The following is a 72089-nucleotide window of genomic DNA, read 5'->3' on the forward strand; positions in this document are numbered from 1 at the left end:
AAACTGCCAACCAACTTAACATCTTCGTATCAAAGTGAATCAAAAAGACACCAGCAACCCAGAAAACCAAGAGACTGCTTTGAGTGAGCTCACTTCATTCTCACATCATACTATTCCTGTATTATTATTATTATTATTATTATTATTATTATTATTATTACCAGTTACTTATATAGCACACACATATTCTGCAGCGCTGTAAAGAGAATAGTTGAACATTCACAGCAGTCCCTGCCCCAGTGGAGCTTACAGTCTATATTACCACATGTACAGAAAAGTTTTATTGTTCCTCAGTGAGAAAAACAAAATAGCAATCTAGCAAATATGATACCTTTTAATGGCTAACAAAAATAAATGTTGTTAAAATGCAAGCTTTCGAGACTACTTAGGTCTCTTCCTCAGGCATGGTATAACAAGGTGTGTGAAGAAACACATATATATACACAGCAGAGTAGGAACAAGATGTGATAGATGGACATTCTTAAGATCAAAACAAAACAAAATAACAGAATGAGCTTGTAAATTGAGTCCTTAATTAGTTTGTAGATAAGTAGTGTGAAAGTTTTATTGTCTCTAAGTTGATGACAGACCAGAGTTAGAGCTCCGATGCCCTCACTCTCTCTGGGCCAGATTCCTCAGATGTTGTAGTGGGCCATAAATCCCTCGGATAGATTCAGTCCTGTGTTAAGGGTGTCAAACGGTGTCATTAATTTGTATTCCCAGACCCTCCTGTCCCTTTGTGATTTGAAATTTCCTTTTAGTATAATCACTTTCATATGATCCTGATTGTGTCCTGGGCTGCAGAAATGTTTGGCCACCGGAAAGTGTGTCTTTTTTTCCTTTATTGTGTGGCGATGGGAGCTCATCCTTGCCTTAAGTTTTTGTCCTGTTTCTCCAACATACAGACCCCCAATAGGACATTTGGTGCACAGAATCAGGTACACTACATTGGTAGTAGAACATGTGAATGTCCCTGGGATCTTATAGCTGTTGTGTGTTGGGGATCCGTACACTGTCTGTAGTGAGGATATGGGCACAGGTTTTGCAGCTCCTTACATTGCAGGGATAGGTTCCTCTTTGTGTAATGGATGGCAGTGAACAGACTCATATGAAAGTGATTATACTAAAAGGAAATTTCAAATCACAAAGGGACAGGAGGGTCTGGGAATACAAATTAATGACAACGTTTGACACCCTTAACACAGGACTGAATCTATCCGAGGGATTTATGGCCCACTACAACATCTGAGGAATCTGGCCCAGAGAGAGTGAGGGCATCGGAGCTCTAACTCTGGTCTGTCATCAACTTAGAGACAATAAAACTTTCACACTACTTATCTACAAACTAATTAAGGACTCAATTTACAAGCTCATTCTGTTATTTTGTTTTGTTTTGATCTTAAGAATGTCCATCTATCACATCTTGTTCCTACTCTGCTGTGTATATATATGTGTTTCTTCACACACCTTGTTATACCATGCCTGAGGAAGAGACCTAAGTAGTCTCGAAAGCTTGCATTTTAACAACATTTATTTTTGTTAGCCATTAAAAGGTATCATATTTGCTAGATTGCTATTTTGTTTTTCTCACTGAGGAACAATAAAACTTTTCTTATCAACTGGCTAACACGGTACCAAACCTTTTTCTTTTGACCACATGTACAGATACACACATAGACATTCTAGGGTTAACTTTTGCTAGGAGACAATTAACCTACCAGTATATTTTTGGATTGTGGGAGGAAACCAGAGTACCAGGAGGAAACCCATGCAAGTATGAGGAGAACATACAGACTCTACACAGTTAGGGCCATGGTGGGAATGGAACTCATGATCTCAGTGCTGTGAGGCAGTAATGCTAACCATTGCACCATCTGTACTGCCCCAATATATAAGAAGGTACATTTGATATGACAATTTAGCTATTAAAAATGACTGTCTTTACTGAGTCAGCCACTACTGCAGTATCAGAAAATGTAAAAAATTTCACCCCTGAAGGTGCCTTCACCTTAATTAGTAAATCCATGTACCTACCTGAAAAGCATTAAAACTCCAAGTGCAATTGTTGGACAACATTAAAAATGCTATGGGGCATTAATCTTTGCAGTCCTGTGTATTACTCTTACTTTCTTCTCTAAATGTAGGTTTAGTTTCTAGCTACAATACTATGAGGTTTATTTATCATAAAGGGATAAGCCCTATTTAATAAGTCTGGTGACACAAGACAATTTAAGATGGATCACAGCAGCATGAACCATGGTAATCCTCTTATCACCACCTCAAGATAGGTAAATAAAAAAACTTTCATTTAATAGAGCATTTTTTTCCAAACATGAAATTACTTAAATAAATATTTTTGTTTAGCTGTTTTTCACCATGGAGGTTTTAGAGCGATAAAAAATATCTGGTTATGTTATAAGTATTAAAATTGCGGGTACTTGTTTCCTAGCAGGGCGCCCGTCGGGTCCCATCGCATACCTTAACTTAAGGTATGCGATGGGACCCGACCGACCCGATTTCGGGCTTTTTAAGAGCTTTCCCGACAATGTAAAAATCGGGTCCATTATAATGGCATGCGATACGACCAATGCGATGGACCCGATTTTACATAGGAACCAATGTTAAATGGCCCCCCATTACCCGATTTTTGATTTTATAGCCACCCAGATGGGTAATTTGTATGTCAAATGCCCCCCCCCCATTGTTAATGCCACCCCACGATGAACGCCAACCCGAAGCGTGGCGAGCGCAGCGAGCCCGCAAGGGGCGGCATTACGTGTCCTCCGACCTTTTCATATCCCCACTATCCACGTCGGCGTGGACTTGATTTTGTATAGTGTGGTGAGCGCAGCGAGCCACGGAGCCCTAAGCGTGGCGAGCGGACGCGTAATACGTCTGAAGTAATGCGCGTCCCCTCGTGGGGCTCACTGCGCTCGCCACACTTCGGGCTCGGTGGCTCACTGCACTCGCCACACTATATAAAATCAACTCCACGCCGATGTGGATAGTGGGGGTATGAAAATGTCGGAGGGCGTGTGCCGCCACCCCTCGCGGGCTCGCTACGCTCGCCACGCTTCGGGTTCACGTTGATTGTGGCGTGGCATTAACAATGGGGGGGCATACCATGAAAAATGGGGTCTGGGGGGCATTTAACATTGGGGCCAATGTAAAATCGCGTCTCAGGGAACATTTACCTTGGTTCCAATGTAAAAAAATCGAGTTGGTCGGGTCGATCGCATTGCATGCGATTTGGTTGCATGCGATGCGATTGAACCGATTTTTGCAACCCGATTGCATACAATTAACATCGGTGGCGCCGTGCTAGGAAACAAGTACCAAATTGTGATTAGTATAGGACAATTAGAGTGGTACCTGTAAAGAAAACAAGTTAATGGTTGGCAATGATTACACCCTTTTGGGGAAGATATTTGTAATATGTTGGTGGTTTTACCGGTATCGCTTACCATTTAAATTTATATACTGTATAAGCAAAACAAGATAGCAGGACTTCCATTTTTTATGCGTACATTTCCAAGCGCTGGAAAACCAGACTGGCTTATGAAATGGTAAGATTGAACTCGATGGACGCACATCTTTATTTGGATTTAACTATTATGTAGCTATGGATGAAATTGATAGGATGAGAGATTCAGAAAGTGAGAGATTTGTTAAGAAATCTCCAGTTTTTTTAAAGCGGCAATCATTTACACTGCAAAACCAGTTTGATTTTGCAGTTTAAATGATTGCCGCTCTAAAAAACACACCTTACTGATAGAACTATTTGCTCCTGCACTTTAAGTATGCAGATTCTTACTCAATCAGTAAGGTATCTGCTTCTAGTGGAACAGGTCATGGGTTTTATTGCAGGGTGTGACAGTTCAAAAAATTATGTTTAGAATAAAGCGAGTGTGACATCTATTGTACTGCAAGGAGACAGAGTCAGCCACAGAAGCAATATCAAATGCTTTTAAGTAACTGATTCAAACTTGGAGGGGAGGAGAGGTGCCCCCCCTAGGATCAGGAGCCCGGTGGCAGATAACTCCATTGCCTCCCAGAGTTATGCTGGCCATACATCAGAAAGATCGATCTTAAGATCGATTGCGCTCATGATTGTGTCCAATTTCCCTTCAATTCCCCACCAGTCCTTGGTGGTTTTTGGACACACAATGTGCACACAATCTGCATACAATCCGTCTTACAATCAATTGAGATTGTATGATTGGGTACAATATCTTTCTGATGTATGGCCACCTTTACACCTCTGGGCATGAGTATACACACCCACAATGCTTTCACTTCTATGGAAAGCCACAGCTGCAAATGGATAAAAGATTTCAGTGGCACTCTCATGATGCATGTGTATGATCAGAACAAATGCTGCAAGGCAGTATCAAGACATACTGGTATTAGAAGTTTATTTTAATATATCAAATATATTGTAAAAGCTGTGAATATTTGTAATTACAGTGACATACACTTGTTTTGTCTTTAACATTTCTTTGAATGTATTTTTTCACTTTGTATTGTTTCACATGATATGATTTCTTCTACAGTATGTGCCTCGTTTATTTTTGTTCACATTAAAGTATTGTTTGCTACATTATACAAAGAATGTAAAAGCTAGAACAACTTTTTCTACTAGCATTCATTATCCACCATTATAAACAAATTTTGTGACTATATGCATTGAGTGAATGCAACTATATTTAAAAGGAACACCTTGATCTGCACACATTTCTGGGTAGAGTGAGCTGACCAGCGTGTTCTTTGCTGAATGCAGGGTACTCAGGCATTATGCTTGTTTCAAAATTTTGAAACAATGGGGGTTATTCTGGTTCACTTCTTCTGGCAATTTTTTTCTTAAATGGACAAAACCACGTGCACTGCAGGTGGAGCAGATGTAAAATGTGCAGAGAGAATTAGATTTGGATGAGATATTTTGTTTCTGTGCAGGGAAAATACTGACTGCTTTGTTTTTACACCGCAATATAGATCTCACTTTGAAGTAAAACCCCACCCAAATATAACTCTCTCTGTTTTTTTCCATTTGAGAAGGAATTTGCCAGAAGGAGTGAACCAGAATAATGGTTAGGATGGTTAATAATGTTAGGATCTTATAAAAATTCCTTCTGTTTAATGGTGTTCTCTGATCAGTGCCTGATTAAAGGTTCCTGGTGCACTATTCTGATACAAATGTGCTGTTAAGCACACATGTATGGGCACTCAGGGTCTCACCATACTGCCCATGTGCATGTTACAAGGTTACACAAATGGTATGTACTATCTAATTCTTGTGTCACGTAAAGGAGACTTTGGCTTTAGGCAGTCCAGCTAGCACTGTAGCACAATGTACATTAAACAATGATTCCATAAGTAAGTTACATTGGCAGAGCCATCTGGCAGTCTACTTAAGAACTTTACCGTCCCCCCTCCCCCCATCAAAGTACTGTACATCGGGATGAGTGATAGCTAACAAAATGAGGCCTTCATTTTATTCCTCAGCTGTCACCTGCAATGCACCTCCTCCCCAGTCCTGGAGCACTTGGCTGCAACCTAAGCAGTCTATTGGTTAATCAGGCATTGTCACTGATCTACAGTCTTGATGCAAAGGAAATAATGATCACATGTCCTCTCATTATAATTAATAATAAATAAATAAGTACAATATATGGCATGAATAACAGTTTGTGGCCCAGAGTAGTATTTATCACATTGCTGTAGGCAGACCTTGATTTTGCAACAAAATATGCCTTGCAGTTTACTTAGTGAGGCCCTGATAAGTTTGTACACATACTTAACACAGCATACAAACCATGAATGTAAGAGAAGGCAACATGGTGTTGTAACACACAATGGGCACACTGATCTTTAGGTTCAAATAAAAGGTTAGAACAGGATGCGGGGGAATGTCAAACAGAAAGTATAGTATATACCAGGCATGTCCAACGTTGGCCCTCCAGATGTTTTGAAACTACACATCCCAGCATGCTTTGCAATAGTTTTAGCATTCTCTAATAGCAAAACTGTGGCAAAGCATGCTGGGATGTGTAGTTTCAAAACATCTGGAGGGCCAACGTTGGACATGCCTGGTATATACTGTACAGTGAGCTTTTCCTACATTTCATGGGGATGCCATGTAACAATTGTCTGTTCTTAGTGTTCTGTATCTGAGTCAAAGTAATGGTGATGGATCTTCCTCCGATTACTAAAAATATGAATGGTACAGTAAAAAACTTTCACATATAAGTTGGGTATTGATTTTTATTTGCTTATAATTCTTGAATTAAATGCTGATTTGTTAACATCATTAAAACTCACCAATAAACTGTATTTCCATATTTTACCATTGCACTAAGTGTAAGAGTGTATTTACTGAATAAAATTAAAAAAAGAGTATTACAACTGACATTGAACATAAAGCCATGGTAATATTCCACCTGTTGATTCTGATGTTATGTAAACATTGTTGGAATATTGAAATTCTGCAATAACTATTATTTTCATTTATGGAAGAACAAGGATTTGGTTTGATTGGTATGGTCACGTTTAATCTTACCATTTGTATTACAATGTTCCCCATGTGCAGCTGTGGCTTCTACTTTCTTGTAGTGAGGAGTCTTCTTCTGTTGTTACCTTTGTCCAGAGACCACCAGCCATGCCTAGCCAGGTCTCAGGACCTGCAAAATATAAATCTCAGGCTCAGGGATCATTGCATGCACATTCTGTAACTAAATGATTTCTGTGGACTGCATTAGCAGCAGCCCATAGAATCAAGCTAGGGCTCAGAAATATTGGCAGAGTGTCTATATATACGTGCTGTGTGGTTGTTAGACGACACACTTTAGAAGATGCAACCAGCTTGAGGTTTATTCAAATGATAAGCTTGAAGAATACAACAGTACTTCAGTAGTTAACTTCAGGTGTAATACAACTGATGCAGAAATCACAGTTTCAGGTGTTACTTATCTGTAGCGTTCAGCTTGTGCAGGGTTAATGACAATTGACTGGTTTACGCTGCGGTATCTCTCCCAGCGTCGCTGCTGCCACAGATGATGAATCTCCCTGTATAAAGGACACGCTTGTAACGGGAGTACAGCGGGACTTGCTCTTACGCGCTCCGATGCACGTGGAGCTGCAAAAAGGCATGGAGGATGTCACACATGCGCTGAGGCACACTATCACGCTATCACTTCCCTACAAGAAAGGAAAACGCTGCCAGCAGGGTCAGAGGGCTCTGCCCTGCTATTCACTATGTGAGCTGTCACTCAGGGTGACGTCTAGCTACAGTGGCTGCAGGGGGACAAGGCAGTCTGTAGGCTGCACACTAACCAGTGTATGGAGACAGACGCAGGGCGCTGCTTTCTAACACTCCCCCTCGCTCAAGGCTGTCTTCGGCTACATAAAAGAACTTAATACAATACTTTGTCCTTTGTTATACCATACCTGTAACCTAAAATATGGTTAGCGAGAAAGACACTCAGAACATCAAAACTTCAAATCAACATTTTGAACTTAAACAAGTCCACAGTCCTTCACGAACTTAATAAGCAAGTTTGTCGACAGTCCTTTTGTAAGCATGACAGCGACATTCTGTTCACTTGCAATGTATTCAACATCGATGGACTTGTTCTCCACTAGTTCTCTGATGAAGTGGTGTCTGATCGCGATGTGTTTCGACCTTCCATGGTGTTTGGTACTACAGGAAAGATCTATTGCTCCCCTGTTATCACATGCGATGCTGATAGTCTCTTCTTCAAAAAGTAGACCTAACTCACACAAAGTCTCTTTGATCCAGAGTGCTTCCTTTGATGTCTCTGTAAGAGCCATGTACTCGGCCTCAGTTGTTGAGAGAGCAACGGTTGGTTGTTTTCTACTCGCCCAACTAACTGCTGCCCCATCCAGTGTGAACATGTAACCGGTATGGGAACGACGATCATCTTCATCTGCTCCCCAGTCGGCATCGCAGAAGACTTTCAAATCTGAATTGCTTGTCTTGGCGAACTTTAGTTTCAAAGAACTTGTACCTTTTAGGTATCTCAGAATCCTCTTCACTGCGATCCAGTGTTGCCTTCCAGGATTTATTGCAAATTGGCTCACCCGACTGACTGCATGAGTGATGTCTGGACGGGTTCCAATACTTGCATACATAAGACTTCCAACCACGTTCTTGTAAGGAACATCTTGCATTTCCTCTACCTCTTCTTGTGTGGTTGGTGACATACCTTTTGTCATCTTGATGCTCTTGTCAATTGGTGTATTTACTGACTTGGAGTCTGCCATCCCATACTTCAAGATTGTTGCCTCGATGTACATTTGTTGGTCGACTGTGACTGTTCCCTTTTGCAAGTCTTGGACAATTCTCATTCCCAACAAATGATTGGCTGGACCTAGGTCTTTCAACTTGAATCTCTGTTTTAGTTGATCTCTCACACCTATGATGTGACCTTCGTGACCTGCTATAAGTATATCATCCACATAGACTGCTATGATGAACAACTTTTCTCCCAGAGTTTTGTGATAAAGGCAGTGGTCAGTCTCTGATCTAATAAAATTCATTTCAAGTAGTACTGCGTCCAATTTTATGTACCAGCAACGACCACTCTGTTTTAGGCCGTATATGGATTTCTTCAGAAGACACACCTTCTCTGTCTGAAGCTCATTCTCATTATAATGATCTGGCGATTCCATGTAGATTTCTTCAAGTAGTTCTCCATTTAGGAATGCTGAGTCGAAGTCTAGTTGGTATAGCAGTAAGTTTTGTAAGGTGGCGACTGCAATTACTAATCTAAGAGTGTTATACCTCGCAACTGGTGAGTATATCTCCCCATAGTCAATTCCGGATCTCTGTGTGTATCCCTTAGCAACAAGACAGGCTTTGTAACGGGCAACTTCTCCGTCCGAATTTAACTTCTTGCAGAAGACCCACTTGTTCTTGACTGTCTTGCGGTTGCTTGGCCTATCTACTATGGTCCAAGTATTGTTCTCTTTCAGTGCTGATAGCTCTGTGTCTATTGCAGATTTCCATTTCGCCCAATCACTGCACGCTTTCGCTTCTCGAATACTCTGAGGTTCACTGAAAGCAATGTTCGCATATTCTTCCTCATACCTTCTGGCTGGTATGCCCTTGTTGCTTCTTACGGAAGCCCTGTTTGTTGGTTCGCTTCCCACTTGGTATTTTCTGTTTCAGGTATGCTTTCTATTTCACACACCTCTACTAGTGCTTGCTTTTCTTGCTCTTTTGCTTTTGTGGGTGATGCTGTTTCTTGAAATATCACATCTCTTGATTTCAAAAGACGTCTGTTCTCTGCATCCCAGAGCCTGTACCCTTTGCTCTCCTCACAATAGCCTAGCAGTATGCACTGTCTTGATTTCGGGTCAAGTTTCTTTCTCTTCTCCTCTGGTATATGCGCATAAGCTCTGCTCCCAAAGACACGGAGATGACTGATGTCTGGCTTCTTCCCAGACCAGGCCTCTAAGGGGGGTTTTCCCTTCACGGCCACTGTGGGTGTTCTGTTTTTCAGGTATACTGCAGTAGATACAGCTTCTGCCCAAAAACTCTTCTCCAGGCCAGCATCGTTCACCATCGCTCGTGCTCTTTCAACGATTGTTCGGTTCGCCCTTTCACTTACGCCATTCTGTTCAGGCGTGTAGGCCATCGTCAGCTGATGCTTTATGCCATGTTTTCTGAGAAAGTCGGTTAGTTCTTCATTTTCGTACTCTCCCCCATTGTCGGATCTCAGGGCTTTTAGCTTTAGGCCCGTCTGAGTTTCCACTAGGTTCTTGTACTCCACAATTTTCTTGACCACCTCACTTTTCTTCCTTATGAAGTACACGTGTGTCATTCTTGTGGCGTCATCGATGAGAGTCATGAAGTACTTGTAACCACTGGTTGACTCCTCTTCCATTGGTCCGCACACATCTGTGTGCACCAGAGCTAACTGTATTTCTGCTCTGCTTGCTGACTTGGGAAATGGGTTGCGGGTCTGCTTGCCTTTTATGCAACTCTCGCATACAGGTCTTCCGGTGCCTTTCACTGTGATCCCTGTTGCCATCCCATCAGCTAATTTCTGGACATTGCCATATCCTAAGTGTCCCAAACGTCTGTGCCAGAGTTCCATCGATTAATTTTCAGCAGAGGCTGCCAAAGCTACACATTCATCTGTGTCTAGGACGTATAGTTGGTTGCATCGGGTTGCTGAAGCAATTACAGTCCCTCTTTCATTATGCACCATACTCCTGCCCTTTGCAAACTGGACTCTGTAGCCTTTTGCCTCGAGTACGCTGATAGCGATGAGGTTACTTCCCAATTCTGGTACATACAGGACGTCTTGGATATCTGTGACTACTGTCTGTCCCTCAATTCTTAGTCTCACTGTGATTGTCCCAACACTTGATGCAGTAAGGACCTTTTCACCAATCCCTGTAACTGTTGTGGGTGTACACTGTGTTAAAGAATTGAACCACTCCTTGTTGCAGCTGAAGTGTCTAGAGGCTCCAGAGTCCATGTACCAGCAATCCCTCCTTGGCTTGTCTGCTACATTCAGTGCTGACTCGTTCTTCTTGTCATGCCGCTTGTGCGTACCACTAGTGTTCTTCATCCTGCATTCTGAAGCCTTGTGCCCTACTTTGTGGCACACATAACATTTGAATGTGCATTTCTTGGGTTTTGCACCCTTTGCTACTAAGGCAGAACCCTCAGCTATGGCATCCTTGTGGATTCTCTCTTGGAACTGTAGTAGCTTGGCCCTCACAACTTCTGTTGTAAGCTTGGTTTCATTTGACTCTAGTGCGACAACTAGGAAGTCAAATTCTTCTGTCAAATTCTGCAGCATTACCATCGCCACTTCTTCCTCATCCACTTTTGCTCCTACACATGCCAATTGCTGAGCTATTGATAGTATTTTATCAATGTAATCGTTCATGTCCTTGCATGCATTCAACTTTGTTCCATACAGTGTGCGTCTCAGACTTATCCTCCTCATTAGGCCTTTATTCTCATAAGCACCTTGTAGAGTTGTCCACATGTCCTTAGCGGACTCTTTCCCACAGATCGTAGAATAAACATGCTGCTCCACAGCCAGGCCTATTGTGCCAATGACCTTGTCTACCTCTTCTGGGTTCGGACTATCTCCTGGGGCTATTGTGACTTTCCATAGCTTCTCCCTTTTAAGCTGCATTTCCATAGCGAACTTCCATGTAGTGTAATTCTCTGAGCCTTTGAGTTTAGGAAAGATCATGCTATGCCCTGTACTGTGCATTCTCGTTAACTCTTCCACAAATGGCAATTTAGAAATAATTCCTTTGTGTTCTTTTATGTACTGCGCTAGCACTTGGTCCTTAGGGGGTTAATCTTCGTGCACGTGACGTGGGCCCATAACCTATTGGCAGAGTGTCTATATATACGTGCTGTGTGGTTGTTAGACGACACACTTTAGAAGATGCAACCAGCTTGAGGTTTATTCAAGTGATAAGCTTGCAGAATACAACAGTACTTCAGTAGTTAACTTCAGGTGTAATACAACTGATGCAGGAATCACAGTTTCAGGTGTTACTTATCTGTAGCGTTCAGCTTGTGCAGGGTTAATGGCAATTGACTGGTTTACGCTGCGGTATCTCTCCCAGTGTCGATGCTGCCACAGATGATGAATCTCCCTGTATAAAGGACACGCTTGTAACGGGAGTACAGCGGGACTTGCTCTTACGCGCTCCGATGCACGTGGAGCTGCAAACAGGCATGGAGGATGTCACACACGCGCTGAGGCACACTATCACGCTATCACTTCCCTACAAGAAAGGAAAACGCTGCCAGCAGGGTCAGAGGGCTCTGCCCTGCTATTCGCTATGTGAGCTGTCACTCAGGGTGACGTCTAGCTACAGTGGCTGCAGGGGGACAAGGCAGTCTGTAGGCTGCACACTAACCAGTGTATGGAGACAGATGCAGGGCGCTGCTTTCTAACAAGAAAGAGACAGGGAGTGGTTTTATAGTTGAAGCACATTCTCTGCTTAATGCAGCTCAGTCTGGCAGTGCCAGAGGGAGGAACCACCTCCCAGTGAGATGGCATATCATGCAGGTAACTAGCAGGTACAACTTCCATTATAAAGCCACTACCACATTGCAGCCATTAAAGTCACATACTGCAACTGGCTCATCTGCCAATGCCCATACGTATACTGTATACTGTATGATTAATATACTAGTTAATCATTTTGATATCATAATACAATACAATACACTATTACTAAGGGTCCTACAAAATATATATTAGTACAAAACATATTTTTATGTAAAATACTAGGCCTATTCAAATGCATTTCCTATTACCCTGACAAGAGTGCTTGACTAGGAAATTTGCAAGCTGGATAATTAATGTTATGTCAATACCAATATAAAAAGATGATATCAAATTTAAAAATAAATTAATAATTCCACTTTTTTCTATTTCACCGAAGCAACAGTAATAATAAAACATGCCTTGAAGATAATATCAAGGACTAAATGACTATGGCCCTTATTCTGGTTGGTGCGTATATTTCCGCTCTCTTTCGGAGAGGTCCACACGCCACGCTGTGCGGACATCGTCCGTAAAAACGCCCACCGGTCCTCCGCATTCGGACGGACTCACTCTTTAAGAAGAGGGCGTGTTTACGGACGACATCCAAACCATGCGTGTGCGGTGGACACACACAGATTCTGCACGGTCTTACAGCGTATGCACGGTCTTACCGCATATGCACGGTCTTACCGCATCAGAACGGACGGGAACCTGCCCGTACGCACCGATGCGGTGTATTTACGCACAAATCACCACCACTCTTATCTGAATCCCCAAATCGATCACATGACACACTTAGGCAATTAGCCAACCTCATTGAAAAGGGATTGTTTATCCTGGTCATCTATTATTTATCTAATTGATAATTAAACACTTAAAACCACTTTACATTAACCCTAACATTCCCTTTAAATCACTGCTATGCAATAAAACATCTATGTACTGTATATACCTTTTGCACCTTACATAACTAAACATCAATATTTTTACTTATTTCCGTATATTTATACTTAAACTGTAAAATAATAAAATAACACACAGACCACTTCGTACTTTAACTGAAAAATTTATTTACATAAAAAAATAACCAAAAAATTAAATTACTCCAGCAGGAGGTCGCACAGGTCCTGTACGTGGGCCGCCATTCGCATGAGGTCCTGCCGCAGCCTCATGAGGGCCCCTCTTACACCCTGGCCTTCTTCCGGGTCATCTGTGGGCATGTGAAAGGGGGTTCAACATTTATTATGCTACTCAGGTACACCTTGTACAGTCAATCCTAAGTACCTACAGCATGAGAAATCATACATACAAACAATTACATAAAGATAAATAGATAGATAGAGAGATAGATAGATAGAGAGAGAGAGATAGAGAGAGAGAGATAGATAGAGAGAGATAGATAGATAGATAGAGAGAGAGATAGAGAGAGAATAGATACCACATTAAATGGCTAGGCTAGTCCCTCTACCCATTACTTCATGATTCCTTGTCACATTGCCAGATAGGTGAAAGTGCAGCACTAATCCGCTTCCATACACCAAACAATTTCTAAGGGCAATCCATCCTACATAATACCTTTCAAAAATACATGGCAACAACACGGGCCCACTGGCTAGAGGGGGGCCCAGGGGAACTGGACACTTGGGACTCCATTATAAATCAGGGCTGCCCATATTCCATTGATGTTTTATTGTTGCTTCTATACAAAGACCCTCCAGAAATAAACACTCATCACCTACATGAGCCTCCACATTGCACGTTTGCAGCATGGCCCTATAAGGCCAAAGTGTGTCTGTTGTTTTCCATTTGTTTGGACTACTCTTTACTATATTCTAGCAAAATGTCATCAGCTGTGCGACATAACAAACTGTACCTAAGTCAGTAATGAGGCATTACGTCTACTTACCCCTGCCAGGCAGCTCCACCAGCTCTTCTTCCTCCAGATTTGGAGGTGGTGGGAAATCCGGGAGGGGTAGGCTGAGCTCCTCCTCTTGGTACACGGGGGGGGGGGGTAGACAGTGGAGGTTGGTGAGTGGCTAGGGGGAGGGGTGTGTGTAGGGGTGGTGGAGGTGAGGTATTCCACCTCATGGCGGCCCTCAACCTCCTCCTCCTCCATCTCGACCTGTCCCGCCTCCTCCTCCTCCACCTCCACCTGGCCCTCCACTTCTACCTCCTGGGCCTCCTCTGTGGCCTCCTCCTGGGCCTCCTCTGTGGCCTCCTCCTGGCCCTCCTCTGTGGCCTCCTCCTGGCCCTCCTCACGGGCCTGTCTGTCTCTCTCCCGCGCTGTGGGTTAAACAAACAAAATGGTTGAGTGTCATTTGACATTCTAATCACTATAACAAGTACATATCATAACCACATTATATATGTGTTAAATATCACACATATAGTATATGGCAGTTCTATGTCATCAACACCCAATTGACCTCATGTAATATTAATATTAAATAATGTGAAAATTATAGCATTCACTGGGCCAGATGCACTAAGCTTCAAAAGTGATAAAATGGAGAGTGATAAACAGGCAGCCAATCAGCTCATACCTGCCATGTCACAGACTGTATTTGAAAAATGTCAGGTAGGAGCTGATTGTCTGGCTGTTTATTACTCTCCATTTTATCACTTTTGAAGTTTAGAGAATCTGGCCCACTGTCAATTATGTGTATTTTGCGTAAATACTTACAGCGTTGAAGACGCCGCCTCAATGCCTGCAGCCTCTCCGGCTGCCGCCTCCGCAGGTTGGACCATCGCCTCTCCAATTGGGCGATGGTCCTTCGCACATTAATGCGGGCGAATATGCGGCTCCGGGCTGCAACATATGCCCGGCGCTTGTCCCGGTTTGATATGTAGGGGCCTGCCTGCCGCAGCCTCCACTCCATCACTGCCACCAGTGCAAGGAGCTCCGCAGTGGAGAAGGGTGGTGCACGCTGGTAGGCAGCCATTTTAGCAATGGCACATGAAAATACTTCCTGTCGTGTGATTGGTTGTTAACTTTACTATTTGGTATTAACTTTATTATCCATATTGACATGGACATTGTGTATGCGCCCAACAATCGGCGAAAACATCGCACCGCCAAGCTGGACTTCGCATTACTTACTGTATGCATTTATGTGTATGCGTACATTTATGAGAAAAAACACATACACATACTAGCACTTCTCCTGACTACACCATTATATTGGCCTGCCTGCCTGCCTAGCTCCTACTTCAAATATATTTACAAAGAAACACCCATCAATATATATATACATATATATATATATATATATATATATATATATGTGATAATCAATATTACATCTACAAATAAAATAATCACCCACACATCCCACACATACATGGTGAAAAAAGTATGAAATTCAATGTACTCACCAGACATGGATGATAAGGTCTGCTAAAATAATGGAAACATAAAATACATTTTCAAACCACTATTTCTAGGCCTAGCACATGTGTTGTGCATGACATCAGTAATGACTATTGCATGACTTGTGGCCTGGATTTCCAAATGGATTGGGTTACTGACATTTTTAGGACAATCTCAACAATAGCACAGTACTAATGAACATTCACAGATAGCATTTATCATTTCATAACGTTGGAGGTGTCCATTATAGCAAATCTTACAACAGGTCACCTAAATTAGACTTTGAAGGTAGGCCAGGTTTTGCACAATCGAATTGCCGCTACTATGGGGGTGGCCTATGCGCCGCACAAACAGCACGGCGTACGCTGCCATACGTGACGCTGCCGCATGGAACGCAGGGTGTCGCTGATGTACGCCAATTACAGAAATAGTATTTAAAGTTGTGCTAGAATGGTAAAAAGTTGTTGCAAACATGGCTGGATCTCTATCTGAGGAAGAGCAGGAGTGCCAGGACCTGTTTGCCCGCATGGACTCCAGCACCTCCTATGTCCCCCTCAACACAGACCAGCCAGTGGGAGAAGAGCAGCCAGATGGGCCATCCACATCAGGCCAATCGGCAGCTGGCCCATCTTCAGCCTCAGCAGAATCATTGGGAACACAACAGGTGGCTTCCCAACAGAGTAGCCTGGCCAGCACTTCAAGTACAGTGACAGGTGGCCGTGGCCGTGGCTGTGGCCGAACGAGGCCAACAGAGGAACCAAGCAGCAGAAACATGGCAATCGAAGTGCAGGAGCTTGCCATCCTGGTACCCCGCGCACGGGATTGGATTGAGTGTCCACAGGAGAGGTTGACACACACAAGGAGATGGAAGATTTGGGAGGACATAACTGCGGAGATTAATGCGGTAGCTCCACAAGTTCGTGAGGCAGAGCACGTTAAGAAGAGGCAAGTTCATGTGTGTTACATTTGAGCAGTACAAGACCAGTAATGTTTAAATTAGATGTTAGATGGAGTTGGTCAATGGCCGGTCACGTTGCCTGGAGCCACGGACATGATTGCCATGTCATTTAATCGATAGTTATTGTAGGGTGAGTGTGAGTGTATCTTCTAAGGGTTGGTTTTCGATTTAAATATTATGTAAGTTTGGTGTAATGAAGCACATGTTGTAATCACATGCAGATTGCAATGGGTGCTACAGCAAACATGAGGAGTGACATGTAGTAATATGTAAACTTTGATTGCAGGTGGCACGACTTCAAAACCAACCTCAAGAAGAAATTGACCAAGCGGTGGGAACACAGCCACACCTCTGGAGCTGGCCCAATGCCATCCCGGCTGCAGCTCACCCCCCTGAAGGAGATGGCAGAGTGCTGCATTGCAGTAGAGGAGGTCCGGGGGGTGAGCACCATGGATAGCGAGGCCCCAGCGTAAGTCTTTGCTGCTTTTGTTGAAGGTAATTATTTGCCATGGCAGAAGTAGTTGGTACTAATTTTCTTGGAATGTGTTGTAATTGAAATTTTCTCTTTCACCAGCATCCCCACCGCTTGGTGAAGATTCTCTTGAGGAGGTGGCGGAGTCTGTGCCACCTGCCACCAGTGCCAGGCACGTGCAGCAGCCACCGGCCAACCCCGAATACGACAGGTGGGTGCAGGTGCTTGGCCACATTCACCAGCAGGGAGACTTGGCATCAGAGTGGATGCGTAGGACCGAGGAGGTCATGCAGGGTTTGGTCACCACCCAGCAGACAATAGCTGGGGGCCTGCAGGCTATGGCTGAGGCCCAGCAATCAATTGCTGCAAGCCTGCAGGTGCTGGCAGATCAAGCCCTGCGCCAAAATGACCTCCTCCTCCACCATAATGAGCTTATGGTGGAGCTAGTTTCCAGCAATAGGGTCCTAATGTCATCCGTTTCTGGTGCATTCCCACCAGCAGCACTCCCTGCTGGCAGAGGGGGAACACCATCCCCCCCCCTCACCAGCATCTGCTCCACCTGGGCCACCATCCGATCGTGGCCGTGGCCGAAGAGCTGCTGCACGTGGCAAGGAGCCTACCAGGGCCAAACGTGCCCGCAAATGAACTTGTGTCCGCATTAATCTCCACCCTTATGTCTTCCCAAATCTTTCATTGAGCTGTGTGTGTCAGCTTCCTGTGTCCAATCCCGTGCAGAGGGTACCCACATTTGCCCTCGTTTCGAATGTCTTGTTTGGTTCCCCTGTTGGCCTCTTTCGGCTACCATTACTATCTGCTGTACTTGAAGTGTTGGTGCTATACTTTTGTTGTGAAGCCACCTGATGTTTTCCTAATGATTCTGCTGTGGTTCTGTATGTCACAAATTCATTTATTTTATATATATATTATTTTTGTACATTCCTGGCATGGTACCTTTTATTTTGTTACGGTTTCCATTTTATTTTTGAATTTATTGTAATAAATGTGTATTTGTATCCCCAAATGTGTGGTTTAATTGGTAAATGTAGAAGTGACATGTCTATTTCTATTATTGATAGTAAGTTCTGTCCATTGGTTGCAGTGTAAAAGTGTGTGAAAACTGCAGCATATATGTGTGTGTTTAGTAATGGTCCATTTAAGCTGCAATAGTTCCAATTGAAGCACTGACAAGCATGTAATTAATGAGTAAAGGAGTGGATTGTATTGTGTTCAGCTGACATTGTTTGTACTGATTGGGCATTCCGATTGCCTAGCGCATGAACGAGTGGTGTCTGCAAAGCAATACTTGCTTATGAACACCGCATATTTCTAGCCTTTTTGTTCGCGTGCATTCGGTGTGCTGTCCGAATGCACGCCTACCAGAATTCGTGCACTCCCTCATGTCCGCCCATGTTTATGCCCAGTTTAGCCCACTTTGAAAGTACGCCCCTGTGTATTTCCGAATGACGCCCATAATACGCCCATATTTCCCGAGTGATTGCGGTGCACATTTCTGTACGGTATTGGCAAGTACAAGTACGGAGACAATGCGTGGCACATGCGCATAGCGTTCCCCACGCATGCGCAGACGGCTAAAAAACGCCATCCGTAAGAATTCGGCAAAGTACGCACAGACCAGAATAAGGGCCTATATGTTAAAGAATGTACAAAGTCAATAATGTTTATTCAATGAAGTTGACAGTATTTTGATACACTTTTCTATATTTTTCTTCAGCTGTACAAAAACTGATTTTTTTTTTATTTTCTCCATATTTTCATATTATTTATTTCTCCATTAATTATAAAATCTTCCAATGTATAAGTAAAAAATTACTTCCAGGACTTTGCACCCTACGGTGTTTTGTGCCTCAATAACTTTACAATTTGCCATGGTGTCTGATTTACAGAAAACAGCTTTAAGATTTTTTACGCTATCAAAGCAAATTTTATTGAAATACATTTTTTCATTTTGTAAGCATTAAGTTATCTAGAAAAGAATAGTTATAATTTGGAATCTGTCCAATTTAGTTTTTGCAATGAAAAATTGACAGACGTATAAAGATTCTGTATACTTTACACTATGCTTGATTCTGTCGATGAGGAAAACAACATGTTTATTTCATTTTTTTATGCAAGGGAAACTCAAATATCTTTTTGTAGCTTTAACTGTTACAGTGGGAATACCAATAGCTTTATTATGAAATGTAAAATGCTGTCTCTGATTTTCCTTCACCTTGATAAAGTATATGTCTGTTGGCATTCCAGTAATATCTCTGACATTTTTCTTAATTTTCCTTGAATGTTCAGGAGCCTTTTAATGCATACTGTAAGTAGTTTAATTCAAGGACACAAACTGTGACATGATAGGTCATGGGTACCACAGATTTCTCAAAAGTTTGCATATAATGTAACTTCTAACTATACTGTACTTTGTGATTGCATTGTACATTACAAATAAATATAACTTTTTATGCCATCTTATGTCTGTTTTGCAACCTTAGCCTTGGGATCTTCCATGTATTTTTCTAAAACTATATCCTACTCTGCTCCATATTATATACTGAGAACAAAATGCATATAAATGCAAAACGCAGTAAACATCTGGCTAATGATAATAACTTTGATAAATATAATACTCAGAATGCCAGATATTACGGCAGTAATAGTAATATATAAGGTCAAGAAAAACATCATTTAATATGCAGATCCTCAACCTCACAAATTATTAAATAGTATTATTTTTCTATCTGTGATTTAGGGGGGGTATTAAATGTTTGGCATGCACCCACAGCCATCTCCCGACGGGGAGATGGCTGTGGGGCCCTATTCAATGCTGTCTTCCCCAACAGCATTGAACAGGTGTTCTCGACAGAACGAGCCTGACATCACAAGCTGTCAGGCTCGTTCTGCAAAGAAAAGCCAGAAATAGGCGAGCTCCCGGCCGGAGCTAGTCTATTTCCACCCTCATCTCGCAGCCACGCCCCTTTCTTGTCGCTCAGTGGCCGGGACATTGAATCCCGACCGCCGAGCTCAAGGCGAGCAAAGCAAGAACGGGACAGGGGCATGGCTGTCGAGCTTGCTCGACAGCCGTGCCCCTGACATTGAATACCCCCATAATATCAATTATAACCAGCTTGACCACTTTTGCTTAGCTGCAGCATGGCCCTCATCTCCCCAACGCCCCACCACAGTCACTCCCTTCGTTACCCATGTTTGCACTTGCCAATTCCGGTCAATATCAGTGTCGGAGGGGATCATATAGTGAGTAAGGGCTTAAGTGACAGAACAACAACACAAACACATGGCAGCTTAAAAGATTTTAGTACTGTACTTCTACGGAACATAACTTTCTGATGAAGCTGCCGGGTTACAGGCGGAGAAACGCGTTATAGGACTTCTCTATACACACTGCCGACCACCCTGCCACCCCGTACATTGTACCATGGAGAGAACCCTGAAGGGCTGCATAAACTTTGGCAAGGAACCAGCAGCCGGGACACCACGGTTTCAGACAAATAATATAATGGGGAGATTGGCAATTTAGAGTTCTTATGAGCTCAGGCACCAAATCTGTTTTTCCACTAATGATTGAGTTTATATTCTTCTGCAAAATTTTACAAGCATGCATGTTACTAATATTTTAGCCACTAACCAACTAAGCTGTGAGAGGGCTAATTAACTGCTTATTGTCCATTTCAATTATCCTTCATATTAGCAAAGGAATTAAAATAAGAACCAAAACCTGGATCAAACCTGGATCAAACTACAACAGAGAAATCATTTATACAGTAACAACTGTTTTTCCTGCCATGCTTTATAACAAATTGATTTGTGAATTACCTCATAATGAGTTGGGTAGAGTGATTTATATTTATTTTATATTTTTTATGATTATTACCGGCCAGTGATTTGTGTAATTTAATTATTGTTATTAGTGATACATTTTTAATAACTATATATCTGATATTCTATATATCCATCTTTATTCTTACTTTGCTTTCTACGGAACATAGTGGCACAGCAGTGGCAGACATGATGGCAATTTAATAAGCTATATTACCCCATAGAATGTTTTCAGATCAGAGGTCAGAGCTGGGAAAAAACAAATTATTTATATAGTGGTAGACAGGTACAGCAATTATAATTGAATTAATTTTTAATTTGATAACAAAGGAAAACAAGTATGATATAATTGACAAACTTAAAATCCATGAATTTAAATGTTAGTTAGTTTTCAATGTAAAGGTGTGTACATACTGGCCAATATAATGAACGAAATCACTCATTTTGTCCCTTCTTAGTGATATCATTCATAATATCGTCAAGTATGTATGCTCCAAAGGATGAACGATGTGCTCTCACAGATCATTAAACCCCTCCCCACTAGTCTGTGCATGCAGCTCAATCTGAAAATGTCATCATCAACTGCTTGTCTGACAGGAGTCCGGGAGAAGTCACTAAACAATATAATCTTTTAGCGATAAGCCTAATGTGTACCTAAATGCTGGTACCACTATATGATTTGTGCCACGGCTGATATCAATAACAATATAAACTGTTTGCCCTTGTGAATAATATAGCACTAAAACTATATCCTTCAGTGACATCACACGATCCATTGTTGAACATGCAGTGAATAAAGATATAGTCAAATTGTACTGCAATGCATATCCAGATGACTGTGGCTAACCTATAACATGCATGTCACTCGTGACATGCCAAGGCACTTTAACTGACACTTGGTGTGCGAAGAGTGAAAACCCTGAAGTGCGCTAGGGAAGCGGCTAAGTCAACGCGCATGGTGTGCCACCAACTGGAATGGGACAGAGAGGGGCGTCGCCTTTCCGCTAAAGGTAGCAGAGCTAGCCTTCCTGCCTTCCAACAGTAGATGCAGCTGCCAAAGCCGGGTCATGGGAGATGGAGTGCCAATGGCCTGGGAGCTGGGACTGCCCTGGTGAGTGTACAGCGCCGGCAGCAGGGTCTGCGTAGAGCTCTGCTGGCTCAAATGTTTGTCCTCTAGTTCCCGCTGCAGCTGTCGCTGCCCACTCTGTATGCTGCTGCAGCGGGCCCCACTCTGCCACTCACTGTGTCCCCGACCATGCCCATTTGGTAATGCTGCACCCTTACACTGTGTTTAACATTATATGTTCTGAAAGGGACAGGGGGACAGAAAGGACAAGGTGCAATGGAAACAGTGTGGGGCTGTTATTAAGGGGACAGTTTGGATCTGTTATGATGGGGGCATTGTGGGGCTGGAGTGATGGGGACACTACAGTGTGGGGCTGGTGTGATGGGGGAGAGTGTGGGGCTGGTGTGATGGGGGATATTGAAAATATAACTCCTTATTATGGCTGATCTTTATTATGGCTGCAAATATCACCAAATTATTGATATTTCTTGAAGTGACACGTGACTCAAAGAAGGCTACACCTTTTTACAATTTTCGACACACCAAGCTGAAATGATTAGTCATCTCTGTACAAGATGATATGTTCTATTATAATCATTAATACAATTGTTATCATGCATATTGTTTGCAAATATGGCATAGTGTTTACCCTGCTTAATGCACATCACGGACCTGTGGTCTTTACAGGGAAGCAGGCAGAGTTTTCATGTATTAGTAGTAGAGATGTGCAGTCCGTATTCTGAAGAATACGAACCGCTACAAAACTGGGGATCCGTGTATTGCCGAGTCGTGGCTCAGCAATTCCCACCAGACGGATCCCAAAGTGAGGCCGAACGGCGCCTTCCCACCATCGGATTCTCGCAAGATTTGGATTCCATATAATGCGCTGAGCCCATGGCCCGGCGCCAATATATGGGATCCAAGCCTGCAGACATCACGCTCCGCTAGTGCGCTGTGCTAGAAAGTTGTTTTAAACAAAAAAAAAAACAGTGGGCCACTTTACACAGTGGACAGCTTTTACAGTGGGCAGCTTTACACAGTGGGCAGCTTTACAGTGGGCATCTTTAAAGTGGACAGCTTTACAGTGGGCAGCTTTACAGTGGGCAGATTTTACAGTGAGCAGCTTTTACAGTGGACAGCTTTACAGTGGACAGCTTTTACAGTGGACAGCTTTACAGTGGGCAGCTTTTACAGTGGGCAGCTTTACAGTGGGCAGCTTTTACACTGGGCAGCTTTTACAGTTGGCAGCTTTACAGTGGGCAGCTTTTACAGTGGACAGCTTTACAGTGGGCAGCTTTACAGTGGGCAGCTTTTACAGTGGGTAGCTTTTACAGTTGGCAGCTTTACAGTGGGCAGCTTTTACAGTGGGGAGCTTTTACAGTTGGCAGCTTTACAGTGGGCAGCTTTTACAGTGGGGAGCTTTTACAGTGGACAGCTTTACAGTGGGCAGCTTTTACAGTGGGCAGCTTTACAGTGTGCAGCTTTTACAGTGGGCAGCTTTTACAGTTGGCAGCTTTACAGTGGGGAGCTTTTACAGTGGGAAGCTTTTACAGTGGGAAGATTTTACAGTGGACAGCTTTACAGTGGGCAGCTTTTACAGTGGGCAGCTTTACAGTGGGCAGCTTTTACAGTGGGCAGCTTTTACAGTTGGCAGCTTTACAGTGGGGAGCTTTTACAGTGGACAGCTTTACAGTGGGCAGCTTTTACAGTGGGCAGCTTTACAGTGTGGAGCTTTACAGTGGTCAGTTTTACAGTGGGCAGCTTTATAGTGGGAAGCTTTTACAGTGGGCAGCTTTTACAGTTGGCAGCTTTACAGTGGGCAGCTTTACAGGGGGGAGCTTTACAGTGGGCAGCTTTTATGGTGGGCAGCTTTACAGTGGGCAGCTTTTACAGTGGGCAGATTTTACAGTGAGCAGCTTTACAGTGGGGAGCCATTACAGTGGGCAGCTTTTACAGTTGGCAGCTTTACAGTGGGCGGCTTTACAGTGGGGAGTTTTACAGTGGGCAGCTTTTACAGTGAGGAGTTTTACAGTGGGCAGTTTTACAGTGGGCAGATTTACAGTGGGCAGCTTTTACAGTGGACAGCTTTACAGTGGGCAGCTTTTACAGTGGACAGCTTTACAGTGGGCAGCTTTTACAGTGGGCAGCTTTTACAGTGAGCAGCTTTACAGTGGGCAGCTTTTACAGTGGTCAGCTTTTACAGTATGCAGCTTTAAGTTTACAGTGGGCAATTTTTACAGTGGGCAGCTTTATTGGTACTTGTGTACTTTCACGGCTCCCATAGCATTCCATATGTAGTGGTATGCGATGGGATGCGATTTTTGCAGTTTGTAAGCATTTTTTAAAAATCGCATGCGATGCGATCGCATGCGATGCGATTGCATGCTATTTTTAACAGAACTGCATCCAAATGCATTGAAGTTAGTATCAAACATGTTCAATGGCCCCCAAATGTCATTTTTTCAGGCTGTACCACCCCTACTATCAACGCGAACCCGAAACGTGGTGAGCGCAGCGAGCCCGCGAGGGGCGGCGGTACGCGTCCTACGACCTTTTCATACCCCCACTATCCACCTCGGCGTGGAGTTGAGAATAGAAAGTAGGGTGAGCGCAGTGAGCCACCGAGCCCGAAGCGTGGCGAGGGAATGCGGACACCTGTGAAGCCCGCGAGGGGATGCGGATACCTGTGAAGGTATCCGTGTCCCCTTGTGGGGCTCGCTGCGCTTGCCACGCTTCGGGCTAGGTTTTTATTTAAGTTTTGTAGCACCACCAGCAGTATTGTTTTTTAGTATATAACTCCACATAACCCAGTGTGTGCAGTGCACTGCATACTGTACACCAACTGTGTGTAGTATATGCCGATACTGTGACTGCCTTCTATAGCTCCGTACCTAATCTGTTTATACATTACTGTGACTGCTGGTACCCCATCTGTTTATACATTACTGTGACTACTATCTGCAGCTCCGTACCTCATCTGTTTATACGTTACTGTGACTGGCCATAGGCAAATCTAGGGGGTGGTCCGGGGGGGCACAGGACCACCCATTTGCCCATTTTGTAGCTGAGGGCTGGGGCTTTCCAACGAGCCCAGCCCTGTGTCTCTAGCCCCCTGGGAACCAGAGATACTGCCAGGCAAAGGAACATTTTCCCTATAGGATAACATGGGACCCGCTAATTCCGACCCCCACCCAGTTCAACGGCTGCCAGTTCCCCCTTTGCTGGGCCTTCAATCTGATACCAGGCTGGATCCATATGGGTTAATTGGTTTCAGGGATATTGAGGTTAAACCGTTTTTTTTTTTCATTTCTTAAATTGTAATTTATGACTGTTTATGTTCTTTGAGGGCAGATTTCTCTGGAACCAAACAGCCCAGTTTCACCAAAATCATTCGAAGCCAACTCAAAAGTTCTTATATATGATACTGGTCTCATGTAAATGGGTCAGTTGGTTCCGAAGATATAGCTGGTTGGTTAAAGGGTGGTAGGGAGAGGGGAGTAGTTGTCTCTCCCCCTCACACCAGAAAATGCATGATCCTGGGACCATATTCCCTGCATTTTCTGTTGTGATAGGGGTATTATTTCAAACAGCCGTGACCTGCAGTGCTCTGAATACAGCCGGGCAGCCCCCTGCTCTCTGCCCAGCTGTCAATGACCGTCACCCCTGCAGCTTCCGCTCCAATTCTTCTCCCCGCTTTCCCTCAGCCCTTTAATCATGTGGTGCCGGCGCCCGGCGTGCTCCCCAGATGTCACGCACAACAATAGTGTGCATAATATTTCAAATGTCCACTCGGCTAGAGGGGACACCAGGAGGGGAGTGGGAGCGTGCTCTGCGCTCTGCTCCTCTCCCCATAGAAGCAGCCGCACCGCTCTCCATCTCTCCCTGCAGCAGCAGCGAAGGCTCATATAAAAATTTACAGTAAGTGGCACTTTTGGGGGCATTGCTTAAGGGACGCTACAAGTGGCGGTATGTGGGGGCATTACGCATAATGTGTGGCTTAATGTGTAAGGGGCATTACGGTGTGCAGCATCATGTGTAAGGGGCATTATGTGTGCAACATCATGTGTAAGGGGCATTATGTGTGCAGCATCATGTGTAAGGCACATTATGTGTGCAGCATTATGTGTAATGGGTACTATGGTGCGCGGCATCATGTGTAATGGGTACTATGGTGTGTGGCATCATGTGTAATGGGTACTATGGTGTGCTGTATCATGTGTAATAGGTACTATGGTGCCACCAAGCAAGAACTCCCTAGCAATGAGCACGTAGGTAAGCAGCACTTATGTGGAAAATTTGTAATGGGCATTATGGTGTGTGGCCTTATGTGTAATTGGCATTACGGCTTGTGGCTTTATGTGTAATGGGTATTACGGAGTTTGCTAAAATGTGTAATGGGCATTACTGTGTATGGGCTAAAGTGTAATACCACACCCCTTTTTTGATGACACGCCTCCTTCCCATGAGGCCACACCCCCTTTTTGCCGCACGGCAACGCCGCGCAAAGGTACCCCTGCTGTTATGTCTACATCTGGGACCACCCATTACCATAATTCTAGATTCGCCTATGGTGACTGCTGGTACCCCATCTGTTTATAGGGTACTGAGACTGCTGTCCACAGCTCCGTACCAGTTTATAAGATACTGCTGTGACTTCAGGCCGTACACCACTGTTTTTTTTTTAATTAATAAAATTATTAAAAGTTTAAAAAAGGAAGAAAAAAATTCTCTGTCCCATGTGCTGTGACTGCTCTCTGTAGCTCCATACGCCAATTGTTTATAAGGTACTGTGAGTGCTGTACGTACCCCATCTGTTTATATGGTACTGTGACTGCTGTCCATACTCCATCTGTTTATATGGTACTGATTGCTGTCAATACCCCATGTGTTTATAAAGTACTGTGACTGCTGTCCGTACCCCAACTTGTAATACAGTACTGTGACTGCTGTCTGTGCCCCATCTGTTTATGAGGTACTGTGACTGCTGTCCATACCCTAGCTTTGTTATTATGATACTGTGAGACTGTTGGAGCATTGCTTCTTTTTTTTTGTGGGGGACCCAAACACAACCACAGTCGTGTGGCAGACCCTGTGGCTGAAATGATTGATTTGTTAAAGTGTGAATGTCCTGTTTATACAACCTAAGAGTGGGAGGCCAAGGACAGTTCCATCTTGCTCCTTTTTTTGCTGTTGCGAGCATTTCTTCATATAGTTTATTAAAGTATCACACTATTATTTTTTTAAGTATTCAAAATAGACAGGAAATGAGTGAAAATGAAGGTAATTGAGGTTAAAAACACCATAGGAACAAAAACAGGCCAAAATTCTGTGATTTTAGCTGTTTTTATGAGTTTTTAAAAAAAATACAGATCCAAAACCAAAACCAAAAAAGAGCGGTTTTAGGAGAAATGAATACAGATCCAAAACCCATAAAAGTGTCCAGCGCACATCTCTAATTAGTATCTAGGTAAAGCATTGATTGATTGTACTACATTTCAGAACTTTAATATAAAGAAAAGCTAAGCAGAGATATGGAAGAAACTATTAAAAATGAGCCACATAATGTTCATTAGCTCTATTTCATCTAATAATGGAATCCTTTTGCAGGCAGTTGTTTTTCATAGGTATAGTTTACCAAATAATCTTACCCACATTTTTAAAATATGATTCAATCAGAAATCAATGTTTATGACGCAGCATTCATTCATCATATCAAAAAAGAATTACATAAAAAAGTTGAAATACATGGAATGTTTGGCTGAAGAGACAGACAATCCCTTCATTAAAGAAATTACTGGATTCAATCTGATGAAGGCAAAAAAATTATGTTTTAATAAGTATGCAAAAAAATACCTCCCCCTACCCCCCAGACACACACACACACACAGCCTAATACTGTAACCTTAACCCCTTCCCGACCGGGCGTTTTTTGTTAATTTTTTTTTTTTCCTCCTCGCGTTCAAATAAGCGTAACTTTTTTAATTTTCCGGCTATATAGACACATGAGGGCTTTTTTTTGCGGGACAAGTTGTACTTTTTAATGGTACCATTTACTATACCGTATAATATTCTGGGGAATCAGGAAATAATTCAATGTAGGGTAAAAAGTAAAAAAAACGCAATTCCACAATTTTGCGCTGGTTACGTTTTTTTTGAAGTTCATAGTTCGTTTAAAATGATGGGTTATCTTTATTCTATGGGTCGTTACGATTCCGGTGATACCAAACTTATATAGTTTTCGTTACGTTTTACCACTAAAAAAAAAATAGAAAATTTTACGTTTTTTCTAATTTGCGTCGCGTCGCCATGTTCTGCGGCTTATAACTTTTTTATTTTTCCACCTACGGACCTGGGTGAGGGCTCATTTTTTGTGGGCTGAAGTGTACATTTTAATTAATACCATTATGGGATATGTGCGACTTTCTGATCTCTTTTAGTTACATTTTTTTGGGTAGGCGATGCGACCAAAAAACGTAGTTTTGGCGTTGGGAATGTTTTTCCGTTTACGCCTTTAACCGTGTGGGATAACTAATGTTATATTTTAATAGATCGGACTTTTAGGAACGCGGCGATACCAAATATGTTTATTTTTTTATTTTTTATTTATTTTTATTTGTGAAATGGGGAAAGGGGGGTGATTTGAACTTTTAATATTTTTTATTTTTTTTTTTTTTAAACTTATTTTTTTTTTTTTTTACTTTTACTACAAGGCCCCCTAGTGTACTTGACCACTAGGGGGCGCGATCGCCTGTACTAGGTTCAGCCATAGAGCTCTATGGCTGAACATAGTGATTTTCAGCACTTCCTATTACATCCTGCCTCAGGCAGGATGTAATAGGTATGCTGACATGGCCAGCACAGGGGTCTACATTAGACCCCTGGCTGCCATGGCAACCGATCGGCACCCTCCGATCTCGCCGCGGGGGGCCCCGATCGGCGCCGGAGGGGGGCGCCCCCCCTCCGATCAGCTATTTAAGCACTGCGGGCGCTTTGCCCGCGGTGCTTAAAGGGTTAAACGGCCACGATCGCCGCTCGTGGCCGTGAGAGCAGGTACCTGGCTGTAATATACAGCCATTACCTGCTCTCTTTCAAGCCAGCTCACTCCGTGAGCTGGCTTGATTCCCCCGCAACCGACTCATGACGTATATATACGTCATGTGTCGGGAAGGGGTTAATATGCCAGCAGAATATGTTGGGATACTCACCTTAAAACGGTTAGGCACTGGGAAATCACAGATACCTGTAAGTCAGAGTCTGTTACTATTTGCCACTAACATTGCAGTCATTGCTGAGTCAGACTGTTATTTTCTTATACCTACAGGTAATAGGGACCACAGGAGCAGATGATTTTTGGATCAGCAGTTTTAGCATTAGAGAAAGCTTGTATTGCTCAGCTCTTTTAGTATCCATAGCTTCAATTTCTTGGGAGTCAAACTTTTTTTTTACATGGGACACAATGTTTACTAGACCGATGAGTCTGGCATTATTATTGGTACTTGTGTACTTTCACGGCTCCCATCGCATGCCATATGTAGTGGCATGCGATGGCATGCGATGCGATTTTCCCGTATTTTTATGCATTTTTGCTAAAATCGCATGCGATCTAATGCGATACAATGTAATTTTTCATAGAAATTATGGACATGAGTTGACATCATGTAAAATGCACCCCAAATGTCATTTTTCACACTGTATCACCCCCACTATCAAAGCCAACCCGAAGCGTGGTGAGCGCATCGAGCCCGTGAGGGGCGACGGTACGCGTCCTACGACCTTTTCATACCCCCACTATCCACGTTGGCGTGGAGTTGAGAATAGAAAGTGTGGTGAGCGTAGCGAGCCACCTAGCCCGAAGCGTGGCGAGCGCACGCGGATACCTTCACAGGTATCCGTATCCCCTCGCGGGCTTCACAGGTATCCATGTCCGCTCGCCACGCTTCGGGCTCAGTGGCTCGCTGCGCTCGCCACACTTTCTATTCTCAACTCCACACTGACGTGGATAGTGGGGGTATGAAAAGGTCGTAGGACGCGTACCGCCGCCCCTCGCGGGCTTGCTGCGCTCACCACGCTTTGGGTTGGCGTTGATAGTGGGGTGGTACAGTGTGAAAAATGACATTTGGGGTGCATTTTACATGATTTCAACTCATGTCCATAATTTCTGTGAAAAGATGACATCGCATTGCATCAGATCGTATGCGATCTCATGCGATCGCATGCGATGCGATGCGATTTTTCTCTGTACGATGCACATCGTGGGAGCCGTGAAAGTACACAAGTACCTTATTATTTTGCAAATCATTTCCCATGTAACATAGAAACATAGAATTTGACGGCAGATAAGAACCATTTGGCCCTAGTCTGTCCCTTTTTTATCCTTCAGGTAATCTCAATCCTTTTTAATTCTTATTTATTTGTAAGGATATTCATATGCCTATCCCAAGCATGTTTAAATTGTTCTACTGTCTTAGCCTCTAGCACCTCTGATGGGAGGCTATTTCACTTATCCACTACCCTTTCTGGTAAGTATTTTTTTTTTGTAACATTTCCCCTGAACCTACTTCCCTCCAGTTTCAGTGCATGTCCTTGTGTTCTATTACTTATTTTTCTTTGATGAAAATTTCCCTCCTGTACTATGTTAAAACCCTTGATATATTTGAAGATTTCTATCATGTCCCCCCTTTCTCTTCTCTGTTACAAACTATACATGATAAGATCTTTTAGTCTTTCCAGGTAAGTTTTGTGATGTAGGCCATGCACCATTTTAGTTGCCATTCTTTGTACATTCTCTAATGTATTTATATCCTTCTGAAGATATGGTCTCCAGAACTGGACACAGTATTCCAGATGAGGCCGTACCAATGACCTATAAAGTGGCATTATTACATCTTTTTTTTCTGCTACCGATTCCTCTCCATATGCAACCAAGCATCTGACTAGCCTTCCTTGTTGCTTTGCAACATTGCTTACTTGCCTTTAAGTCACTTGAAATAGTGACTCCTAGATCTCTTTCCTCCTCAGTAGTTTCCATTATAGTACCCTTGATACTATATTGAGCCTTTGGGTTTTTGAGTCCCAAGTGCATAATTTTGCATTTTTTAGCATTAAACTGTAGTTACCATGCTCTTGACCAATTCTCAAGTTTACCTATATAATCAGTCATTTTATTTACCCCTCCTGGTGTGTCTACTCTGTTGCATATCTTTGTGTCATCTGCAAAAAGGCATACTTTTTCTTCAATACCATTTGCAATGTCCCTAACAAAGATATTAAAGAGCACTGGTCCAAGTACAGATCCCTGGGGTACTCCACTGGTAACATGTCCCTCCATAGAATGCAATCCATTTACTACAACTGTCTGTTTCCTATCCTGCAACCAAGTTATTATCCATTTAATTGTTTTATAATCCAATCCCACACTTTCAAGTTTATTTAGCAGCCAGCGATGTGGGACAGTGTCAAATGCCTTACTAAAGTCTAGATATGGCACATCTATGGCCCCCCTTCATCTAGTATTTTGGTCATGGAGTTTTTACCGACAAAGGGGTACCCAAAGATATCGAGCACATTGTTATACAGCTGTTTGACGGGACGCCGTAAACAGTGTATAACCAAGTAATTAGACTGAGACAAAAAGCGCTGCAACTATCAGCAGCAAGTATTGGACATTGAACTGTGAAGCATACAGACCAGGAGATTTTGCCACAAATCGTACACAGGGGCCAAGGGCCAGTGCACAGAACGTGACATTATCTATACTGCATTTATTACAAAATCACTGTTACAATTTTTAAAGTAAAATACGTTTAGATTAACAGTGTGTTATATTCATTTATACATTTCACTCACTTATTTAGTGTCAACCACATCAGATTGCGCGCGGCACTATCCCCAAAGTATATACAATATTGAAATTTTGGGATTCCAGTCAGATCCCACAGTGCTACTGCAGCTCATCGAATTCACCATTCAGTGCGCAGGTATTATCAAAAATTGTAAAGATATAATGAGTCTGTTCAAGTCAGGCTACCCCTGAACACTAATGGGCAAATGGTCGAAGGAGATAATTTGCACTGGCAGCATGCAACACTAAACTATGATTAATTGAACAACTTCCCCAAACAAGTAATAACAATTACAATCAATTCATTACATCAGAACTTTTCAAATCATACTAGAGTATGCATGACACAGAAATTAAGAGAGCATATTGGAGATGAATTACATACTTTGGAGGTATCAATGCAGTCCATGTGTGTTATTGTTGGTTTGTAGTTGTTTGCCTACAGGTTTCCTTCGGTATAACACAGGTATAACGCTGTAGCTATGATTCAGTATTCCCACTTTAAAATGGCCCACTTCAATTTAGGGCCTCAGTCGTATGCAATGAGAACTAAAATACTCTAACAATGCATGGTTCCCAATAATTGGAATCTACTCACACAGTCCCCACCCCCTGCAATACAGAGCAATAAAAGTGGATTACAGTTCTGGCATTCCAGGATACTACGTTATATCTCATTTAGAATAAAAAATAAATGCCTCACTACACACAGGCAAGGTACTGTTGTGAGTTACATAGATCAGTCATACTGTATAAGACAATCCCACACACAAAGAGTAATGCTCTGCAGTGAAGATATTTGGTTGCTTTTTTATCTGTTGGATACAAGGAGAGAGGAGGGGTCAGAGGAATCAAAATAAGCTGATGGTCTGTCTAATAATGCAGGTATAACGCTGTAGTTATGATTCAGTTTTCCCACTTTAAAATGGTCCACTTCATGACAGGGCCACAGCCTATCCGGCCACAGCCGTATGCAATGAGAACTAAAATACTAACTAAAATGATGTAGATCATTATTTCTAAATGTCTCACATACTGTATCTATGGTTAAATATATACATGAATATATCATTATTTTTCTCCAAAATTCTTTTGTAAATAAAGGTTAAATTATTATTATATTATTATTATTTTAATCCCACAGTGTTTCATAAGTGCCTTTTAACAAAAACACTCAAAAACAACTTCATCACAAACCAGATTCCACATCTTATCAAAACAAATCTTTATTAACCATTATAAAAATGATTTATCTCTAATAAATCAAGACACAACAACTGTATATGGTGTTAAAATTGGCCAATAATTTATCAAGAGAAGATAATTGTGGCATACAAAATGGGACAGACAGATCAATATAAAGGGCAGATGTACTAAAGGATGGTAAAGTGCATAGAGATAAACTATACATACTGTAGTGTACACACATAAGGGCCAGGAAAGAGATGGTATAATAACACTGTGGCTATTCATCCAAAAGCTCTGCTGAGGGAAGGACTAGCCAGTCATGTATAGGTACACAAAATATGGAAAAGAAAAAGGCTGTTTGGAAAAACTAGGCAACCAGTGCATTACATAAGAGTAGGCAATCATAGGAATAAACAAAAATGGTAGGCACAAAACTGCTTCCATATACAATAGCTAATAGCCCAGCTGTGTGGCCACATACAGTACCAAATAATTTTGATGTTACCAAGAAGATGTAATTTCTGCAACATTAATACCATTAATAGCATTGGGACATGTATAGACACCATCATGAACAAAAGTGAAGGCAACTTGAATCAAACTGTTCAATGTTCTCTGGGGTTAAGTTACTTGAGACCCTTGCTGGGGTAATGGCTTTTAAGACACCATCTGGGGTTAAAACACTTATGGTAATGGCTTCTCGGTCATCCTCTGGGGCCAAGCCACATTAGACCCCTCCTGGGGTAATCACCTGAGACTCCCCTACTGGGGCCAAGCCACTCAAGACCCCTTCTGGGGGTAATAGCCTGGGGCTCCCCTACCAGGGCCAAGCATCTTAAGACAGCTTCTGGGGTAATAGAAACATAGAAAGAACAGTGGTCTCCCTTGCAGGGAATTCAGCATCTAATGTCTTTCTGTCAGAAATCTTAGTGGAAGAGGGAAACATCCTCTTCCAATTCCCAGAAGCCACAATGGGGCTACCTAATCCTAGGACCACAATTATAGGTCAGAGTGCTATGTATGGGTGGTTCAAGTTCTTCAGCCACAGTGGAGACAGGCCCAGATCTTACAACCTGGCTCAACTTGGACGGAGGAAAAAAAACTTGTCAGCCTCCACCAGATTTGTGCAGTTCACAAACCTGGAGATAATGGTCTGAACCCCCACAATAAAGACACAGATTGAAGTCTCTACGCCAATGCCACTCCTCCTGTGTGAGCATTGGCCATAGAAAACTTCTATGCCTCTTCTGAAACTCCTGGTCTGAAGACTTGCTCTCTGACAACTCTTTAGCCAGGGTCTCATTTGGCACAGATAGAGCTCCAATAACCTCAGAGAGGTCCAGGAAAATTTTGGCTAAGAGGTAAGGGAAGGGAAGGGAAAAAAATCTCTTTTTTCTTTGTATACTGTAGGTCCAGTGATAATGTTACAACACCCAATTAAAAACGGAACAAAATTATATATATATATATATATATATATATATATATACTTTTCCTTTTTTGCCGGCACTCTTATAATGGTATCCAACTTCGGCAGTGCTCTCTAGAATAACTCCATACTAGTCCAAAAAGAAGAGGCACACAAACTCCATTTAAAATGCCTGAAGAAGTATATTTGGGCAATCTCATCGAGCGCTTTCGGGGGATAGCACCCCCGTCCTCAGGATATCAGCCCCAACGTGCAGAATGTGGTTATACAGACAGTCTGTATAACCACATTCTGCATGTTGGGGCTGATATCGTGAGGACGGGGGTGCTATCCCCCGAAAGCGCTCGATGAGATTGCCCAAATATACTTCTTCACGCATTTAAAATGGAGTTTGTGTGCCTCTTCTTATTGGACTAGTATATATATGTATATATGAATATATATATATATATATATATATGTAGTGATACGACACAGGTAGAGGCACTCCAGCGGGCTTGGTGAAAGTAACAAGGTTTACTGTGATACAGACGATTCGGGGATATAGACACCCCTTCTTCAAGTGTACAATAACAAAAAACAAGTGTACAATGGCATACCTTTATACCGTGATTTGTGTGCACAAAGAGGTTCCATCTCCTGTGTGTCTGTCCCGGCGGCGTCTGACGCGGCTTCCGGTTGCGTCACTGGGAGGTAAGACGACCTGCCGGCTTCTGGCGTCTGTTACCTAGCAACCATAGCAACCAGGCTGTCATGGCGACCGGGGACTGGGCATACTATGGAGGATAGGAAACAATTAGAAATCCTTAAAACTGTGCTCATAAAATACATAATACAAATTAATACAAATTACAAATGCTGACTGTTACAAGGAGCATTCTGTGTGCACCGGACCCGCTACTGGGGTGTTAGAAGGGTGAAATGGATCGGTGCTGTAATTTGCCATTTAATATCTTTATTTGACCCCTTCCAACCCATGACACCCTGCTCAACGAAAAGAACGGGACGTATTTAAATTCCCCGACAAGTAAAGTATGGACACAGCAAGTACTCAGTTGCTCAGCCCTATAAAACTGACAGTCCTCCCAGAGCAGAGACAGGGAACAGATATGGAACTGCATTTTACCTGTCACGACATTCCACACAGCGCCGCACCCACGGCGAAGCCCAGCAGGCAGGAACACCTGCAGGACAGTACTGCCCCAATCTTGTATTTTATATACACCCTGTCACGGCACTCATCACGTCCCTATAAAACTTTTTGATATTACGTATCTGCCATCACGCCTGTGTCCCCCGTCAGTCAGAGCAGCCCACAGCACCGATCCATTTCACCCTTCTAACACTGTGCACACAGAATGCTCCTTGTAACAGTCAGCATTTGTAATTTGTATTATGTATTTTATGAGCACAGTTTTAAGGATTTCTAATTGTTTCCTATCCTCTATAGTATGCCCAGTCCCCGGTCGCCATGACAGCCTGGACGCGTCACATGGTTGCTAGGTAACAGACGCCAGAAGCCGGCAGGTCGTCTTACCTCCCAGTGACGCAACCGGAAGCCGCGTCAGACGCCGCCGGGACGGACACACAGGAGGTGGAACCTCTTCGTGCACACAAATCACGGTATAAAGGTATGCCATTGTACACTTGTTTTTTGTTATTGTACACTTGAAGAAGGGGTGTCTATATCCCTTGTCTTGTTACAAAAGGCCTGCCAACTTACGTGACATCTTAGTTAGAGCCAATATTACTGGATACAAGTCCCCTAAGAAACCTCCCTCAAGGGGATGCATATGCTGTACTTGTACAGTATGCTCCTGCATGATCCCGGGTAATACCTTCTATCACCCGCATTATGGGGCCAAATATACCATTAGGCATACCTTAAGCTGCGAGAGTAAATATGTCATTTACCAACTCATTTGCACTGTGGGCTGTCCTACATAGGAAAGACAGAAAGGTCTGTTCAAGAGCGTATCACCACCCATTGCTCAACCATTAGGGCAGCCTTGGCAGGGGGTAAATGCGATCTTCCCATCCCTAAACATTTTGTGACATTCAAACATTCCCTCCCCTCACTACGCTACTGGATGATAGACCACATACCGGTTAGCATGAGGGGTGGCAATCGCGGTCTTAAATTGCTGAAATGCGAAACCCGCTGGATTCACAGATTAGATACCATTGCCCCTAAGGGACTTAATGAGAATCTTGGTATTAGTTGCCTCATCCGCAAGTAATATTGTTTGTTCTGTGCTTGTTGTATTTTTCTTTGCTGCTAGAGTGTCTTGTTTTGATATCTTATTCAGGGTATACACATAGCACTTTATAATTGACTTATCATTGCGGTTGCTTTTTTTCAGCGGCTGCTGTGTAAGTTTATGTACTGTAATTGTTATTCATTGTAGGATTATGAGTAACTGTGTTGTGCCTCCTCTTAGATATTAGTGAAGTGTGATGCGCCCATATATCTATATCTATGTTACATGTCTTGTTTTGTTTTTAGTATGTTGCCATGGTGATGGTACACAATTGACGCAGTGCCAGCTGCCGAGTACATGATGACGTCATCTGGGCGGGTGCCCGGGATCCGGGCTGCTGGACAGAGCGTCTCCTGTTTGCATGGAGGTGTATAAAGGTATGTGTTTTACTATTACTTTTGAGCCTGATGAAAATGCCAATAAAGAGGCATTGAAACGTTGCCTAAACTATGCCTGGTGTAAAGCTTTTCTTCCTGCTGAGATTGCCAAGCCTCCAGCTATCTGTATATACATACACACACACACACATGTATACTACGATTACTGTAAACATATATATCTAGGGCTGGTGATAATGATATGGCTTTGTGTGTGAACCCACAGCCTTGACCACTGTTTAGGATGGCCACGGCAAGTCCTACTCTGTCTCTGTTGTCTAATAACAATGATGGATGTCATCTGTGGGGCTAGTTGTTCACCTTTAATAGCCACGTTTGGAGAGGCGAATTAAGTATGTCCCAACTCCAGTGCCACCAGGTCTTCCATGGGACAAAGTGTCAGAGATCATTATGAAATAGACAAAAGGTGAACGAACTAGGAAACGCAGAACTGAAACTGAATGGCGGCTTGCCAAATATAATTAACGCCAATAAAGGTGCCAGTGACCTAGTTGCAAAAACGACCGGCAACGGGGTCGCATACACAAGATAATACACCACGCCAAAAAGCACACCACACAACAGTACAAATAACACAGAATAACACTGAGGATGCTGTTAAGGATTAAACATCCAAACGGCACCAGAAAGGTAAAGCACTAAACTGCGGCCCTCTCTGATAGCACCAGAGGGGTAACAAACAAATGACCAGGCCCAGGATGGTAACAAGAGATAAACCAGGAACAGAGAAAAGTAACTAGGTATCCAAATGGAGATCTTACGGCACCGGTATAAGGAAAAGCTGGGCTGGTTAGAAATATCCAGGAGACAGAGCACCAGGAACAAACCAGAGCCGGTAAGGAGCTGAGAGCAGGCAGGCAGATAGCACTAAACTGAATCTGCTGAGTGGAAACTCCAGGAGAAGATCCAGACAAACAAGAACCAGGAACAAGCTGACCAGAGGCAGATGGATAGCTGTAGCAGAAGCTAGAACTATTACCGGCGGGGCTTACAGAAACTGACAAGCATAACCAAAGGAGGCATGACACTAATAGCACCATTATGGTGAAACCAATGGCATTTCATTTTAACAATAATGCCATCCCACATCCTCTTCCTTCTCTCACCAGTGTGAAAGGGCACCTGATAATGAGAGAGGGACTTTTACAATACATGGAATCCAAAAACATGCAAAATGCAAAATCTAAAATGCAAGGTTTTCCAAGATGGTACAGGGGTTGAGCAGTGTATTGTTAGGACCCCAAAGAAATATTTGGTGTTGGGTCAGCGATGTTGCTCCATGCTCAGATCCATTGGTCTCTTTTCATTTTAAGAATGGTTGGCTTTACTGCACAAGTGCAGGTAACTTTAGCTCAATAGAGGCTCCTTCATGTGACAAGGGGTTGTAGAAGTTGTGTCCATATGCAACAACTTTTTAAAGGGATTGGGATACAAAAATGTCCCTGATATGGCTGAAAATGACATATACAGTATGTCGCAGCCGTGGTAGCACAATCACTGTAGATGCTTAAACACCCATAAAGATATGGCTCCACCAATGTGTACAAAGGTTGGGCTCTTAAATTCTTACAGCTTTAACCTAGTCTTAAATAAAATAAATGTTTGTGGATCATTACTAGGTTAGGAATGAGGCATGCTCTATTTTTATTTTTATACAGAAGCCATTTTATGTTGAAAAACTATCGTTGTGGCTTAGATTGCGGCTCAGAAATAGTACAGCTTTCCTCCTAAGGCTTGTTACACTGATAGTCTAGGGAACACTTTCCTTAGAATATTATCCAAGGACTTAATGTTCAGTAGAGAAGCATTCAATTACATTGCTTCTTTATCTTCATGGGAATTGTGATAAATTCCTTTCTAAATTTATTCTACTCTTTTAATAACCAAAGACATTTTCTGCCTATTTACTGTATGAAATGGAATGGTATTCAAACATTTTAATTGTAATACATTCTGTACTGGGTTTTAAAGGTTAACACAGTTTTTTTTTTATCTTCTGTGCTCATTTTTTAATAATGATTATAATGATATACTGTAACTGCAATTGTGAGGTGATTTTAGAAAAAAAACTACTAGAATGCAATAAATTCTATAAAATCTTAAATTTCAAGAGAATTATACAGTGTCAAAATACACTACATATATTAAGAATTCATATAGTATAATTCCATTTAGGAGCAGCACTTGCAATAAACTGCATTTATTGGCATGGCGGGTGGGGGTTGCGCTAAAGGTGGATTTTGAAAACAAAATTCTATTAAGAGTCTAACCTGTAAAGTTATTGACTCTGCCATAAAGAGAACCTGCTGCTTTTAAGACACTAATTGATTTGTGCTGTACCTTATCTGTTTTTAAATGGCAAAAGCCTGCAATGGTTTCAAAAATAATGCAGAACCAAAGACAAGATATAGGACCCTTGTTCTTATTTTATTTAATAGAGACTATATTAAAACAAATGTATTTAATGTATTGTTAGGTGCTGCAGAACCCTTGTGGCACCATATAAATAATAATAATAATAATAATAATAATAATAATAATAATAATAATTATTATAACTGAATTGAATTCCCCAGCTATTTCTAGATTGACTGAAAAGTAACAAGAAAAGGCTTGAATAAGATATTCTACTACATGATACATATTCAACTATTTTGGCAATGTGGTAAAAAACCGAGGTAAGATGAATTACTCAGTCTCTCTACATGCTTTCCCTCTGCCACTGGCCAATGAATGAGATCTCCACTCATAGGCCCTTATTCTGGTTCACTTGCAAAGGCAAATTCCTTCTCAAATGGACAAAACCATGTGCACTGCAGTTGGGGTAGATGTAACTTGTGCAGAGAGAATTATATTTGGGTGAGTTATTTTGTTTCTGTGCAGGGAAAATATTGACTGCTTTATTTTTACACTGCAATATACAGTAGATCTCACTTTAAAGTAAAACCCCACCCAAATCTAATTCTCTCTGCGCAAGTTACATCTGCCATACCTGCAGTGCACATGGTTTTGTTGATTTGAGTAGGAATTTGCCTTTGCAAGTGAAATAGAATAAGGGCCATAATCTTTTGCCACATGCACATGAGCACCAAACATATACTGTCCCAGTCCCAGTATGTCTCACAGTAACTGTCCAATGCCTTATTAAGCAGATTCATAACTAAGTAAGCATATATGCCAACCTTGGGAGCCGCTGCCAAATACACTGTGCAGGCAGCATCTAGTGAAAATATGATTGCCTGCACAGTCTATTTGACTGGGAGATAGCGACACTGCAGGGCTGCGCATCGCTATCACCCGCTGTGTACAAATGGGGTGATTCAAACCTTCTAGGTGATTTTGATGATCTAGTCAAAATCACCTGGAAGACTCCTCCTGTGTGTATACAGCATTACTGTACGACAGCTTTGGCACTTCAGATATGACAGATGGCTCTGTCAAGATTATGTTCAGATTCCAGGAAGAGTTATATTCTTACCACCCCTTCAAATACAAAGGTCCTGGACAACACAAGGTTGTCTACAATACTATTTTTATTAAAAGCACAAAAAAAATATCTTTTTCTAGATAAATGAAGACTGCAAATGAATGAATGATTGCAAATGAATTCCCGATTCACTGGATGTCCTAAAATACTTTCTCTTGCTGTGGTCATTCTCTGAATTGAAAAATGTTTACATTAAGTACGTTTTGCAAACCTGTATTTCTTAGGTTCAGTTATGTTGTGGAGGACATTGTTGTGCTTCTTATTGTTTTTGTGATTGATAGCCATCAGCACTGGTTTTGCCTATCACTTTGACAAAAAAAATGACATTACATTTTGAACCATCAATCCGATGTACTAAAGCAAGAGCCACATGGCATCCTGGGAAGCCTAGGCAGAAAATTAAGAACCCGCTGATTTACATACTGGCCCAAATAATCAATTTGCAGTATATTCACTTGATCCATCCTCACAGCCACATCAATGAAACATATGGGCAAATAGCTACAAGTATTTGCATATGTGAGGAGACAGCTAATGTGTTATATACTTTAGAAACCTGTTCCATCTGTACCTAACAGATTTAAATATTACAGTTAATCAGATAAATTAGAAATAGCCATTGTAAAGTTCAAATTGAATAGAATACTGTCTATAAAAAGGCTATGCCCTTTGCAAAGCTACAAAGTCAACAAAATAATGTACAGTAGTATTGATATCTCCGCAAAGATTAGAACACACAAAATGGTACTTTCAAAAAAGTAATTTTAGCGAAATAGGATTTTTTCATTTAATGTTTGAAATGAATCAAAAATAAGAAATACTTCAAGCTCTTGTATAGAGTGTTGTATACTTCATGCTTTTAATGAAAACAGTTTGTACAGTATGAGCTGTGTTATTCCTGCTTATTACAGCTGGAGACACTTACACAAGCAATGCTCTAATGATTGTATTTGTTGTAAGAGGGAAAGTTTAAGCCACACATTCTGTTATCATTAAGCTGAAGCTAAGGGAAGGAAATGAGATTTTAAGTACAATCTGCAGTTCTGAGTTGAGATTCTTATACTAGAATGAAATAGAAAGACACACCTGAAATATATCATCTTACAATAAACCATACTGACACCTTAATAGAGCAACACATTTCCAGATACATTCACTACACATGCCCTCGTATCTTAAATGAATTAGAGATGTTTTGATTGTGGTTTAAATTCATCATAATGGCAAAGCCACTATCAAGAGTTTTAGTAGAGATTCAGTTTTTGGTTTGATTTTGGATTCCTTTACAATTGATTAAGAAAATCATATAAAAAACAAACAAACAGATAAAACGATGTCATTTGGCATGGTTTACACTAGAGATGAGCGGATTTGGAGCCTATAGATCCGACCCCCCCCCCCCCCTCTCGAGCCGTTCGCGTCCATCCCGCTGATAATCCGGGTTGAAAATGAGGCCAAAACATTGTCATCCCGCATCGTATTCTCGCAAGACCGGATCTCTATATATGTCCCGGCTTCCGGCTCCATCTTCAGTCTGTGTGTGAAAGTCAGACAGCATGGATGTGTCCATCCTGTCTGCAGCAGGAGGGGGACACTATGGGGGCTAAAAGGGGGACATATGGCAGAGGGGAAAGCTATGGGGCTACAGAGGGGGGGACAAACAAGGGGGAACTAACAGGATCCCAACTTAATGGGGGCTGCTGGACGGGGAAAACAAAAGGGTACATACACTAAGGGGGAACTACTGAGCAGTCAGGGTACATCTACTAAGGGGGAACTACTGTGATGGAAACTATACTAAGGAGGAACTACTGAAGTTACCACTATGAAGAAGGCATTACTAAGGGTGCTATTATGTGGGCACTACTAAGGAGGGCTGCTATATAGAACTGCTGTGGGGGACAACTAAGGAAGAAGAAAAAAACATTTTACATTTTTACTGCAGGATTGCCTGCTATAAGTCCAGCTGTGCTGCCCAGTGACTCATATCGGTTGAGCTGTGCTGCCCAATGTCCCATATCAGTCCAGGGGTGCTGCCCCCCCCCCCCCTTTTTTTTTTCTTTCATTAAAATAAAAAAAAAACAGGTGTTTTCTTATTTTTTATATTTTATGGCAAGGGCTGATAAATGTGCTGTATCCCAGTCCAGGGGTGCCCGCATGTGTCCCATATCAGTCCAGGGATGCCCGCATGTGTCCTGTATCAGTCCAGGGGTGCCCGCATGTGTGCCGTATAATTCCATGAGTGCCCCCATGTGTCCCATATCAGTCCAGGGGTGCCCGCATATGTGCCATATAATTTCATGGGTGCCTGCATGTGTCCTGTATCAGTTCAGGGGTGCCCGTATGTGTGCCATATAATTCCATGGTTGCCTCCATGTGTACTGTATACATACAGGGGTGCCCGCATGTGTGCCGTATAATTCCATGGGTGCCTCCATGTGTCCTGTATCAGTTCAGGGGTGCCCACATGTGTGCCGTATAATTCCAGGGGTGCCACCATGTGTCCCATACAAGTCCAGGGGTGCCTGCATATGTGCCGTATAATTACATGGGTGCCACCATATGTCCAGTATCAGTCCTGGGGTGCCCGTATGTGTGCTGTATAATTCAAGAGGTGTCCCCATGTGTCCCATATCAGACCAGGGGAGCTGCCCTTTTTTTAATGAAAAGAAAAAAAGGTGTTTTTCTGTTTTTTTTATTTTTTATTTTTACTGAAAGGGCTGTTAAGTGTGTTGTATCAGTCCCGGGGTGAGCCAAGTGTGTATATTTAATTGGCTGTTGCTAAGTCTGCCGTATAATTCCAGGTGTGCTGCTCTTTTTTTTTAATTAAGAATAAAAAAGTTTTTATTTTTTTTACTGCAGGAGTGTCGTTATATCTGCGTATAATTCCATGGGTGCCCCCATGTGTCCCATATCAGTCCAGGGGTGCCCGCATATGTGCCATATAATTTCATGGGTGCCTGCATGTGTCCTGTATCAGTCCAGGGGTGCCCCCCGTATGTGTGCCATATAATTCCATGGGTGCCTCCATGTGTCCTGTATACATCCAGGGGTGCCCGCATGTGTGCCGTATAATTCCATGGGTGCCTCCATGTGTCCCGTATCAGTCCAGGGGTGCCTACATGTGTGCCGTATAATTACAGGGGTGCCACCATGTGTCCCATACAAGTCCAGGGGTGCCTGCATATGTGCCGTATAATTACATGGGTGCCACCATATGTCCAGTATCAGTCCAGGGGTGCCCGTATGTGTTCCATATAATTCCATGGGTGCCCCATGTGTCCCGTATAAATCCAGGAGTACTCGCATGTGTGCTGTATAATTCCATGGGTGCCCCCATGTGTCCCATATCAGTCCAGGGGTGCCCGAATGTGTGCTGTATAATTCAAGGGGTGCCCCCATGTGTCCCATATCAGACCTGGGGAGCTGCCCTTTTTTTTTGTTTGTTTTTTTACTGAAAGAGCTGTTAAGTGTGTTGTATCAGTCCAGGGGTGAGCCAAGTGTGTATATTTCATTGGCTGTTGCTAAGTCTGCCTTATAATTCCAGGTGTGCTGCTCTTTTTCTTAAATTAAGAATAAAAAAGTTTTTATTTTTTTTACTGCAGGAGTGTCGTTATATCTGCCGTATAATTCCACGTCAGCCACCATGTGTGCTGTATCAGTTCAGGGGTGCCGCCATCTGTGCCGTATAATTCCATGTGTGCTGTATCAGGTCAGGGGTGCCGCATGTGTGACGCATAATTCCTGGGGTGAGCCAAGTCTGCCGTATAATTCATGGGGTGCTGCTAAGTGTGCTGTATTAGTCCAGGGGTGATACTAAGTGTGCTGTATCAGTCCAGTGATTGTGCTGCCCACTTGTGTCACTTATCATAGTCATCTAGCTACCTTGGTGCAACCTTTTGGTCTATAAACAATATTGTGAGGTGTGATGTGTTCATAATAGACTGGGAATGAGTGGAAATGAATGTTATTGAGGTTAATAATATCTTAGGAGCAAAAAAAACAAATTATGCAATTTTATCGTTTATTATGCTTTTTATAAAAACAAAAAAATCAGGACCCAAAACCCAAAATCCAAAACCTTGAGGGTTTTTGGCAAAACCTATTATAACCCAAAACCTGAAGGTAATCAGAACCCAAAACCCAAAACGCGAAAAGTGGATGGTGCACATCCCTAGTTTTCACGTAATCCAAAACTCGATTCTGGTTTTTAAATCTAAGTCCCAAGCAGACAGACAGTACTATAATTTGGCCATGCCCATTCCTTGTGAGACCATATGTCTTTCTTTCAGTGTGCGCTGTCCCTTTGTAAAGTTTTGTAAGGGCGCAAATTTATAGTTTGCAGGAGGGCACCAAACACCCTAGCAAAGGCCATGTACATGCTACAGACAGTCACAGTGTGCCACCTGCCACTGCCTGCACTGCTTACTAAGCACAGGCGAGTTGGCCATGGCCTGGGCGCGGCCATGACAGTCACTGTCACAGACAGTAACTGTCAGTTTAAAAAAATCCCTTACTTGAGTGGCAGGTGGGTGGTGGAATGGGAGAAAGGGGGGTGGGAGCACGTCCTGGGATGGAGTGTCAAAGACAGGGGAAGCAGCAATGTCTGCTGGTCTCTGCCTTAGCGTCAGCCTTGTCCTATGCATGTGACATCATCACGCCACATGCTGGAGAGGCCAGAGGAGTCAGAAAGGCAGGAAGCCATCAGGGAAGGAGCTCAGGGAGCAGATGAGACAAACAGTTTCCCAGTCCCAGATTCCCACCCGAGCCAGTCCTTATACATTCTGTCAGTGAGTCACACACCTGACTCTTGTCAATAACAGAGGTGCATTTTTTACACCAATATATTAAAAATAAGTATATGTATATATACTGTATATATGTATATATATATATATATATATATATATATATATATATATATATATATATATATACACACATATAAATACATATAGACTGTGAGATCGTGGTATCAAGCACTGGACAATTTGATGTGAAAACCTTTTATGATAATTGTTTTTATTTTGTTACCCAGAATACATTTTGTACATATATTTTGGTACTTATATGTTAGATGGGCACCCACTAAGCTATTTGCTTAGTTTTCCACTATGCTTGCCATGCGTCAGGCTCATTGGCTCGCTGCGCTTGCCACACTATATAAAATCAACTCCATGCCGACATGGATATTGGGGGTATGAGCGTACTAACTATAGTGGGTGCCAAACTAACATATAAGTACCTAGATTTTTTACCACTGTGTATATATGCCTCTGGTGAAACATCTATTAGCGCACCTCTATACCCCTTCTTTCTTCATATATATACAAACCATTGTCCAAAACCAACACACGCACCTCAAAGACACCACTGCCATTCTGCTGTACCTGCAGGGCCTATCCCCTCTTACCAACAAATGCCTTCTTTGCACCATTGATGTGGTGTCTTTATACACCTACATCCCTGATTCCAGGGGCCTTGAATCAGTGAGACGAGCTGTTCACAACAGTGACATCTACAAGGGACCCGACAGCAACTTTTTTATCAACCTTCTGGACTTATCCCTTTCAAACAACTACTTACTTTTTGATAATTAATTCTATTTACAATACTCAGGGGTGGCAATGGGTTCTCGTGTTGCCCCGAGCCTGGCGAACATTTTCCTGTTCGAGACCGAATGGGACTTATTCTTCTTCCATCCAGAAATATCTGCCAAAATCAGAGCCTATTATCGTTACATCGATGACATCTTACTCCTGTGGGAAGACACCCAGGAAAGCTTCATCTCCCTGATGTATGACATCAATCAAACAGATGCCAATATTAAATTCACAACCACCTACAGTTTTGAAACCATTAACTTTCTTGATGTATGCATCACTCAAACTGATGATTTTATTCTGTGTAACACTGTGTACCATAAGCCTACCGACAGGAACACTGCACTGCTGGGCAGAAGTTTCCATCCTCCTGCCTCCAAATGGTTATTACCCTATTCACAGTTTCTCAGAGCACATTGCATCTGCTCTAATACCAACGATGCTTAAATTGAAATCAAAGAGATGTCCAAGAAATACCTGACCAGAGGATACCCGGCCAAACTACTGAGTAACACCAAGAAGAAAGTCTTACAATTGGACAGACAGTGGTGCACGCAGGGGGGTTTCTGAGTACCCAGAACCCCCAGGAGTCTAAGGGCCCTAGGCTGAAAGCTAAAGGGGCCCCTATTTCCATGGGTACAATAATTTTAAAAACCGGCCCTTGGGAACCGGAGATACCTGACTTGAAAGCAGTGGTCCCCATCCAATCCTGTTAATTGCTCTTCCCAGTCAGATATTTCAGGTTCTGTCTGACTTAGAGTTTTTCTGAGGGTATATTCCAAAAGCTGGGACTCTCTCCCTTTGATCGACACTAATAGCTTGTCTTTACTTTTCCCAGAACCAGAGATATCAGCCTTCGAGCAGATGGTTACTGCTCCAGCTCCACACACTTGGTATGTAGTTTTATATACTCATTGGCAGATTAATTGGCCTCCTGAACTCTGATCCCCTAGTTCCCAATACCATTTGATCGATGGGATTCTCTAGTTTTTAATTCCATTAAAATCTAAGAAATCTGGAAACTGGAGATATCTGCAGTCAAGCAATCTGTTCTCCCACCAGAAAATTATGAATAATAAGCCCACTCCACTATACACCCCTCCTCTGCGTATTAAACATCCTCTACCACCCTGGAAGTTATGTATCAGGGCCCCTTCATTCAGCCCAATGCCCGCTTCTCCCACCTCATCTCCCACCATCTGTGCAGTAAAGGGGTAATTAGTGGAAATTACTGATCCAGGCCCTACATGCTGAGGGATTGGGTAATGCACCAGAATAAGCGGTACAAACAGCGTGAACGTGGTGCAGGGCACCAGAGATACGGAGCCGGTGAACACTCAATGCTCCTTCTTAGTAGTGACGTCGCTGGGCCACGCCCCAACGCATTTCGTCATTGACTTCGTCAGTATATATATACTCAGAGTATATATATATACAGTATATATATATATATATATATATATATATACTCAGAGATTTGAAGCAAAGTGAATTTATTCATTCATAAACTGGAACAAGTTGACAATTGTTTTGAGCATGTCCGCTCGTCCTCAGGGATAGCCCATAACTGTGTAACATACAACATTTATACTGTACCTGCAAAGGCTCCTCCTATCATTAATCAAAACAACACTCACCTGTGTGTAAGGATGCAGTCACGGTCTCAGCCCTGTTCAGGCTGGCTCTTGTCGCATGATGTCACCTGTCGCTTAGCAACGCTCCACAATGCTTTCACGCTGCTCAGCCACTGGATGCAAGGTAGAGACCGATCTGCACCGGCTTGATATATATATAAATAAAGTGCAGTAACAATTTTTTTGGCAGGGGGAGCAAAATGTATAATTTCACCACTGATGCCAAGCACATGCACACAGCATCTATCCAGTGATCACTGGCTGCTCTGCAAAGCTGAGCAATGGTGATCACCTGCTCCCCCAACTGCCCCCTCCTGTGGGACACTGCAACATGACAGTCTCCAATTATTTGGACTGACCTGTTCTAATCGGGACAGTTGGAAGGTATGCATAAGGTGTCGGGGTATTTCTATAAAGAGGAAAATTACAAATAATGTACAGTAAGGGGCATGAATCAGAACTTTGATTTCTGTGGTGGCCAATGTCTGGGCATGCAGTGCAAAACTGCAGCAAAGAACATACCCCACTTTTTCTGCCTTTGTCATGCCCAAATATATCTGTGCATGGTTCTGTCGAATTCACCTGTCAGAACCTGGTGTATTTTTTTTTTCGACATTTGGTAGTTTTTACAAAAAATCACACCCGATTAAATGTGCAAGTTGTATAATTTATAATAGGAAAACATCTGGATGTGAATTGAAGTGTGAGAGAAAATCGACAATTTTTTTTAGCACAATTCACATCCTTTTAAATGTATGATTTTCTGAAAATGTGCAAATTTGGATTTGTTTTGGGAAAAAAATCACAAAAGTCTAAAATCACATTAAATCTTGCCTACTATTTCCTATATATGGTGAACGTTACCGGTCATTATGATGAATAAAAATGTTTTCTTGGCAATTTTAACACCTATTTTGACAAATTCCCTTGGCACTCAAAGGCTTAATGTCATCTTTTAATCAGGATTACTGATGACAAGGTGACATTAAAAACCTTGGAACATTGCTACGCATGAAAGCGTCATGAGTACTTGTCAGAATGCTGCATCTGTGGATACGATAGATAGATAGATAGATAGATAGATAGATAGATAGATAGTTAGATAGATAGATAGATAGATAGATAGATAGATAGATGGATAGAAAATTACTATTCTGACATTCAACATAAAATTCAGAAAGGTATTAAATGAATTATGACTATATTAAAATGTTATAAATACAGTATGTAGAGCTTAATAGTGCTTTACTTAAGGTTTCAAAGAGTGTTTATTTAAGCCAGTGACCATCTTTTTGTCGTTTACTAAAATCATAGTTAAGTGGGGATGACAGTTCCATTATGATGGTTATTTGAAGAGATCTTAAAAAACGTATTCTGGTTTCCTGGTCATCTCTCTTCTTTTGTCATTTTCATTAAGATCTGCTTGCTGAGCTATGATAAGTGATGGTTTCAAGGATACAGATACTGTTTTTACGTGGCCTTTCACAAGTCATAATTCAAACAGAACTCTTTTAAAAATAGCAATTGTGAGAAAAATCATAGGAAAAAAGTGGGCAATTTAGATCATTGTGACAGTTATTATTGTAGACGGGATGGTAACTATTATACATCTAGCAAGGACAAATAACCTTTTTTTTTAAATCCATTATTTAAAGCTGCACAACCAGATAGTTTCCATATTTAATGCTAAAAGTACATTTTCAATGGTTACATGGGGCTATTGTGAGGACAAATCAAAAGCTGTATTGTCTGTGATTTTACAGCGGTTGCTTATTCTGTCGTCTTACATCCCATATTGACAGTGCAACACAACCACAATTTATTTATGGATTAGCCCGTAAGACTCTAGCTAACATAAAAAGTTGATTACAATTTACCAATACAACATAAATACATTTTTGACATAAAGCAACAAATACTTTGCAAAATTGTTACAATATTGAATTTATTTTAGAAATTGTCTCAATAATAAAAAAAAATGCATGAGAATTTTTATTTTTACAGTTTAATAATAAAGCTCTTAAGTGGCTCCAGAATCTGGGGCAAGATAAGCTTGCTACTTACAATGGTAATCTGCTGCAGCAGTTAGTCGAGCTTGTGTAAATGTGCCCCTAATATCATACCTAACTTTAATGCTGAATATCTCTGGTTCCTGAGGATCAGGGAAATGCAAGAGGTAACCACTGGTATCATTCTTAAACCTTTACATTTTAATCTTTTGAACTGTCCCCAAAAACTTATGGGGAGGAGAATTTGTTGCTTCCAATGGTAGCCTGTCTCACCATTAATAATCAGAATCAGCTTTATTGGCTAGGTATACTTGCGTATACTAGGAATTTGATTTGGATTGCTGTGCAACAGCCAGTTGGGTAACCGTAAAACAGGGACAGTACATACACACATAACACAAACAGGTATAGGGTACATGCACCCTTGGGATTAAAGACGCAGGGAACACATACCCGCCGAGCTGCACAGCGCCTAGGCAGTCGTCAGTGGCACCACTGGTTGCCGCAGCAGCCAGGTAGGTAACAGTATAAGCAGTGACAGTACAGTTATCACACCGGGATCATATCATATACCTGCCGAGATGCACAACACCTAGGCAGCCATCATCGGTGCCACTGGTTGTTGTAGCAGTCAGGCAGGTAACAATATAAGCAGAGACAGTACAGTTATTACACAGGGAACTCATACCCGCCGAGCTGCACAGCACCTAGGCAGTCATCAGCGGTGCCACTGGTCATTGCAGCAGTCAGGCAGGTAGCAATATAAGCAGAGACAGTACAGTGATCACACAGGGAACATGTACCCACCGAGCTGCACAGCACCTAAACCATCAGCAGTACCACTGGTCATTGCAACAGCCAGGTAGGTAACAGTTAAGCATTGACAGTACAGTTTTAGGTTGCTACACAGTATACAAGACAGGGGAGACATGGGGTACATATGGCTGAGTGGCACAGTTCCTAGGCAGCCATATTGCGGTGCCATCTTGATTATGTTGCTCACGGTCAGAGCCACAGCTGGAGGGAGCGGAGAGCCAGCATGTGTGGAGGGGGAGGGGGGAGAGAGTCAGTGAGGCTGAGTAAGCCGGGCTTATGTAATAGTGTAACTGGTAGACTACAAATAACCAAGTTTAAACCGGGCACTCATTCGGGTGGTTTATCCAAAGCAGATACTGTAAGGAATTGCAATTTCCTTAACAATCCAATCCAATAATAAAACAAATGTAAGGTAGCACTGAAAGGATTCAAATACAAGTTGAGTATCCCTTATCCAAAATGAAGAAACATCATAACTGTTAAGACAACTGACAGATAATGAGCTTCAGCATGGCTTTGACCAATGAAAAATAAGAATGCATCCATATTTGGATGCAAAAAAAGAAGTATATAGAAAGGAAACAGGGTTAAAATGTATTTAACAATTTAATTTAACAAATTATAGCATCAGCCTTGTTACTTAATAGCTGATCATGTATACACAGATGTGTCCACTTACACCTTTCCATTTTTGCTCTATTTGGAATGACATACATAGCACGTCTAAGCCAATGAGTATCATTTTTTTTTTCTTGCCGCAAAGTAATTTGTCTAAAATAGCAGACTAAAGTAGCAAATTCTTTGAGCTGCTGGCATGCCCCCAGTCTCTCTGCCTCCCGTGAATAGACATATGATTTGCCAAGCAGTGAGTGACAGGAAGTGACAGGGTTCAACTCAAAACACGGGAGTATATTGAACACACTTTCTTTCAATATATACGATTTTTACTCTTACTGATGCATAACTACAATACTACACTAGTGTATGTATAAACTGGAGTAGCAGAAATATACATATTGTTATTTTTGATTGATAGCTTAGGAGCATGATGAGCAGTGTTCTTGTATTTTCTCTGAATATTATACGTAAAAGCTCTGAATATATTTTCTTGATTATTAATTTTAGTACACATACATCTCTGTTTAATGGAACAGAAAATGAAAAGAAACTGAAGGTCATGCAATCATGAGGCTGTAAAGATTACCGGCTACATTATACATGAAGCATGACAATGAAACAAAACGTAAAAGTTAAATATTGAATGCACTTGCTGCATGATTATTTAAATTTGGTTCTAATGTCATATGTTTGCAGTCTATAATATTAATGTTCTCATTTAACAGGTGATTAAGAATTAGTGACAAAATCTCTCATACTACCTTATCATTTACTTTATACCTCAATGTTTTTAATGCAGAATCTTAATGTATAAAGAGTACATTACAATCAAGAAGTGGCTATGCAAACTGGTTTTTGTGAATATGGTTACTCACAGGGCTGGACTGGCCATCTGGCCCTTCTGGCAAATGCCAGAAGGGCAGATGGCCAGGTGGGCCGAATTTGTCCTGTGCTGTATTAGTGGCCACCAGTCTTCGACTAGTCTGCAGAAACATGGCTGCCGGCCTCCTGCACTGAGGACATTTCTAGTGCAGGAGGCACAGAGAGAGTGGGGTTGTGGACCGGATGTAGGTTCCACCTTACTTCCAGCCTGTGTGTTCCAGCACTTCCCGCTATTGCTGCATCCCGCCTTGGTGTCCAGTTTCGAGAACAGGTAAGAGAAGCTGTACAGGGGGAGCCGGGAGCCTGTGATGTCCTGTGATTATACAGGCGGAGCAGCCTGTGGGGTCCTGTTAATTATACAGGGGGAGCATCCTGTGGCAGGGCTGGATTAAATCAGGGGCAAAAGGGGTCAGTACCCCTGGGCCCCCCTCTAGCTAGGGGCCCCCTGTGCTTGGCATGTATTGTAAAAAAAAAATAGCTAAAGGTTTTGTGCATGGGAGTGGGCTAGTGCTACAGCTTCACCTATCTGCCAATGTGACAATGATTAATGGTGCTGAGCATGGGGAGCCAAGGCACACTGACTGCACAAGTGTGCAATAATGCATTACCGGGAGTTGACTAAGTCCCATGACACTTTGAACAAGAGGGCAGAGGCTGAGAGGTTTGTGTTGAGCTCTGACTGATGGAGCTCATTACATGCTTCTCAGTCCCATGGATGACTGCAGCAGCCTAGTCATGGGAGGGTTTTTAATCAGAGACAGCACTGGGACTGTGGGGTCTCCTACAATCTTACAGAGTAAGGTGCAGAGGGACAAACACAGGCTCTTCGTGTGGTATGTATATACAAATGTGTCCTCATATATCGTGCCTCACAACGTGCTTTTTAGGCCTCCGAGTTGTAGATTGCATTATGGCCTGCGTTATGTCCCACACCATGTAATAAATAGTTGAAATACTGGGTGACAAATGTTCCACGTTAAGACTACGGTGCTGAATACAATGATGTTGGAGTTGACATTTATCTGTGAGAAGCTGGCCAATCAACATTCTTCACTTTATAAAAGAAAAAAAATCTGTCTTCTTCAAAACGCAATGTCAGGCTGCCACACAACTTCCCACTATAGATTTTGTCCAACTTCCCACTACATATTTTGTCCTTACTTTAGGGAAAGAGTATGTACTTTAGATAAAGAGTACTTGGATTAAATTTGCACAAGCAGATCTGTTCGGTTATACATGTCATTGGTACAGATTGCTACTGTAAAAATATGGAATACATGCTAACCTTTACTAATGCTGGAAACTTTCACATGGTACATTATTTAAGGAGCTGTCTATCATTATGCTGTACTGTGCCATGAAAACAGCGCACTCTACGGCATGTCTCATCCTGGGCTGCACTGTATATTGTACATTCTGCAATGCCCTGAGGAAGCTTTGGTGAAATGGTCGTTGGCTAGCAATGACCACAGCTCCTATGTCTATGTTTCAATAATGTGTGTTAATATATGTTAAGAGCTTAGATGTGTTAACTAATTCCTAGAGGTAATAGTTGCAGACAGACAGCAAGCAGAGTGACAACGTGAGCTTGTAAAGGCTAATCTTAGCCGACTCACAGCCGTACTACACCTATGGTACATGGGCGTTACTTTCAAACACCCAACACGCAGCAATCTAACAGAGCCATCTGAGCAGCAGATAGAGCGGCTCATAATAGCCGTGATTAGCCCATTATACACGGGCAGTAATCCTAGCACCCGGCAAGTGGCAGTTACAGTGACGATATTATAGTGGTATACAGCAGCTGATAATAACATGTATCATATGAGGATGAACTAAACTATTACAGTTACACTTACATACATGGCCTGCTATAAGAACTGCATATATTAAATTGGTTACTTTATACAGCTCAGTAACCTTTACCATCTGAGACACTCTGCAGTATAACTGCCTTTTACTGTATTAGGTCAGTGAGGTATAGAGATAACACATGCTGTGAACCAATATGATGATACAGTGAGAATGTATTCCTGATTGTCTGCAATTCGCCACTGTTTGCAAAAAAAAACACTATTACTTCTGGTATTAAGAACTAGTGAAAACTTATTCCCGAGCATTAACATTTCACCACTGTTAAAAAATACTATTACTGCTGGAATAAAATACTAGTGAATATATATTAATGTATCTGTGAACCTATACACGAACTGTTGTAAATGTGCATGAAGCCTGCATAAATAAAGTAACACTATTAGTGTAAAAAACAGCAGGACACAGAAAATATATATTAAGCACATTAAGCGCTGATTAATTTAGAACATATTTAAAGCATTTAAGGGCCATCCAGCCCAAGTGATAGTGATCTTGAATAAAAGGATACTATTGCCTTCTTTTCTTGTAACAAACAATACAAGAAAAGTAACATTTATTTCTGATACAATATTCAGGAAGCAAGAATTACTGCAACACCATTGAAAACATACAGGGATAATTTAACCCTGCAAATTCAGGACATAGCACAGCTGTGGTCATTTTTTGTTTTAAATCTCATATTTCTATTCTATATTTTCTCTCTATTAAATTTTAATATTTCACCGATTTTATTAAAAAAACATTAAAAGTTATATTTTATGAGTTATTATTAGATTTTCAGTGCACCTACAATATACTTACCTTTTCTTGTTCCTGATATATGTCTGTAATTAAGTAGTAGGTAGAACCTCCTATCCCCAAATCTGAGGGACACTATTCCCTGTTAACATTTGCATTAGAGGAGAAAAGAGAGTCTGATTACTAGTATAATACTAAAAACCTTGTTCGTGTCAAAATGTATTCTTGTTTTTTATATTCTTTACCAACCTCCCCAGGCTTTTAACGCATTGAACACACACACACTTAGTTTATTTGGAGGCACAAGTCAGGGTTGCCCACTTTCCCCTCTTTTATTTGATTTGGCATTGGACCCACTTCTCCGCTGTTTTGCATCGGAACCTAGATTGTGAGGTATTACAATAGCTGGTACTGAAGTAAAATTCTGCTATATTTTCATAACCCCAAAGCAGCTATACCACAGTTGCTTTCAATATTGAATGAGTTTGCAGTGATACCAGGTTTTAAGATCAATCATTCTAAGACTGAAGCACTACCTTTCTTTTCAGAGGCAAATGATAATTGGGGAAACTCCTTCCCATTTAAAAGGGATGTGGCAAAATGTTTTACTTATTTGCTAATTATAGAATTGCCTCAGATTGGATTTATGGAGAGGAAGTACTTACCAGGCTGTCCTTTTAGCAGACCCAAACCATATAGAGGTTTGGGTTACCTTTTACACACTCCTCCACAGTGTCTCTTAGCTGAAGTTAGTGATAATATGCTATTGCATTACACATGTATGGCTTGGAGAACTGGGCCTGTGTGCTCAAAATGCTGAACGATATCGTAAATGAAATCATTCAGTGACATCACCTGGCCATTCCACTGAACATGTAGTCATTGACGATATAATGAGTTTCAAACCATGTTCAGATGATGGGTGGGTCGTTGGCGACCTGCGGGAGTGCATATCATTAGCAATATAGTGAATACACACTAGACTGTATGCATTATAATATCATTAATATTGTTATTGTGCATTTTGTTTAAGATATTGCATAGTGTACACACCTTTAGCATTACTGCAAACAATGGAGCTCATTTTGGCCCTTCTGAGCGACATTGTTTGCTATATCGTCCAGTGTATGTGCTCCTGTGGGTCATTGAGGAGGTCTTTTTTCATTTGTGCATGCAGCTCAGTTTTGGCTACATCGCCGGTGACTGCATGTACGGAGCAGTTAGATGTTGTTCAGAGTGTATGCACTATATTTTTTTCCCAGGAGTTCAAGGGAAAACACTGTTGGTATTGCTCATGGAGTATAATGGCTGTAGTGTTCCCAGCTTAAGGGGTTTGAACTATTATCAAAGAAACACACACAAATCCAGGCAGACACTTTTATCAAACCTCTTGTACTTTAGGCTGCTTAGCTTGCAAGGTAAAGTATTTTTCCAGCTTTTGTAGAAAAGACAAGATAAGAATGTTGCACAATCAATGCAATATATCTGTGAATGACATCATTCACAGATATATTGCTCGTACACACTGGTCAATGGTGCATCAATATATTGGCCATTCAATCAAATGGCCAATATATCAGCCAGTGTGTATGCGACTTTAGTGTGCTTTACTAGGTGATACATGACTGACAAAATTATGTTTGCACATAGAAGAGGTAGGCATGTTGTGGTTGTGCAGAGCTACAGGTGAGCATACCCAAAGATATTTCTGATTCTAGTCTGATATCCTGCATCAAGAATGGTCTCGTAAGCGGGATGCTGTATTGGCACAGATATGTCTGACCAGCAGGGTACCATCAAGTTCTTTATGTTCCTGACTGTGTCAATCCTTTATCTTTAACATTTAGTACAAGGTTTATCTAATAGTAGTTCTTGTACCACCAATAAATGTTTGCATTCTTATAAGAGAAAGTATGATAAGTAAAAATCAAAAAGGCACATTTTTTGGTTATATATGGATAATATGATCCTCTATTTGTCTGCAGATGGCTTGTTATAATCTTCTTTGGAGGTGTCTGCCAAAGGACAACTATATCAAGATGGAGTCCTTCATACTTTTGAACATTTATCCTCCACATTTAGCGTCCTGTCTTGTAAGTATTACTGGTACTCACATCTTCAGCATGCTCTATCTGCACAGTGGGGGTAATGCTCTTCAACTTTCACAATCACCTGCATAGCATAGGTGGATTATCGTCTGATGCATGCCCTAAGTGCTTTGCACCAGCTGCTGACTTCTGGCATCTACTCTGGCGGTGCCCTCGAGTACGCTTTTTGGGAGGAAGTGACCAAATGCATACGGAATACTGGTATTCAAATTCCACTAATGAATCCCCAGATTTTTTTGTTTGGTTTGGAGCTCCAGGAGTCTCTCTCCCCTTACATGTGTTTTAATGTCAAAAACCTCCTTACCTTGTCTTGGGTGTGTATCAGCCAAGCTTGGATGTCCAGAGTACCCACCTCCTTTGTTGCCTGGACAACACTAGTCAACTCTATTCTTTCCCGTGAACGATTTATGTATGCTTAGCATAAATGTCCAGCAAAATATGATGGGGTCTGGGGACTATGGTGGGCATTCTTAAAAATAGAAGCAAGGATCAGGTATCCTATTTATATATCTGCCTGTTGTCACATCTTGGGTCACCTCCCCCCACTGGATTATTATACTTCACCTGTTATGTTCTTCTGCTCATTTTTGTATTATATATTTGCTGGTTTTATTCCTATCCTACTTTGAAGATTATTTTTTGTGATATTTGCTGGACTTCTAATTTAACTAAATTGTAATTTGTTTTATTATGTAGGATGCATATCATTTTAAGTATACTTTCTTGGATTGTATTTTTTTCGATTCTTGTTTTAAATCTGTTACTTGCTAAAAAAAATAAAACATACTTGATTTGAAAAAAAGTGTATGTTGATCAGTTTTTTTTCAATTACAAGGCGCAAAAGGACTAATAGCACTTTATAAAACAACAATTTCTCCTGCATTGCTCCATGTTTATAAACATAATTCTCTGTAAATTTCTGTGATCTATTCTTTTCATGAGGGTTGATCCGATGGTGCATTGACTTCCACTGTATTTGCAGATGTGGACACATTTTGCAGTTTGAGCTTTTACTTCAGTGTTTAACTGTTTAAAAAAAAAATCCAAGCACCCTTAAGAATGCAGGAGCATCCAGACACGATTTTTTGTGTATTTACTTTCGAGATTTTCCATTCCCCGTCCTCTTGATCTTTTTAATATTTAATTGATAACACATCTTTTTTTTTTTTTTTTGAGGAAGATTCCAGAGACCCGAATATGAAACAAATATCATTTAAAAAAGGAAGCAGCTGTTTTGCTGACATGCAGCAGAACTGATATAGTACTTTATGAGAAGTGATCTAGCGCAGGAAGACACCTATGGGGATAATAAATGTAATTAATAAATGGAGGAAAGATGACATTTTCGGTATTAAATTTAGCAATATTTGTATGGAAAATGATGATGTCAATAATATGAGTTAGAATTAATTTAATTTTACCGTATATTTTGAAAGGGAACTATAAGTGAAGATTTAAGTAAAACACAGCTAAAGAAAATGTTGGTATAAATCTGTAGCAGTACATGCAGATTTATTATATCTATCTGCTGTGATGACCACAGGGGATTTTGAACGTCTATACTACAGGCTTTTAATTAGATGGCAAGTATTCCTTATGAATAAAACACATTTTCTTTATAGATAACAAGACTAGGCTCTTAAATAGATATTCCTTATGAAATGCATTTCTTGGAGGATTTGCTTATGATTTAAGTGCCACTTAGAAACCCTCTTTCAGTCAAGAAAATATTAAGTGTAAAATAAAATTTAACATGGCGCACCAGTTCTTCTTTTTTAAAGTGCAAGAAAGCAAGAAAGGCCATTGTAACCTCTTATATAAATATTTATGTATGTATGTATGTATGTATGTATGTATGTATGTATGTACAGTATGTACTGTATGTGTGTGTGTGTGTGTGTGTGTGTTTGTTTCATTACAACAATGATAAATGTTTGGTTGACAGTAACCAGTGTAACTAGATACATGTGGGCCCCATAGCAAAAGATTGTAAGGGCCCCTATTTATCACCTAATGCTAAAAAATGTATACAGCACATGATACTTTGACAGGCAAAGTGGGCCCCTCTCAGCTCTGGGCCCCATAGCACCTGTACCCCCTGCACCTATGGTAGTTACACCCTTGACAGTAACAGTTAAGATCTAAAGGCTTTTATTTCTAAAACAGTTTAGATTTATATTTGGAATACAATTAAGTAAGAAAACTCTTAATTCTTTGAAATCAACTAAAAATATTATCTAAATCCCTTATGAAAAATACATTTGAAATAGATTTACAGTGGAACCAAATGCTGCTAATATATGTAATCACATTGCCATGCATACACTATGGATCTGGATCAGTTTTGATGTATAACTGTGTAATACCCAGGTACTCAGGTGTTTTTGCTCTTTGTGACCATCTAGTTCTTCTCGTAATTCAGCAGATGTACCCTTGTCAGAGATGCAAGTGTGTATATAAGATCTCCCCTTCTTGCAGACAAAGAACCACTCTGTCAGGATGCAACTTGATTTTATTATTTAAGGCACTCACTTGAACAGACTTTATCTGCATAAATTAGAAATAGGAATATTAAGAAAACCATACAGTAATGATGTCATTTACATACAGTTGCAGCTCGACATATCAGTCAATTTAACCAGCACAAGCATTAAACTCCTTTCATGTACCATATATAACACTGTAGTAGATCTTGTTAGCAGGTAACACATGCCTGTTGTCCTTATATCATAGTCTCTTTATCCAACATAGACTCTTTTCAAATATGTATAGCATGCATCACAATATCATAACCTAACTTTCCCCAGTGCCTAAAGGGAAGAACACTGGTATAACTCCTCCATAGCATACTGTATATCACAATATTAACATTTGGGCAACAACAGCATTTAAAAAAAATTGCATTTAAGCCTGAGAGTGAGGAATTTGAAGGGGCTTGGCCACGGCAGCGCGGGAGCTATGACAGAATGGATGGAAGACTCAGGGAATGGGGAAGGAATAAGAGAATTGGTAATGAGTAATGGAAAAGAAAAGATACCAGTGCAGAGGTTAATAAAAAGGGTATATAACTCAGAAGGATCCCCCAGTAGTCAAGCAAGCCATAAAAATCTGGCAGGAGGTAAATAGACTCCTAGAGTTCCATTGTTGGGATATTGACCATCCATTAAATGATGTTAAGGGGTTGCCTGAACTTAAAAATCTTCAGGTATCGGGGGTATGGGGAATTTATGGGGTTACAACCCTAAACCAGGTATATTCAAACGGAGAAATTCAATCATTTCCACAATTGCAAGAGGAATTCTCATTACCATCCTCCTATATCTTTAGATATTTACAACTCAAAAATGCACTGTCTATGCAATTTAAAGGGAAAAGCCCAGAATTCGGAACACCGCCAATAAAAGCAATGCTAATAACGGGAGGGAATCCCCTTAAGATCTCCAGGGTATTTGGGTATTTGCTGCAAAATAAAAACGAAGACAAAATGAAGAACATAAAAGAGAAATGGGAACAAGACCTAGGGCCTATTGACTCAGAAGAGTGGACTCTTGCCCTGATGTCAATACCTAAGAGCACAAATTCTATTAAAGTTCAACAAATACAGTTATACGTCTTACATAGGGCATACTTAACCACGGGGAGACTAGTTAAATTTGGTGCAATAGCAATTGATAGGTGTCCCAAATGTAAAATCGCATCAGGCACCTTCTTCCACTTGATTTGGGAATGTGGTGTGATACAGGAATTTTGGACGAAAGTTAAAAAAATAATGGTAGAAATTGGAATAAGAGAAAGTATATTAACGCCCAGATGCTGCATCTTGAATATAATGGAAGATGGGACAACAGAGGGAAATTTGAAAATATTTATCACCAGTATGTGTGCACTGGCTAAGGCGATATTGCCAGGGCATGGATGGCAAAAGTAGGCCCTGAAATTGACAGCTGGATATCACTAATTGATTACACAGTAAAACACGAAAAACATATATAAAAAAATAGGAATACACTAGGTAAATACAAAAAAATATGGAGTACTTGGATAGATAGGTAATTCACAAAGAGGAGAACAGACTGAACAAATAACCACATAAATATATTAAATTTTAAATATAATATAATTAAATATATGCACAGCACGTAACTAGAGGGTATATAGGAGGAAGATAAAACACAAAATATATAAAGTGTAGGTTAAATTGGTAATTAAATAACACAATTCACGTATAGCATAAGTAAAGAACATAAGGAAATAGCACCTATACAAAAATTTCTCTTTTCTGGGCATGTTAACACAATTTATTACAATCTATACAAGTACTGTCAATACCAGTATAAAGAGTAAGAACAGATAAAGGGAATTAAGAAGGACGAGGGGGCTCAGCACCATACAATCGGGATAAAGTAGCCATTCTGTAGTTCAGATGGGGAGGGGTATAGGATAGGAAATTGGAAGGATCATGTTGATAGTTAGGGCTAGGATCGTTAAAATCTTCTTTTTTAAATGTATTGTCTAATGTGTTGTTAAGTGGTAAGCTGAAATGCCGAGGGCACTTGAGAAAAATGCATGCTTACGTATACAATAGATATGCGTCTTCAAGCGCATTAGGCTTACTTGTATGTTTTGTAAATGTGATGTATTGTCTTTTATATTTTGAAATTGAATAAAAAAAAAAAAAAAAAAGAAATCCTGAGAGTGCCGCCTATCTGTATCTACTATCTGCAAAGGCGTAAGACCCCACTGAGGAGGGCACCGGGTGCTACCAACTTATTCAAACAGTGAGTGCTGGGCAACAAGAATCTATATAATATATAGATATATAGATAGATCATTAGCAGTAGAGAGAAAACAGTTGCATAAAACACATGTCTTACCCCATGCTGCAGGGTTTCTGCCATCTGTGACTAGGTCTTGTGACGCTGAGCTCTGCAATGAGCTGTGCTTTTTGTTCAGGGTCTTGCTGTGAAGGTGTGCAGGGGCGGATCCAGGATAAAATGACAGGGGGGGCACCATGAGAGGAGAGGGTTTGGGAAGGGGAGGGGGTGATAGTGGTGTTAGTGTCCATACTAAGAGAGCGGTGAGAGAGAGGAGAGCAGAGAGAGGGTGGAAAATAGCCTCTGGCATTTAAAGTACACAGGCCCACCATGGCGACAAAAGTGTAGGATGTAGTTGTGTGTGCGCCAAAGGCGCGCTCTGGAAAAGGGGTTGTGGCCCCTCAACAGGGGGCATGGCCTTCAGTGTAGTGTACCAGACCATATACCACTTCTACACATTATGCAACAAAATATTAGACCCCATTATACTTGCCCCTTACACTTGATGCCAAATGGAATGAGCAAAAATTCCCATAATGCCACATGGATTGAGCCAAAATTCCCATAATGCCACACGGATTGAGCCAAAATTCACATAATGACACACGGAGTAAGCCAAAATTCACATAATGCCAAATGGATTGAGCCAAAATTCATATAATGCCACACGGATTGAGCCAAAATTCACATAATAACACACAGATTGAGTCAAAATTCACATAATGCCAAATGGATTGAGCCAAAATTCACATAATAACACAAGGATTGAGATAAATATCACATAATAACACACAAATTGAGCCAAAATTCACATAATACCAAATGGATTGCGCCAAAATTCACATAATGCCAAATGGATTGTGTCAAAATTCACATAATCCCAAATGGATTGAGCCAAAATTCACATAATGCCACACGGATTAAGCCAAAATTCACATAATGCCACATGGATTGAACCAAAATTCACATAATGCCAAATGGATTGAGCCAAAATTCACATAATGACACATGGATTGTGTCAAAATTCACATAATGCCACACGGATTGAGCCAGAATTCACATAATGCCACACAGATTAAGCCAAAATTCACAATACGCTTCATAAACAGGGATATTGTACGCCAAAGGCGCGCATTAAACATTTACACCATAATGTCCATTACACGTTAAGTTACACGCCATTATGTCCATAATGTCCATTATGTATTATGCCAAACACCATAATGCTGATTAAAAATGTATGATACATAAGTGCTGCTTATCTACATGCTCATTGCCAAGGGTTCCATGCTCATTGACAGAGGTTCCATGCTTGTTGCCATGTGGGATTACATGCTCATTGCCAAGGGGGAATACATGCTTGCGGTAAATGGGGGACAGACGCCGTCAGGCAGAAGTGACAGCCACTGACAGTGGCAGAGCCTTGCTGTATTCAGAGCACTGCAGGTCCTGGCTATTTGAAATAATACCCCTTTCACACCAGAAAATGCATTCCCGGGTTGGCCCCTTTTACACCAGCCTAGTCCCTGCATTTTCTGGTGTGAGAGGGAGAGAAAACCACCCCCCCCTCCCATTTAACCAGTTATCTAATTTAACCAGTTATATCTTCGGAACCAACTGACCCATTTAGATGAGACAAGTATCATATTGAAGAACTTTTGAGTTGGCTTTGAATGATTTTGGTCCCATGAAACTAAAACATTTGGTTCCAGAGTAATCTGCCCTCAAAGAACATGAACGGCCATTTAAAAAAAAAAATTGGTTTACCCACAATATCTCTGGAACTGATTCACCAATATGGACCCACCTAGTATCATATTGAAGGTCCAGCAATTTGGAATTTAGTGAGATCAACCACAAGCTTCTGTGATGCCAGGGGGGAATTGGCAGCTGTCGGAACCGGGTGTGGGTCGGAATTAAGGGGTCCCATATTATCCTATGGGGAAAACGTTACAGCTTTGCCAGGAGATATCTCAGGTTCCCGGAGGGCTAGAGACACGGGGCTGGGCTCTTTGGAAAGCCCTGGCCCTCAGCTACAAAATTAAATAACAGGGGGCACGTGCCCAGGTGCCCCTCCTGAATCCGCCAATGAAGGTGTCCATACAGGTCCTAATCTCTCCTGGGGTTATACTCTGATATTCTGATTTGGTCGGTTTCTTCCTCTGTTCTGTGCTGGCTTCCATCCAGCTGTAGTCCTCCCTGCACTGTAGGCTCAACAAGTGTCCACTAGGTCTCTGCTCTTATCCCTCTTCTTAGGGATCAGCAACACAATATCCAGGCAGGCTCTTTCTCAGTATTTCCTGGGTTCCTTAACTTCCAGTTAGCTCCCTAGGCACTGCTCATCTTATCCAAACACTGTGGCACAGGCTCTGCTGTTAGGCACTGCTCAGCTCTCCAGGTACTGCTCTCCTTGTGACACTCCTTTCACTCTGGGACACAGAATACTCAGTTCTTTCAGGCACTGTTCCCAGACTGCTGCTGCAGGAGCTCTTTTATGGGTCCCCTGTGCCTGCCACACTAGCTGACAGAGTCACCTAAATTTCAACTTTAGCATAGCATAATGCTATACAGGCTAATGTAATGTATTGTATATGTTAAAAAAATAGAGGTCCCTATTTTTTTGCATTAACTCTGGCGTACTACACTTGTACATTGGGTATAATTCAGATTGCATCCAATCTGAGGCTGATGTCACAATCTATCAATGTTTGGTACTTTGTGCATGTACCAGACCGATACTGTGCCTTTACAGTACGGAGAACACTTCCACTGCAAATTTTAGCAGTCAGGACACAGATTGCATCCATTTCCAAAAACTGAGGCATGTTGCCACCATTTTTCTTGGGATTGACAAGGCCAGAATGTCCATCTGAAGATTGAGATTTCCTTAGGAACTGCAGCAGCTGGCTTGTGTGGCCCCATGAGTCATACATCCAGCCAATATTGTCACAGACAATCCAAGTCTGCATCTTTGGATAAAGCACAGACCACTACTGCAAGCAAATTCTTAAATTAGATTCCTCCTGCTGCATTACTATATGTATGCATTGTTGCGGCTTTCAAGTAAGCAGCAGCGATGACACTTCCATACACATCTGAATTAGACTCATTATCCCATAGTACTGTTGCCTGAGCACAGCATATGCAAATTCATTTGGCTATTGTACTTTTAAAATTCTAGCAAATTTCTTAATCAATCAAATCAATTCAATCATTTTAAACCTGAATTGATTAAAAACTAATTTTCCCCCAGAAAACTGCTTATTTTTCTTTAACTGTAGTAGCAACTTTTTAGTACAGGTTGAGTATCCGGTATCCGGACATCCCTTATCCGAATTATTCCAAAAACCGTGGTTTTTGGAATCATTCAAATTTTTTTTTTTTTTTTAACCCCCTAACCCTCTTTTCATACTTACCAAGTCCCCGGTGACGTCACCGGTGCGCGCGCACACTCGCGCAATGCATTCCTGGGACCGCTGGAGACCAGGAGAAGATGCCGGAGGCCTGCTGTGGACGCCCGGGGACTGCGCGGACGCCGAGGGACCACCGGACACCATCAGGGGACAGGTAAGTATGGCTACAAAAAAATATTCTAAAAACCGGAAAATTCGCCTATCCGAAATGCTCGTGGTCCCGAGCATTTCGGATAGGGGATACTCAACCTGTATATTAAAAAATATAAACAATTTTAGAATACATTTCTGATATCAGTATGTTAAAACAGATGTATCATTAAATTATTATTATTATGATTATTATTATTATTATTATTATTATTATTATTATTATTATTATTATTATTATTATTATTATATTCTTTGAACACAGCATATATGTTATTTCAGCAGCGGATAATAAAGTTTTAGATTAAACTATTTGGAAATTGCTGCAAAAGTCCACAGCATGTTAATTTTCCTAGTATCACTGACTTCTTGAATATATGCTTTTACTCTGAAGTTAATCAACCCCAATACCTCATAACTATAAATTCTACAAGCCTAGTGAAGTAAAATTTATGAGAACACAAATGACATTCATAACCTTTATGAATCTTTTTTTTTATGTTTCACTTTGTGCCATATTTCAAAGGCATGAATTGGAAAGAAACTTAAAATTACTAGGACATGGTTGGCGATTGCTAATTTATTCATTTAAAAGTGAGTTTTCTTCAGAAAATTCAAAGTACAGTAATTACTAATAATATTACTAATAATAATAATAATAATAGTAAATAATAATAATAATGATATTAATATAGCATAGCACTCTAAATGAAAAGCATAATACAACTCACTGAAGCTTTCCATGAACATAAAATGATCATGGAACATCTAGGTACATTTTTATATCTGTAATAATTTACTGCACTGGTAAATTATTGTTTATATTAAGTACATTCTATTAAAAACATATACACAACAATGACAATGAAAGATTGTTGCACTGACACACATTGATCACATTTTTGCACACAAGCTTTAAATATTATTTTTACCATACTGATTGTTATTTTTTAAATATACCCCTTGGACAACATGACAGAAAACATCTGAATTGCAAATACCAGATATTGTACATCGTACTTGTGAACTAAAGCATTTGCTTCTGATCAGTGGTGAATCACTGCACAGGGTCTGGAAGCTACAGTCCTTTGCACAAGATTTTTTTGCCAATAGAAGATACCTACCATTATCTACCATGCAAATAAAAAATAGCATTTATATACACCATAAAGAAACATATTTCAGAGAGTGCTATTTTAAAAAAAAAAATATTATCAATATACAATGACATTTTATCAATTGACATAAATATTTCGCACTTAAGCCCTGTACACATGGACCCTAGGGAGCCTTGTGCTGAGTGAGGTGCTTAACCACAGATCACTCAACACACATCACTGCACAAATGCAATGCACCTGCGATGTGTGCCGAGCGATCTATGCTGAGCAGTGTTTTGCCTATGCTTATGGGCAAAACACAGTGATCTAAGCAGGATAGACAGTGCATGAACTATCTATATTTGCGAGCAATGGCAATACGAGGTCCACGCTATAGGATGTTTTTCCTATTCTTATAGGTGATCTGATTAGGATAGACCAGCATGCACTATCTATCTTAACATATGATGCTATACGGTGTACACACGTAGTGATCCATGCTTACTTCCTAAGCAATCTAGAGTGGGTGTACTGGGATCAGTAATAATATAAAAGTTAAACACATTATTGTTATGTATTTACATTATTCAATATTATAAACTCAAACTGTTTGAGTTTATAATCAATATTTTATGTATTAAAATTGTTCATACTTGTTCCCTTAGCCAAAGCTATGGTCTAGTGGTAATATCAAGAATTAGAGACACAGGATTGAATCCAAATGTCAATCATTAATAAGTATCTAATAAGAGAGATGAGCTGTAACTTGCTACAATAGCTGAAGCTAAAATCCTAGTGGTAAAGAACAAGGACTAGAGTCTACAGGGGCCTGGGTTCAAATCCATGTGTCGTTAATTTTAACTATAAATACAAATTGTTTATCACTTATAAATGGTATCAAATAAGAGAAATGTAGACCTTATTATAGGCAAAGCTATAGTCCTAGGCAAAGAACACAATTACATATTATCTATTATTTATTTAGATATGTTTGAAATGGGAAAACTATAAAAGGTAAGACCCTAAGGCCAGAAGACTAGATCTATTGGCTGTGACCACGTGTCACCAAGAATGCCTAGTAACTATTACTTTTCATTGTTGCATCAGGATGCCATTCAACCCATTCAAGTTCCCTAAAATATTTAACATATTCTTTTATGGATTTGGATGCAACATCTCAAGGAGATCTGGATAATAGGTTGACAGTGTCTAGGGCAGGGCTGGGCAACACCGGCCCTCCAGATGTTGATGAACTGCACATCCCAGCATGCCTTGCATCAGTTTCAGTATGGCCACATAGCAAAACTAATGCAAAGCATCCTGGGATGTGTAGTTCATCAACATCTGGAGGGCCGGTGTTGCCCAGCCCTGGTCTAGGGTGTACAGTCAACAATATCTAGGTCGACATGGTGTGCTAACTGATAGTTCACATGTTCAGATGTCGACACTGACACTACATCAAACTAAAAAACTCAAGTTGACTTTTTCAAAGTGTCAACGTTTTCCATGTCGGCCTTTTGCATGTGTTGACCTTTGTCAATGCCACATTGTGCATGTCAATATTTTATAAATATCAACTTTGCGCATGTTGACCTTTAATGTTGACCTAGTGTCTGTCAGTCTAGACACTGTTGACCCCATTATCCAAATAGAACTACCTGTAGTCCTATAGTAAAATAAATATTTATGTTTTGAGACATTAATACTTTACATTGTCCCTATAGAATGCTGCTGTGATGACAGTATTGATATATTAGCAATTCTGCACATACATGATACCCTCCCTGTTTCTTTTGAGAATTCCGGGTAACACACACACAGATATCCATTTGTTATTACACATAGAGACCAATTCTGGTTAAATCCTATTGAGCCAAATTCGGCCCCTGCCCCGATATTCATTTCTGCACATATGCAAACCCTGACAGCGAACAGCCTCAGTGATTTACAATGTCACTGGGCCATGGGGGTGGATTGGGGTGGTGGTAGACGGGGGAAGTGGCAGCTCTGGGCCATGGGAACACCCTGAATTTCATGTGTATCCCCATAAAATGCTGGGCATTCCCATGGGAATGCGGGTGGGATGAAGTCTGCTGGAGGCGGGCAGCTGACATCACATTATGTCCAACGCCTGCCCTGTCCTTATCCCGGCGTCCACAAATATAAGTCAGTCACCATACTGACTTATATTTGTGATAAAAGGAGAAACCATTTGATGGTATGTGACCATCAAATGCTTCGCAGCTTACTGATAAGAATCACCCCCATAATGACAAACAAATTGTTTTGATTGTTAACACTCACAAATACATGTAAATTCTTGCACATACCTGTATAGCTACATCCATCTGATGAGTATGGATCATAAGGTCGACAGTGTCTAGGTTAAAACCAAAAAGTTGAAATGCGCAAGATCAACATTGGAAAAGGGTCAACAAGCATTAACATGTGGCTCTATTGACAATGAGAATGGAGATATATACTGTAAGCTATTCATGATGAGTGATCAGGAGCATATGTTTTGCAAAGGCATCTACAGTATACGTAGGGATATACAGATATGTCCTCATACATCTTTCAATTCTGCAACTTATTTGCTTTTCAGATGCATTGAAACACAAGTAAAAGTGTACTGAAGAAATTACACTGTGCCTTTAACTGCATAGGAAATCACTGTAAACATTTACAGTAGCAGAGGAAACACAATGGAATGTAGTGTGAGAAAATATAGTAGTATATAGTAGAATGTAGTATGCCATATTGATAAACAGGTTATCTTCAGTGGGTGCCGGATAACCTCCTGACAGAAGGGATTTAGATGGTCAGTAGACCAATGTCGGAATCCCGACTGTTAAAAGCCAGATAGTCGGTGTCCGGATTTACAGGGGCTATTCTCCCCCCATACCACAACCATCTTCAGCAGATATAGGCACTAACCATTTGTATCACCAATATACTTATATAAAGCTACAGGATAAAACAAGATTGTGACTATATTTTACTGCTATATCCAATAATGACCATGTTAAAATGTCTATTATATATTTATATATATATTTATATATATGAAAATAGAGAGGATCAGGGTGCTCTCTGAATAATTATACACAATTAAATAAAGGAACATTTAATAAAAAGATGCCCCATGGGAAACATAAAGAATACAATAACACATTTAATACTACAAGGAATGAGTATCCTTCTAAGCTCTGGTCTTTCCAAGAAAAGAGGCCCAAATCGTTTCATCAGAAAGTGGACTTCATCAGGGGCTTACAAAGCATTGATTTAGGCAAACCAATTTCATACACTTCATACAAGGAAAAAAAACATATATACTCCAATGGTAAGATCTGTGTTTGAGCTAAGAAATGGACACTGCCCGAAAACACTCTGTCTCAAGGACAAGATGAATGGGGGTAATATCAGCCCCAAAACCAGTATAGTGTCAATATTAGAATGACAGCCCATATATAACAGGACCACCTGATGTGTACTCACAGGAATCCAGAGAACATACTGTATATAAACATAAAATGTATAAAGTTTAAAAAGTATCACACTGCACAATTTCATAAACAAGTATTATGGACATATTGTACATATTATGTGAATGGATCAAATGGCTCCTGGCTCATACCATTTGTGCAGGTGGAGTGTGCCTACAGTTTGTTGCTTTCCAAGTCAGTTAACCAGGTCAGTGACACACCACCTACAGTAGCTTTGCCCAATGGCGTGCGGTGGGTGAGGCAGGTGAGGCACAGCCTTTCCTGTCATACTAACGTAAATGCTGGAGTTTTGAGTTTATAAAGTATGTTAAAAATACAAAGAATATATTTAAAAAATCTTATTTTTATAGTCAAAACTCTGGAGTAAAAAGTCTATGGCAGGTGAGGCAGTGCCTCACCTGGCTACCTTTTCTGTTCATCTCTTATCAAAACTCAGCGAATCTCCAGCAGTATATACTGCTGCACATGTGTATAATGCCAGCATGTACCCCATGGCTCATATATTGTGTGCAAATCTGGCTCTGGTACTTGTCAGGGACTCCTAAGCCATTTACCTCACCGCACGTCCCTGCCTTTGCCCAATTATTTGAAGTGTCCGCAAAAGTCCATTCCATAAAGAATAGTTTGGCACAACACGTTTTGGATTCTTAAAATCATTGCAGCTTAACAGAAATCAGCTTAACAGAAATCAAAGCATTCAAACTTCCCATCATTTGTCATGACAGGAATTTGGAAGTATCATTCCACCATGGATGTGGAAAATGGAAGTGCATGTGCAGTATTCCACTGTGAATACCAGACATGCATGTTCCTCAATGTTTTTTGTATATGTATATTATATATAATTGTCTTTTGTCTTGCTGTTCAAATGAGGATATCATTGTCTTTTGCATTTTTTTTTCCATAAAATGTATTTATTTATTTATTTATTTATTTATTTTGTATTTCCTTATACATATTCCATAACAAAAATTTATTTTACAGATGAAGCAGCTCTCATTAGAGATGCTCCTGGTGATAGAATAGCCAATCACCACTGCCCGCCATCCGCCAGAAGGGGGCATGAGTATGCGAGATGCCCACGTTTCCTGGTCTGATGGAGCCTGCCAACAGCTCCTTGATGCTCCCCCTGTCTCGCACGTAGCCTGCCCTTCTTGCTGAAGTGGAGTTGGGCAGGAAATTTGCTCCCCACCGCCGTGTTGATGGGAAGTGCAAGAGTGTAAGATGCTCGCGTGTCTCCGCCAGATGAATTGCCTCTCCGCCAGCCTGCACCAGCTCCATCTGTATATTCCAATATACATATTCCATCTATTGAAATGCTGTAGATCCTCTATATAATTTTTACTTTCTTTTTAAACAATATATTTTTTTCACCATTTAAAATAAAATCCCAGTACCACTAATAAAAATAATGTGGTACTTCATATTCCTGCATAGTTCACCCCTGAGTAGACCATGGGCTCCAGTGTAGGTGCATTCAACTAGGGATTAAAGTGGGGAGGAATTGGGTGGGACTGAGTTCCACCACCTGTAATGGTGATGTGGAACTACTGTATTTCACCTCCACTTTGGCCATGCAGAATAATTCAAATCGAAAAGCAGTATAGTTTGCAGGGGGATATGACAAATCCCTACCACTGTCCCTATTTCTGACAAATAGGGGCAGGGAAGAGGTGGAATTCGGTAGCAGAAGGAAATTAGTTCCACCGCCTCTGCCTGACTACTTTAAGCCCTGCATTCAACCATATTCAGGAATTCACATAAAGGAATAATGAGAACATATAAGGTTTATAAGTAATCTAAAAACATAATATAATCTAAAAACCATTTAAAAAAATGACTCTACGCACAGAGGTTTTGTAACTGAAATGATGAAAAATCAAAATTAAGAAATTAAAACATAAATGATAATTCCTTTCTTTCTTTTCAGTTTGTGTACATTCTGTTGCCAAAATAGGCTAAAAAAGACATTTCATGAGCTTTAACTACATAATGTTAACTATAATCACTATCAGTAGCAGTTCATGAATAAAAGTGAATTAAAGAGAATGTCTCTTTAGAAATAAAATAATTGTCTGCTGTAGTTTCTATGCCAGTAAAAACTCTGTCTTTTGGTCTTTTTCAAATAAAACGTTAATCACAGTGCATTGTGCTCTTACAGAATGAGTTATTATCCCGCATGGATACCTGAAGGTGAATGTGCCCCATGTGAATACTTAACTTCTCCTACAGTTAAAAATAGGATGCGCACAGGGTTTTCCTCTAGATCAAACACATTTATTTAAAAAGAAAATTAATTCTACAATTGTCTAGAGATAAACACAAGAGAATAAAGTATTAAATCTCTGTGTATAGTAAAAGTAGATACAATGTACAGAACTATAAATATCAGGTTTTGTGTGTACTGGAAAGTTACTATTTTATCTAAGTATTTTCTAGGAACATCAATTTCGGAGCTATCC

This window comes from Crinia signifera, chromosome 1, assembly GCF_055691185.1.
Source record: "Crinia signifera chromosome 1, ASM5569118v1, whole genome shotgun sequence".
Taxonomy (NCBI): Eukaryota; Metazoa; Chordata; class Amphibia; order Anura; family Myobatrachidae; genus Crinia; species Crinia signifera.